The sequence below is a fragment of the Chlorocebus sabaeus genome, chromosome X (genome assembly GCF_047675955.1).
Source record: "Chlorocebus sabaeus isolate Y175 chromosome X, mChlSab1.0.hap1, whole genome shotgun sequence".
Classification (NCBI taxonomy): Eukaryota; Metazoa; Chordata; class Mammalia; order Primates; family Cercopithecidae; genus Chlorocebus; species Chlorocebus sabaeus.
In genome coordinates, this window is record NC_132933.1 from 51,504,698 (window position 1) to 51,566,236 (window position 61,539).

At 37.8% G+C, this 61,539-nt stretch overlaps 1 non-coding gene across 1 annotated transcript; it reads right to left on the reverse strand.

Annotated features, from left to right (window-relative positions):
- Positions 1 to 40,126: 40,126 nt before the first annotated feature.
- On the reverse strand, positions 40,127 to 40,233 carry LOC119621061 (U6 spliceosomal RNA). The gene has a single exon (XR_005237587.1). It is a non-coding gene; the product is annotated as a U6 spliceosomal RNA (small nuclear RNA).
- Positions 40,234 to 61,539: the final 21,306 nt, after the last annotated feature.

The following is a 61,539-nucleotide window of genomic DNA, read 5'->3' on the forward strand; positions in this document are numbered from 1 at the left end:
CCAACTTGGTTCCATTTTCCCCCTTACTTTCTGGCACCCCAATCAGACGTAGATTTGGTCTTTTTACATAATCCCATACTTCTTGCAGGCTTTGTTCATTTCTTTTTCTTCTTTTTTCTTTTGGTTTCTCTTCTCGCTTCATTTCATTCATGTGATCCTCAATCGCTGATACTCTTTCTTCCCGTCGATGGAGTCAGTTACTGAAACTTGTGCATTTGTCACGTATTTCTCGTGTCATGGTTTTCATCTCTTTCATTTCGTTTATGACCTTCTCTGCATTAATTACTCTAGCTATCAATTTTTCCACTCTTTTTTCAAGATTTTTAGTTTCTTTGCGCTGGGTACGTAATTCCTCCTTTAGCTCTGAGAAGTTTGATGGACTGAAGCCTTCTTCTCTCATCTCGTCAAAGTCATTCTCCGTCCAGCTTTGATCCGCTGCTGGCGATGAGCTGCGCTCCTTTGCAGGGGGCGATGTGCTCTTATTTTTTGAATTTCCAGCTTTTCTGCCCTGCTTTTTCCCCATCTTTGTGGTTTTATCTGCCTCTGGTCTTTGATGATGGTGACGTACTGATGGGGTTTTGGTGTAGGTGTCCTTCCTGTTTGGTAGTTTTCCTTCTAACAGTCAGGACCCTCAGCTGTAGGTCTGTTGGAGATTGCTTGAGGTCCACTCCAGACCCTGTTTGCCTGGGTGTCAGCAGCAGAGGTTGCAGAAGATAGAATATTGCTGAACAGCGAGTGTACCTGTCTGATTCTTGCTTTGGAAGCTTCCTCTCAGGGGTGTACTCCACCCTGTGAGGTGTGGGGTGTCAGACTGCCCCTAGTGGGGGATGTCTCCCAGTTAGGCTACTCAGGGGTCAGGGACCCACTTGAGCAGGCAGTCTGTCCCTTCTCAGATCTCAACCTCCATGTTGGGAGATCCACTGCTCTCTTCAAAGCTGTCAGAGTCCTTTGTGTCTGCAGAGGTTTCTGCTGCTTTTGTTGTTGTTTTTGTTGTTGTTGTTTAGCTGTGCCCTGTCCCCAGAGGTGGAGTCTACAGAGACAGGCAGGTTTCCTTGAGCTGCTGTGAGCTCCACCCAGTTCGAGCTTCCCAGCGGCTTTGTTTACCTACTTAAGCCTCAGCAATGGCGGGCGCCCCTCCCCCAGCCTCACTGCTGCCTTGCGGTTAGATCACAGACTGCTGTGCTAGCAGTGAGGGAGGCTCCATGGGCGTGGGACCCTCCTGGCCAGGTGTGGGATATAATTTCCTGGTGTGCCTGTTTGCTTAAAGCGCAGTATTGGGGTGGGAGTTACCCGATTTTCCAGGTGTTGTGTGTCTTAGTTCCCCTGGCTAGGAAGAGGGATTCCCTTCCCCCTTGCGCTTCCCAGGTGAGGCGATGCCTTGCCCTGCTTCGGCTCTCGCTGGTCGGGCTGCAGCAGCTGACCAGCACCGATTGTCCGGCACTCCCTAGTGAGATGAACCCAGTACCTCAGTTGAAAATGCAGAAATCACCGGTCTTCTGTGTTGCTTGCGCTGGGAGTTGGAGACTGGAGCTGTTCCTATTTGGCCATCTTGCTCCGCCCTCCCATGTGCCACATTTTCTTAATCCAGTCTGTCACTGATGGACAAAATCTCTTAAACTATTGTCCTTAAGAAAACTGTAACTCATTGAGAATGAAAAACCCCACCCAGTTCTCAGCTTTGTGTAAACAGTTTCGGAAAAATATAGAGTGGACAGAAAGAACAGAAAACCTAACAAAGAATTTAAGAATTTGGCAGGCTGACCAGGGAGTGGGCCTTCTGAAAGAATTATATTGGTTGTTCCATATCCGTTTTGACCATCTAGCCCAGGAGTTGTCAAACTTTTTTCAATCAAGAACCAGGCTGTAAATATTTTGGTCTTTTGGGGTCGTGCAGTCTTTGTCTAAACTATTCAACTCTGTTGTTATAGTTCAAAAACAGCCAGAGACTACATATAAATGAGTGGGTGTGGGTAAATTCCAATAAATCCTTATGTACAAAATCAGAGGATAGATTGGATTTGGCTCAGAGGCCATATTACAAATCCCTGATCTAGTAGATGGTATAGTCCGTACAAAAATTGAACCATGAGTAAGGGAAGGACTTGAAAGCACATGTACCTCTACATCAAAGCAATCAATATTCAAATCCTAAGTGTTGGTTGAACTATGAGATGTTATTCCTCAACTCAGCACCTCTCACTCATTGATTCATGTTATACATGGACCCTTACCATTGGTTAGTGCTCAGTATTTTTTATTGGATTTGATGCTGAGGTTTTATGGGCACCTCTAAATCACTAAAACATCTCTTGGAAGCTGGAATCATTATCTCTTCACAAGTGGAAAGGGCTCAGGACCCTAAAAGGTAACAGGGAAAAAAAGAGTTTTTATTTATTAACTCTTGGTACTACTATTGTAAATAACTAGCATGGTAAACAGCATTCAGAAGTAATATTCCAGACCAGCCACCTATTTCTACTGCTACTGCAAAATACAAACATAAATAACCCCAGGATTCATTTTCTAGTTGAGAGTATTCTTGACTTTTTAACCTATAAAGGTGGCTAATATTATGTTAGTGTTAGAATAAAACCTCAAATTTTGAATGTCATATAAAGAATGAAATAAGAGATAATAATGATAACATTTTATTTTGTTTCCTTCTTAAATTAATTCCAAGATTTACCTAATCATAATACTATAATTTTTACTCTTAAGCTATCCTACCTTCTATATTTAAACACACTGGCCACTATTTACATACATATTGTGTAGATTTTACTTGTTTGCCGTTTTACTTCAAAGTTAAGGGAAGAGGGTTTGCTTTAACAATCATGAGAGGAATGTTATCAGCTTACATTTTCTGCTTATGCAGATCTCATTTTGGTCTTGAGTATGCACTGATTAATTTTCAGCCTGATACATTGCCTATGATGGGACAGATGGATACACGGTTCTCTTAGATATTTTGCCCTCATTTTCTGGAGTTGGACCTAAGGTCTGGAGTGCAGTGTCTTATATAGTATGACAGTGTTGTTAGGGGGAGCATTCTGGTATCCAAATCTCTTGTCCAAGAAGGAATCTGCTGAGATATCCCATATGTTACTTGGTCATGTGTTTATACCAGTGCATGGCATTCCATGGGTATTGGAATTAATCATCAGTAATACACAGTCCTTTGCAACAAAGTTGGACCTACTGTCTCTGTACCAGGCTTTTTCTGATTACCTAGTCATCTTTCTCATTACCAGCCCTCACTTATCTATAAGAATGCTGTGCTTCACGATAGCCATCTTCCCTTGCAGATACCTTTTCCTTAGAGGCCAGAGATCCAGCTTATCTAGAAGCGTTTGGGTCATTTTACAACTCATTTCATTCTTCTTGTGTCTTTCCTAAGTTCTTCCACCTCATGAGTCATACTTATACCATCTATTCCTCAGTTTTCTTCCAAAAATATCTTTCCACATTTTCCCTAGGACTTCTAACATCTGCTTTTCTCCCAGCCCTCCTAATGTGTCTCCTGGACACAGCTTAGATTTTGCTCAATAAATGCAAGTGCCTTTCATCCCTGACACTATAGAATTGCCTTAGTTGGAGGAATGGTACAAATTCTTCAGTAATACATGTAACGATTATTTTTTATTATTATTATTATTATTATTATTATTATTTTAGACAGAGTCTCACTATGTCACCAGGCTGGAGTGCAGTGGCACAATCTCGGCTCACTGCAACCTTCGCCTCCTGGGTTAAAGCAATTCTCATACCTCAGCCTCCTGAGTAGCTGGGATTACAGGCATGTGCCACCACACCCAGCTAATTTTTCTATTTTTAGTAGAGACAGGGTTTCACCCTGTTGGCCAGGATGGTCTCGATCTCCTGACCTCGTGATCTGCCCACCCCAGCCTCCCAAAGTGCTAGGATTACAAGCGTGAGCCACTTCGCCCAGCCTGTTATCTTCATCTTTAGACCCAGAGTTGGATAACAATCAACATTACCAGTAGATTGTTATTCTTTGATTCTCAAGTTGTACACTTACTTCCAAATTATTTTAGGGGTTTGGGAAAGCACCTTGCTGTAGCTCCAAGGTATTTATATTATTCCCTTTATCGTTCTTCTTTAAAAAAAATTGATTACAATCTTATGGCCCATTATATCAAAGTGGTTTCGAAAACGGTTGTATTCTCCTAATCACTAGAAGAAGAAATTGGGAAAGTATTTATCTACTTACCTGGTAGGTTTTCTTATTGCAAGGCTGTTCAATCCCAAGTCCCTCATAGCATGCTTGTTGCCATCCTGCATGCTATTTTCTCTTGCAGAGGCCCTTTCTCTCAGAGAAAAGCAGGACATTTTGACCAGGCTGACTTAATGCAGCTGTTATGCAAAGGCTACTTCAGAATGTCAGTGTTGAATGTCAAAAGACTGGTTTTTATTACCAAGCTATGCATGCAACAGCCATCCCTGACCCTCACCCTATCCTTGACCCTTTTTTCCAGAGAACAGACTGGTTTTTCTCTTAACACTTTGCACTTTAGTGTCTGTGGTAAGTCTCTGTGGGAGCTGGGGCTATTTTTCAAGCACTCTATCCGGTCAGCTTCTCAGTGGAAAGTCTTACATGAGATTTTCCCCACTATTTGCATCTTGATAAGACCACTGGCATTGTTCCTGCATCTGATTTACATAGTCTGGGGATTTACACTTTCCCATTTTTTGTTTTCTTTTTGAAGTAATGCCAATTCTTGAAAATGGCTGTAGGTACACCTTTCATGTCATCAATGTGTGTCCTCACTCTTTTAACATTTTATGTATAATATCTCTGAAATTATATCTTCGTCTATATTGCGTGGGGCCAAAAAGGAATTTACAGCATGTTAAATTTATTGGATATTATATCATCTAGGCTTATATTAATATACCTTGGTAATTTCTGATGAAAATACATCCTTATTATTTAATTATTATTACACAAATAGTACATGTTCATTATGGAATGTTTAGAAAACATGAAAGCAAAAAGGAAAAAATCATTAATTTGCATTTCCCCTAATTGTTGGTCTTCTTTTTAAAGAACTGATATTAATATTTATTAATATTTTATGTATATATTTTACTAATCTGAAGGTGTATATATGGATTTGAAAATATATTTTTTACAAAACAATTATAACTTTGTTGCAAGATTTTCCCCATTTAATATATCTTGGACATATTACTGTCAATGCAACTTTCAAATGAAACTTTCCAATGAAGAATGCTTCTTCATTTCTCTTTAGATCTGTGGAGTATTTTATTGTTTGAAAGTACCATACTGAAATATACCTATCATTTCTCTCGTTCATAGAGATTTAGTCATTTTTGGTTTTTCACTATTTTTTCTGTTGATTCACTGTTATAATTTTCAATGTTAGAAATGCTACTGCAATTAATTTTTGTACATATATTTTTGTTTGTTTGTTTAGAGACAGGGTCTCACTCTGTCACCCAGGATGGAGGGCAGTGGTGTAATCATAGCTCATTGTAACCTTAAACTTCTGGGCTCAAGCAATCCTCTTGTCTCAACCTCCCAAGAAGCCAAGAATACAGGCACACACCACTAGCTGGGCTATTTTTTTTTTATTTTTTGTAAAGATAGGCCTTGCTATGGTGCCTGGGCTGGTCTCAAACTCCTAGCCTCAAGTGATCCTCCCACCCCAGCTCCACAGAGTGCTAGGATTACAGGAGTGAGCCACTGACCTGGCTGGCATCTTTGTATATTTAAAAGAGGAATTTTGTAGGAGTATATAAAAGTGGAATTTTTGAATCAAATGGTATGAATACATTTTATTGTAGTAGATAATTCCAAATTCTCTTCCAGAAAAATGTAGTGATTTACATGCCTTCCACACAGTATGAAAATACCTCTTCTGCCACATCTTGCATAGTGCTGACTCTCAATTACATTTTTCATCTTTGTCAGCCTGATAGGCATGAAAAGTAATTTTATTTCACTATAATTTTTGAATTATTAATGCTACTGAGCATCTCTTTATATTAGTTGCTTTTCTAAATCTCTTGTTCATATCCTCCGACCATCTCTCTGGTGAAAGATGTAAAAGATCTTTACATATCAAATATTTTAACCCTCTGTCTATAGCATGTGATGTAAATGTTTTATTATTGTTTTTCATATGTCTTTAAATGGTGGTTTAGGCAACACAGAAAGCATTTTTAATTTATTTTCTGGCTAAAAAATACATCTCATTGAAAAATATTAACCAATACACTGAGATGCATTAAAAAACAATGTTATCCAGCTAGAGACTTTGTAGTACCTTAACAATTCCTATATAAAAGTGCAACAGGATTCAAACCTAGTAGTGACCAGAATGAAGACTGTACTAACTTTCTGAGTCTGTGGGTGAATATCACCCATTGGACTTCAGAATACTATTTGATACTGATTTCTTGCTCAGTCACCTCCTAGCTGCATGACCTAGATCAAGTTACTCAACTTTTCTAAGCCCGAGTGTCCTCATCTACATAGTAGGAATAATATTTACCTCAAAAAGTTGTAAGTAGAAGAGATACAATTTAGGTGCCTCATACATGTGTGGAACTTGATAAATACTAACTTCTTTTCCTTCATGACATCTTCTCTCCTTCCTAAGGCAATTTACATATCTGAAGACTGACTTGGAAACCATATAATCCATGTGGCCCACAGATCCAGTTTTCTTAGCCCAGAGGGCAGAATTGCAAATCCACCAATGATATCAGGAGATATTTATTCATTTAACAGATACTTATGGAGCATCTTCTATGATCCAGACAGCATCCCGGGTGTTGGAGATACAGCACTGAAAAAAAAATGGAAGACTATCTGTTCTTTTAGAGCCTACATTCTAATCGGGTAAAACATACAATAAACAAGTAGCTATTTAATAATATGTTAGAGAGCAAGGCACATTAATATAGTAGTCAATAGAGTAAATTATGGTTTAGGCATTCGAACTTTTCAGAGGGATAAGCATTGCCCCCAAAAAAACATGATTCAATAAGCAAAAAGAATTGTGTGGTAACAGTGTCCAGACAACTAAACTTACTAAAGAATTATCTGTAAACTTCTCTTACTTCTAGCACCATTCTAGAAATATTCATCCATTGATGAGACTCAAAAACATTTACTGAGTGCCTACCATGTACCAAGTTTTAGACACAGAAGATATACAGAAGGGATCAAGTTATGTATAGTTCTTGCCTTGCTGTATGTCATTGTATAGCTTCTGGGGTAGGGACATAAAGTGAAACAAAAACTTCAAAATAAAAAACAAAAAGTACTATGCAGAATATGAAACAGAGTAAGAGCTAGAACTAACTTTGGGCTACTTTAGGTTAGATGGTCAGCAAAGCACTCTCTGAGAGGGTAATATTTAGACTAAGTCTTGAATGACAAGGAACCAGCCAAGTGAATATCTGGAAGAAGAGGGCAAACAGAAGGAGCAAGTATATGAAGTCCTTAAGGCGGGAAATGAAAGAAGGCCTGAAGTTCCATAGAAAATAATGGAAGGAAATACACCAAAAGAATAGTTATTAGTAGGGGACTGGAACTATTTGGTATGTACATTTTATTCTCTAAATTTGAACATGGTTTCTACAGTTTCACAGATATGCGTTACTTTCACAATTGTAAAATATCATTTAAAAAATTTACAGTAAGAAGAGGTAGAAAATGTGATTTAGAGGAAAAAGAAAAGGCTTTGAAGTCAGACCCAGTTTGGAAACTTAACATTGTCAATTACTCACTGTTGACCCAGAGCAAAACATCTAAACTCTCTCTTAGCCTCAGTTTTCTGATATAAAGAATAGAGATAATAGTTCCATGTTTTGCACATGTAGAGATGCTAGCACAGCACTTTGGCCAGAATGCTAACTCCATTACCTATTAGTTATGCAATCATTAACAAGTTTCTTCATTCCCTCCAAGACTTAGTTTCTTCACCTATAAAATTGGGTGTAATAATGTTGACCCTTCAGGACTGTCATAGGGGTTAAGTGAGTTAATGTATATAAAATGACAGCACAATACTACTGTAGACACACACTAAATGACAAATACAATTGGTTATCTATGAATGGGCAATTGGTGGTGACTTTTATTTTCTTTAAACCTGGATGTATTATCCAAACTTCTACATAACCTCATATTTGTACTAAAATAAAAAGTATCCTCTTACAGTATTAACATATCTTAATTCTAGTTCTACAAATTTGTCCCAAGGAAGCAGTTGCACAAGTTACAAGAATGTTTGCTGCAGCATTGTTTGTAATGGCAAACATTGGTAAACATCTATCAACACAGGAGAGTTCCACGCATTACAGTAAATCTTTGCCATGGAGGAAAGATGAAACACTTAAAAGAAATGAGGTAGAACTATATGGACTGCCATGGAAAACAGTCCAAGATATATTAAGTAAAAAGGAGGCTCTTGTTCGGCGCAGTGGCTTATGCCTCTAATTCTAGGACTTTAGGAGGACAAGGTAGGCGGATTACTTGAGTTCAGGAGTTGGAGACAACTTGGGCAACACGGCGAAACCCAGTCTGTAAAACAATACCAAAAAAATAAGCCAGGCATGGTGTTGCGCACCTGTAATACCAGCTATTAATACCCAGGAGGTCTAGGCTGCAGTGAGCTGAGGTTGGGCCAAGGGTTTTAGGAATTGTATACAAGGAAATGGAAATGAGGACCCAATATATATTTCACAATATTACATAGGAGTGGAGAAAAGTGAGCATTTGCTCTCTGCAATTTCTCAATTAAAAGAAAAATTTCATCTATGTACATTTTTCCATTCATCTTAGACATTTTAGAAAGATAATACTACCTGTATTATTAGGAACTAAAAGGAGGAAATTGGACTGATTCATTCATGGATAGTTTTCACATGTGATTTTGCATTAGAACAAAAGGGCAAAGGAGTTGAAGAAACTGGCTTGTCCAAGGAAAGGGATAGCATGATACAGAGCTTGTGGCAGGAGAGAGTATGGTCCATGTGGCTATCATGCAGAGTAAGAAAAGTAATATGAAGATAGGAGGAATAAGTTCAAGAGATCTACTGTGACTATAGTAAATAGCAACATACAGTCAGCCCTCCATATCCACGGGTTCTGCATCAGTGGATTCAACCAACTGCGGATTGAAAATATTCAGAAAAAAAAATTAAAAATGGCAATACAACAATAAAAATAATCTCTTTTCAAAAAAACTATACAGTGTAACAAATACTACATAGCATTTACATTGTATTGGGTATTATGAGTAATCTAGAGATAATTTAAAATATACAGGTGGATGTGCCTAGCCTAGGTTATATGTAAACACTATACCATTTTAGATCAGACACTTGGGCATCCAGATTTTGGTAGCCATGGGATCCTAGGACAAAGCCTACAATGATACCAAGGGACAACTATATTATACTCCTAAAAATTGCTAAGAGAGTAAATTTTAAGTGTTCTCACTACAAAAAAAATATGATAAGTATGTGAGGTAATACATATGTTAATTTAGCTCAATTTAGCCATTCCACAATGTATACATATTTCAAACATCAAGCCATATATAACAAATATGTAAACTTTTATTGTCAATTTAAAAATAAATTAACTTTTAAAAAAGAAAAGCAATATGAGATAAAGTTGGGGAAGAAGGGCATGGAGAGTCTTATAAGCAAAGAGGGGCAATTTGGATTTTAAATAGGATAGAAATTCACTGGTGTGTTTAGGATGGTTAGTGACTTGGTATAATTTAATGTTTTAAATCATCTCTCTAGATGGAGAATTAATCAAGAGCAATATTGATTAGATTAAGACATTAAGAGCAGGAACATGACAAGGATACTCACTTTCACCACTTCCATTCAATATTGTGTTGATATTCTAGCCAGGGAACTTAGGAAAGGAAAGGAAATAAAAGGCATCCAAATTGGAAAAGAAGTAAAACCCTCTATTTCAAAAATGACATGATCTCGTATATAGGAAATCCTAAGGAGTCCACAAATAAACTATTAGAGTTAAACTAGCTTAGCAAAGTTGCAGGCTAAAAGATCAATATGCAAAAATCATTTATATTTTAATACACAAGCAATAAGCAACTCAAAAGTAAAATTCAGAAAACAATTTTATTTACAATGGCATCAAAAAAAATACTTCAAGACAGGTGCAGTGGCTCATGCTTGAAATCCCAGCACCTTGGCAGGCAGAGGCGGGGGTATCGCTTGCACCTAGGAGTTTGAGACTAGCCTTGGCAACACACCAAGACCCTACCTCTATAAAAAAATTTTTTAAAAATATTATCCAGGCATGGTGGCGGCACCTGTAGTTCCAGGTACTTGGGCAGCTGAAGTTGGAGGATCACTTGAGCCTAGGAGGTTGAGACAACAGTGAGCTGTGTTCCAGCACTCCAGCCTGGGTGAAAGAATAAGACCCTGTCTCAAAATGAAACAAAACAAAAATACTTAGGAATGAATTTAACCAAGGAAGGCAAGAACTGCAAACTGAAAAACTACAAAACATTGTTGTAAAAAAATTTTTAAAGACAAATAGATGGAAAGGCATTGGCGTTCATGGATTGGAAAGCTTAATATTCTTAAGATAACAGTACTCCTCAAATTGATCAACACTTTCAATAAAATCCCTATCAAAATCTCAGCTGAGTTTTTACAGAAATACACGAGCTGATCCTAAAATTAATATGGAAATGCAGGGTACACAGAATAGCTAAAAATAATCCTAAAAAAGAAAAAAACAAAGTTAGAGGACTCACACACATTTCAATTTCAAACTTACTACAAAGCTACTATAATCAAGACTGTGTGTCAATGATATAAAAGGATAGACATGTAGATGAACAGATCAGAATTGAGAATCCAGAAATAAACCCTAACATTAACGGTCAGTTAACCTTTAACAAAAGTTTCAAGGCCATTCAATGGGGAAAGAATAGTCTTTGCAACAAATGGTACTGGGATAAATAGATATTCTCATGCAAAAGAATTAATTTGCACCCCTACTTCATATCATTTTCAAAAGTTAACCCAAAGTGTATTAAAGACTTATAAGAACTAAAACTGTAAAACTCTTAGAAGAAAACATAGAGAGAAATCTTTATGAACTTGATCTAGGCAATGATTTCTTAAATGTGACACCAAAAGCTCAAGCAATGAAAGAGAAAATAAATAAATTTTAATTCAGAAAACTTTAAATTTTTTGTGTTTCAAAACTTAGGAAAAAAGCTTTCATCAAGAAAAGACAACCCATAGGATGGGTTGAAAATATTTTCAAGTAATACCTGATAAGAGTTTAGTATCTAGGATATACAAAGAACTCTTACAACTCAACAATAATGAAAGACAACACAATCTAAAATAGGTAAATTGTTTGAATAGATATTTGTCCAAAGCTATGCAAATGGTCAATAAGTACATGAAAAGATGCTCAACATCATTAGTCATTAGGGAAATGCACATCAAAACCACAATGCAATACCACTCAACACCCAGTAGGATGGCTATAATAAAAAAAGATGAGCAATAACAAATATTAACAAAGATGTGGATAAATTGGAAGCCTCATATATTGCTGGTGGGAATATAAAACGCTGCAACCACTTTGGATAACAGTTTGGAAGTCCTTCAAAAAATTAAACAAAGAGTTAGCATGGGACTCATCAATTCTACTCCTAGGTATATATATACTAGAAAATTGAAAGCATATGTCCACCACTCAAAAATTTGCACATGAATGTTCATAACAACATTATTCGTAATAGCTCAAAAGTGGAAACAACACAAATGCTTATCAATTGACGTATGAGTAAACATAGTATCGTATATCCATACAATGAAACATCAGCCTTAAAAAGGAATGAAGTGCATGCTGATACATACAAGGAAGGAAAGGTGAGAGGGAGGGAGGACAGAAAGAAAAAGGGAGAAAGGATGGAAAGAAGGAAAGAAAAAAGAAAGCAAGATAAAGAATTTGATTAAAACTAAGGTAAACAGAAACTCAGTTTCTCCTATACTCTCACTGAACAATTAACACAGAAGACTTCAGTAACCAAACACGTAATCAAAGCAAGTAATCGATTTTGCAGGGGACACCAGCCACACATCCTCTAATTCAATTGTGACACTATCTACCTGGAGACAGGGTCAGATCCCACAGGTTGAAGGTTCAGTCCCCAAGACTGCCCCCCAACATCTGATGCCAATCACAAGCCCTAGGTTGTTTTTATTCTCCTGTTCTTCTGACCAACTGAATATAAATTGGAGTTCTAACAACCTGCTCCTTGGGTTCAACTAATTTTCTGGAGTGGCTCACAAAACTTAAGGAAACACTTACATTTACCAGCTTATTATTAAAGAATATTACAAAAGATACAGATGAAGAGATTCATAGGGTGAGGTATGAGAAGGAGTGTGGAGTTTCTGTGCTCTCCCTGGGCACACCATCCTTCAGGAACTTCCACGTGTTCAGTGACCTGAAAGCTCTTCAAACCCAGTTCTTTTTGGTTTTTATGGAGGCTTCATTAGATAGGCATAACTGTTGCATCACTGGCCGTTGGTGATCAACTTAACGTTCAGCCCCTCTGCTTTCCCTGGAGGTTGGGGGTCGGAGCTGGAAGTTCCAACCTTCTAATCCTGCCTTGATCTTTCCCATGACCAGCCCCCATCCTGAAATACCTAAGAGCCCCCAGCCTCCAGTCATCTCATTAGCATACAAAAAACCACCACTTTGGAGATTACAAGGGTTTTAGGAATTGTATACAAGGAAATGGAAATGAGGACCCAATATATATTTCACAATATTACATAGGAGTGGAGAAAAGTGAGCATTTGCTCTCTGCAATTTCTCAATTAAAAGAAAAATTTCATCTATGTACATTTTTCCATTCATCTTAGACATTTTAGAAAGATAATACTGCCTGTTTGTTTCCAAAACTGGAAAAAAAATTACATATGCATTCTGAATTCCAGACTTCCCTCCATGTCCATGGTATTATCAGAATAGTTAAGATTTGCACATGACCAAGTGTCTCCTAATGTTTCTAAAACTCAAAGGTAATTTCAAATTGTTTTATCAGTTATTTTGCAACCGCGAAATTTTTCTTTCAAAAATGTAGATGTTACAACTTTTGATGTCCTTCATTCACTCTAACACTTTGCTTATTAGTGGCATCTAGTTTTACAAAGTGAAAGTCAGTGTCTTAGCTCCAACTGCTATAACAAAATGCCATAGACTGGGTGGCTTAAACAACAGACATTCATTTCTCACAGTTCTGGGGGCTGAAAGTCTGAAGTTAGGATGCTAGCATGGTCAGGTTATGGTGAGGGTCCTCTTCTAGGTTGCAGACTTCTGACTTCTCATTGTATTCTCATGTGGTCGAGAGCAGAAAAGGGAAGCAATCTCTCTCATGACACTTTGAAGTGCGCTAATCTCATTCATGAGGGCTCCATTTTCATGACCTCATTTAATCCTAATAATCTCCCAAAGGCCCCACCTTCTAATAGTATCAAATGTAGGGGTAAACTTTCAACATATGACTTTAGGAGGTTCACAAACATTAGTCCATAGCAGTCAGTGTCTTTCACATTTTGATATGCAAAAAATTAAAACAAGGCTAAATGTTGCGAATAATGTGAAATGGAGAAATTCAGTGTTTCTTTGTGAAAATATGGATGGTGATATAACTTGCCTGGCTTTTCCTCTTCCTGTAAGTTCATGTAATACATGCAATTTACTCTAAAAAAAAAAAAAAAAATGTATAAGAAAGCCAGTTAGGAGATCTTGGTAGCAGCTTGGCTAGGAAAAGATGTTAACTTGCTCTAGTGTGGTAACAATGAAGTTGGAGAGAAGCAGACAGATTCAAGATACACCTGGGAGACATGATCCATAGAACTTGGGATAAACTGGATGAGAAGGTCACAGAGAGATAGGAGTCACACTTTCTAGCTAGTAAAAAATAGGTGACCCTGGTCTCTAATATTCCATTTCCCATTCTCCAGGAGGCTCCAGGTTTCCCTACCGCAGCCTTTGTCTCCCTGTGAACTGCAGGTACTGGAAGATTTGTAGAGGGGACTCTGGGACACTCTGGAAGCTGGAAAATGGTCTCACTGTCTATAAGCTGGACCAGGTCACCTATCTAGAGCAAAAGAAAGAGTGCTGGGATGTGAAGAGACATGAGACAGCCACACACTCAGATCTGTCATGTCATTACAACCAAGGCCTTTCACTAAAGCAGGGCATAGATGTCTCATTTCAAAAAGTAATATTGGGAAGATATGAATCCTGTGGCCTTGACAATTTACACTTCAGGAAAAACTGTGAAAGTGGGGTGGAGGTGAAGGTCAAAAAGAATGTTATAATGTGCATAACCAATGAGCAACAACTACTCATAACAGAAATGTAACTGCCACAGATCAAGAACATAGAACATCTCAGAAGAAACCTCAACTTACATCAGCTACTTCTATATAGAAACACATGTTTCTATAAGTAAATATCAACATCAATTTTTGAAATAAACCTTATGTAATGAAACTCAGAAAAACTTTAACCATCGCTCAAATTTCAGTAAACATCAGAGTAATTATTTTCCAGATAATCATTACAAATGTAACAAATACAGGAAAGTGTTTTAACAACCCTCAAAACTTACAATCCACGAGAGTATCCATATTCAAGAGAAGCCTTACAAATGTAAGAAATGTGGGAAAATTACTCAACATCAGAGAATTCTTACTGGAAAAAAATCACACAGATGTAATAAGGGTAGAAAAGTCTTTAGTCAATCATCACATCTAAATAGACATAAGAAGATTTATATTGGAGAGAAGTCATTAAAATGTAAAGAATGGCATACCCATTAACTGCTGCTACTCAATCCTCACACAACATCAGGGAATCCATACTGTAGAAAACCCTTTCAAATCGAAAGAATATGGCAAAGCCTTTCACAGGTGTTCACATCTTACTAAAAAATTAAAGAATTGGTACTGGATAGAAACCCTACGAATGTAATAATTTTGGAAAGACTTTTGTCCAAAATATACACCTCAGAAAACACCACAGTATTTATCCTGGAGGGAAATTTTACAAATGTAAATCAGGTAACAAAGCCTTTAACTGATGCTTAAATTTTGCTCAACAGAGAATTTCTATAGGAGAGAACATCTACAAATGTAATAAATGTGGAAGGACCTTTGTCCAAAATATACAACTTAGAAAGAAAAAAAGACGTGACACTGCCTGCCATTAACTGAGATAAGGAAGGTGGAGGAGGGTCATGTTGGAGGATGGGACAGAGCAGAGATGATGAATTTAGTTTTTGGTCTTCTTGAGTTTGAGATGTTAAAACAAAAGTAAGTTTGTCAAAATAAACCTACTACCTTTATTCGACAAAGACATCAGTGGGCAAAACAACTCTTAAGATACTGAAACCATGAAAGAAACTTCAGGAGCCTGTAAAGCCAAATGGATGGCATTCAAAATTTCTAGAAGATTCTAGAATTATAATTCTCACACTGTCAGCCGTGGTGATTCCTCAAGGTTAGGATTGATCTAGGGAACCTGTATTTGCCATGTTGCACATTCCTACACTGTCTGAAATTTTATGACATGTACGTTTTTGTAATAAGAAAATTTTAGTTATTTTAAAAAAGAAAACTGAAATGTTTTGCCATAACATAGATAGTTCACAAAATAAGAAACCCAAACAACCAATAAACAAACCGAAAGTACTCACCCTCCCTAGTAATTAGCCAAATGGAAATTTAAATAAGATAGTATGTTTACATTTCGAATTAGCAATTTCACTTTTTTCTTTTTATTTGTATAAAAATATTTTTTAATTTTTAATTTTTGTGGGCACATAGTAGGTATATATATTTATGGGTTACATAAGATATTTTGATACATACATATAATGTGAAATAAGCACATCATGGAGGATGGGGTACCCATCCCCTCAAGCATTTATCCTTTGAGTTGCAAACAACCCAATTATACTCTTTAAGCTTTGTTTTTGGTTTTGTTTTCTTTTTTTATTTTAATTGAGATAAGGTCTCATTCTGTCCTCCAGGCTGGGGTGTAGAAGCAGGATCACGGCTCACTACAGCCTTGACTTCACGAATTCAAGCGATCCTCCCACCTCAGCCTCCCTAGTAGTTGAGACTACAGGCATGCACCACTAAGCCCAGATAATTTTTCTATTTTCTGTAGAGACTGGATTTCGCCATGTTGCCCAGTCTGGTCTCGAACTCCTGGGCTCAAGCTCTCCTCCTGCCTTAGCCTCCCAAAGTGCTAGCATTACAGGTGTGAACCACTGCTTAAGTTATTTTAAAACAGATAATTCAGTTATTATTGACTATAGTCACCCTCTTGAGCTATCAAATACTAGGTCTTATTCATTCTAAGTAGTTTTGTACCAATTAAACATTCCCACCTCCCCCACTAAGCCCCTGCCACTATTCTTCCCACCCTCTGGTAACCATCCTTCTACTGTCTATGTCCATGAGTTCAATTCTTTCGATTTTTAGATCCCACAAATAATTGAGAACATTGTGATGTTTGTCTTTCTGTGCCTGGCTTATTTCACTTAACATAAAGAAAGTAAGTTGTTTAATATCAGGTCTGAAGCTAAGAAGAGAGTTAGACAGAAGATAAACTTGGGAGTTACAAGCATATATTACAAAGCATTTGGCTTTAAAATATATACGTCCTTTTATCCCAGCAGTCCCACTTCTAGGAATTTGTCCTAAGATACAGTTTCAGGATGTACATAAGTATAATGTTGCAAGAATGCTCTTCTCTGTAAATCCCCAATTTTGGCCTGGACCTGAAGTTAGAGAAGGAATAATTATCACATGTGAAAAGCAGCCAGGAAGGTGCAAAAGGCAAGAGGGAAGAGTTCTAGGCAGCTGCAAACATTAACAGAAACACAAACATACCACCACGCAACACCACAAATAATAATGGTCAAGTGTTATTTCTTGAAATCCTAGGATTTACTGGGGTAATTTTGATGAAGGGATCTGTGGTATAGAGGAGAAATCGAAGCGTGTTTATTCCTACTCTTAATCATTCAGTATAATATAACACGGAATACTACTGTGACTTCTGGTCCCCAAAATGTATGGGGATTTCTCCCCACCAGCAAGCAGTGCTGCAGAATCCTCTGCAGCCGACACCAGCTGGACGTCCTCTAAATTTAAAAATTCAATTCTGACACTATCTACCTAAAGAGAGGATCAGACCCCACAGGTTGAGGGTTCAGTCCCCAAGACTGCTCCTCACTTTAAATCCCAGTTACAAGCACAGATTGTGGTCTGAGCTTCTGGCTGATTGGCTACAAATTGGGGGTTCCCATGACCTCTTCCCCAGGTTCAATTAATTTGCTAGAGAAGCTCCCAGAACTCAGGGAAACACTTACTTACACTTACTGGTTTATAATAACAGATAGTACAAAGCATACAGATGAACAGCCAGAAGAAAGCAATGCATAGGGTGAGGTATGGGAGAAAGAACGCAGAACTTCCAGGCTATCTCTGGGAATGCAACCCTTGAAGAACTCCCACACATTCTGCTATTCAGAAACTCAACAAACCCTATACTTTTGGGTTTTTAGGAGGCTTTGTTAAGTATGCATGATTGATGACATAATTGGTCACTGGTGATCAATTCAACTTTCCGCCCCTTTCTACTCCCTAGAGGTTAAAGGGTGGGGCTGAAAGTCCCAACCTTTTAATCCTGCCTTGTCCTTCCCCTTTTTCAGTACCCCATTCTGAAGCTACCTAAGGGCCCCCAGCCACCAGTCATTTCATTAGCATACAAAAGACACTCATCGATGGGGAGAGCCCAAGGATTTTAGCTGTGTGTCAGGAAATGGAAATGAAGACTAAATATATATTTCATGATATAACAGGGAGCAAAATTTTTTTTGATGTGTTGAAGGTATATGGTGTTGCAGAAAGCTCGCGTTTTCTTACACTCTTGATTGGACCATAAATTGTCCCAATCTTTTGGAGGCAAATTTGGTGGTTCTTATGATGATACAAACTGTGCATGTTCTTTTAAGACAGCAATTTCACTTCTAAAAATGTATACAAAAATAATGGCACACATAAGTATATATGTATGTAAAAATGTTCATTTTAGCATGATTTGTAATAATGAACACTTTTTAAAGTCTAAAGGGCATTTAGAGCTCATTGGTTGCATTTCAAATTGTACATTTATGCAAAGGAGCCCTCTGAATGGTTTAAAGGAAATGAAGTGGATCTATATGTACTGTCATGAAGAGATATCTATGTTAAGTTTTTTAAAGCAAGTTGCTAAACAATATACCCCATATGATCCAATTTTTTTGCAAAATAAATGGGTGTGTGTGTGTGTGAGAGAGAGAGAGAGAGACAGAGACAGAGAAGGGGGTGGGGGGTATTTGCGAAGAAAATAATGGAAGAATAGACACCATCAACTACCTTCACAGGGGAATGGAGAGAAACAGGGAAATTTCACTTCCTAATTTATATCATTTTATACTATTTAAAATTTTGCAACAAGCATATATACTTTATAATCAGAAAAATAGCTTAGTTAAAATTTCAAAAATTGCAGGAAATCTTACTGAATAGTGAGTGATTCATAAAATTATATAGGAATATATTTATTGACCTATGTTCACGATTTATTGCTAGGTGAACAAAAGCAGCTTGCAAACATTGTAAACATAAAAATGAATTGGAAAGATATATGCAAAGTAATATGCTTTTAGTATGGCTCCACTTTTATGGAAGAATACATGTATATATCCCAAGAAAAACATTTCAAAAAGAATGCATTATTGTTACCAGAAAGGGGTTCCAATCCAGACCCCAAGAGAGGGTTCTTGGATCTAGCACAAGAAAGAATTCAAGGCAAATCCATACAGTAAAGTGAAAGCAAGTTTATTAGAAAAGTAAAGTAATAAAGAATGGCTACTCCATAGGCAGAACATGCTTGAAGGTTGCTGGCTGCCCAGTTTTATGGTTATTTATTGATTATGTGCTAAACAAGAGGTGGATTATTCATGTTTCTCCTTTTTAGATCATATAGGATAACTTCCTGATGTTGCCATGGCATTTATAAACTGTCATGGCCCTGGTGGGAGTGTAGCAGTAAGGACAACCAGAGGTCACTCATTGCCATCTTGGTTTTGGCAGGTCTTGTCTGGCTTTTTTACTGCAAGCTGTTTTATCAGCAAGGTCTTTATAACCTGTATCTTGTGCTGACCTCCTATCTCATCCTGCGACTTAGAATGCCTAATCTTCTGAGAATGCAGCCCAGTAGGTCTCAGCCTTATTTTACCCAGCCATATTTAAGATGGAGGTGCTCTGTTTCAAACGCATCTGACATTATTAACAGAGGATATTTCTACAGGTTTGGCAGGTGAAAGAAATACAGGAAAATTTCATTATCTATATTATATGTTTGCATATTATTTGATTTTTACAAGGATTTTATTAGCTTTAAAATCAGAAAAATAGAGATTAAAGTTTGAAATATAAAAAATGTTTTAAAGCAATTCAGAAAATAAGATACAAATTGTTATTGCCATTGAAAGATCCACAACACATGGCTAAATTTAAAATGGTGGCTACAAATTGTATGTACATATATGTTTGTGCAAAGAAAAATTCTAAGCTCTACAAACAAAAGTACAAAAACATAACTGAACATCTGAATTATAAGATTCTAGGTAATTTCTATTTTCTTTAAACTTTTCTGAATTTCACTGTTTTTTCTCAATAAACAAGCACAACTTTTATAATCAGAAAAAAATTGCAAACAACATAATCCTATCTTAATTTTACACCCATGCATATGTGTGCACACACACGTGCACATGCACACCCAGAGCTTCTCTTTATCTGAGGGTGGAAGATTCCCTAGGACTGAGATAGCTCCCTGCCTACTCTGGACAGACTTTGGTAGTTCCCAGCCTGATTTGTGCATATTGTAGGAGGAGTAGGCTGGAAGTAGTAGGAGGGAGCTAAGGGAGAGAGAGAGATATATTGGGAGAAAGGGGAAGAAGAGCGTAGACTAGAGGCCAGCTGACTTGTCTGGAGGAAATCTCAACAGATTGAAAAAAAAAAAAAGACTCTTAGCGAGACTGCCTGCAACTGATGTGCTTACTACGCCAGACAAACTCCTAGAAAGCTCAGTCTGGCGGTTACAGCAGCAACCCCTTCCCACTTAATTTATTCCCTCCTTCCTACCTTCCCTCCTAACATTCCTGCTCTGTGATGTTCAGGTTGCATTTCTGACTCTGGACTCCTAAGTGTCACTCATCTGTAATTTCTAATTGCTTCCCAGTGTATATGTGTCATTAGTACAAGAAAAAAAAAATGAAGCAATGAAAGTTATTTTCTAAGCAGGCAGTGAACCAATATGTTCAGAGATATTCAAATTTTCTTTAAACAGATATAGATAGAAGAGGATTAGAAAGATACACACTGCTCATTTAACTGGTAGGAGTTGAAAAGAAAACCAATGAAAAATACCCAATTCAGTGTCTGACACATCGTAGGCACTTTGCTAAAGTCAGTACCCTTCACTATTATCCTGAACACTTCCCATTTATAAACAGCCATTTTTTTCTGTCAAATAGCTAAACCATGGTATAAAGAGCATTCGAGGTAAAAAACAACCTTCCTCATCTATATTATGTACGATAGTCAGTGCCTTTTTTATAATTTACAGTGTGGTGTCTGATGAAGTTGTGTTGGGGCAAAATCTTCATCCCTCTCCTCTTGAATCAGGGTGACTTGCTGTGCTTTTTAGGAGATACACATTAACTAGGTGTCTGTGTTGTCTTTGGATTCCAGAATATTAAAAATACTACAGGGCCACAAAGCACAAAGGTTCTCTGAGGGACAAGATGTTGGAATGAAAGCCAGGTAATATTAGTAGGTCCTTGAGCCCTTGGGAATGTAACTACTACCTTCCTGTGAAAATTATCTCCTGTTGAAATTGTTTCCTATAATTCATTTTACTCTATGCTCTCTACGAGGCTTTTTCCTATTATTAAAAGACGTATTTCTGGTGCCTGAAAAAATAAAATAAGTTACAGAAAATCAATTGCATCTATAAAGCCATCCATGTGACAAGGATTCCCAAGACTTAGGCAATGGCCTGCTTCTCATGCATACTTAGCCATGTTAATGACTGGGTAACCATGACAACCATCAGGACTATGACGCCAAACCTACACTCTTCAGCAATGAATTAAGCTGCTTCATAATGTACATGTTTAAGAACTTCCCACTGGCAAGCTCTGGCAGACAGAACTACACGAACAGCCTGGAAGAGGGAGGAAGAGAAGGAAAAGGAAACTACCTTCCTCAAAAGCAGACAAACACCAAGAGCTCTCAAAGGCCTAAAAAATACAAAGGTAGTAAAAGAATGACAACCCCTAGCCTGCCCCACCTGCAGAAACACAAACACACAGTTAGCAAGAAACCACCATAGTGAGGAAAGAAATAAGATTGCCTCTGGGGGATTACAAAAGTCCTCCATCTTTTCCACACCATGTGAGAAACTTTAGGCATCAGCTGTCTGTGCCTTACAGTTTTCCCTGTTTCTCATTTCTCTTCTCCATTTTCATGGTTGGGTATCCTCTAGCCAGCTGATCCTCTCTCGGGGTTCTGAAAGCTGATGACACGCACAACTTAATCTCCCAGTGCAGGCCTCACACCTGAACTCCAGATCCATATGATCAACTGGTCACTGAAGAGCTCCCTTTGGGTAACTCACAACCTCCCACAACTCAACTTTTCTCAACCTGAACTCCTCCACTTTCTCCTCAAATACTTGTTTCTCCTTCCCTTCCTCCTCTTCTTCCTTCTTCTCCTCAAGGGATTCTCACTCTCCATGACGGACACCATTAATGCGCCTCACTTCCCAAGCCAGACTCTCTTCTCTGCCTCACCCCCACATCCCATCTGCTATTGTCTGAAGGTTGGTGCCTCCCCAAAATTCATATGTTGGAACCTAATAACCAGTGTGATAGTATTAAGAGATGAGGCCTTTGAGAAGTGGTTAAGTCAGATGAAGGCTCTACCCTCATGAATAGGATGAGTCCCGTTAGAAGAGAGGCTGGAGCAAGCTCCCTTAGCCCATTCTGTCATGTGAGGACACAGTAGCAAGGCACCATCTATGAAGCAGGGGAACCCTCACCAGATACCACATTTGCTGGCACCTTGGTCTTGGACTTCCCAGCCTCTAGAACTGTGAGCAATGTGTTTCTGTTGTTTATGAATTACCCAGTGTAAGGTATTTTGTTATAGCAATCCCAGCGGACTAAGACACCATCCATGTACCTTTGAGATGTGTCTCATCAGTCCACTCCTACCAGATGTCACTCCTGCCTACCTTGCCCAGGCCATCTTCCTTCTGGATATCTGCAGCAGCCTCCTCTGCTGTGGGGTAGGGGTGGGGACAACTCCAATACACTGCAGTCAAAGACACCTTCCTAAAATCTGAGTGCTTCCATGTCTGACTGAGAACATCTCAATGTCTGGCTTCCCAATGTATTGGGGACAAGGTCCAATCAACCTTAATGTGGTAGACAGGACCTTCCACTGCCCTGCCCCTGCCTATTACTCTATCTTCACTACCTTGGCCATACTGAACTTTTCTAAGATCTCTGAATGCATACTGCTCTCTCTCTCCTCCTAGCTTTTGCACATGTCATGCTTCTGCCTGGACATGACCTTTCTTCCCTTTCATTGGACTGGTCCCAATTCAACCTTGACTGGTGTGTTGAGTGTGTGTATATTTTGCTGTCATACCTGTACAGGCTGTCTTTTGATTGTGTCCTCCAATCCAATCATCATATCCATTGTGGCTGGCTTTCACTGGTTTAGCTTTTAGAGGAAAATCTTATTTCTAAATTCTTGGGGGTGTGTGTGTGTGTGTGTGTGTGTGTGTGTGTGTGTACCTCACTGAAACTCCTCTCTACCAAAGTTATACATCTACTTTCAGTTCTTAAAAAATGGACTACAGGTGCATGGTCTCTGTCCCATCAAACTTGGACATATGTATGAATACATGTGTATTTCCCTCTTTAAAAAAAAAAAAAAAAAAAAAAAAAACTTGGTGCTAGGTGCGGTGGCTCAGGCCTGTAATCCCAGCACTTTGAGAGGCTGAGGTGGGTGGATCATGAGGTCAGGAGTTCGAGACCAACCTGGCCAACATAGTGAAACCCTGTCTCTACGAAAAATACAAAAATTAGCCAGGTGTGGTGGCATGCGCCTGTAGTCCCAGCTAGGCGGGAAGTTGAGGCAGGAGAATCGCTTGAACCCAGGAGGCAGCGGTTGCAGTGAGCCGAGATCCTGCCATTGCACTCCAGTCTGGATGAGAGAGTGAGACCCTGTCTCAAGAAAAGGAAAAAAAAATAACTTGGTTAAAGGATAATTTAATAATTTTATGCCAGAGAATGGGTTAAGCACTTTATCTCTAGCTATGCATTCCTTTAATCATCTACTGTGCTTTTTCATTAATGGTCTTTTTTGATGCTTAAGAATATTTGTGATCTCATGTTTCTTCGAAGAACTGCATAATAATTATGAGTTTTGGTCTTTCTAGTCAGACCGTATAACTACAAATCCCGCTACTGTTGCCATTTGTATGACTTTGAGCAAGCTACTTAATCTCTTTATGTATGTTAGGATACATACCTTCCACTGCCCTGCCAAAAGGTTGTTTGTTCTCCTCTTTATGTATGTATCCTAACATACATAATGTTATATGTATGTATATGTACATACATAAAGAGGAGAACAAACAACCTTTCCCACAGGGCGGTTGTGAGGTATATATGATACGATGAGTGTAAAATGCTTAGAGCCAAACACATAATAAATGCTGGGTAAATTTTAACCAAAGTTCTCAACCTAGGTGTTGCTTTCCTTCGCTTATGCCTTTTCTTCCAGAGAATAGAACAGCTACTTTCTCTGCATTTTAGAATCTGTAGCCATTGGCTCTCTTCCAATGCTATTTTCTCAAATGTACCTTATTCTCTCAGCTTCGCATCTTTCTTAACTGAGAATTAAGTACATCCAAAGATTATTACAGGTTCAGAGTCCACAAAGTAATTAAAGAGAACTGGTCAGTGTTTAATTATAAAAATACTAATTTGGGAATTAATTATTTCTATGATTTTGGACATTATGAATCTAATGTCTGGCTAGGATGAGAGTGATAGAAATTTATTTTTCAAATAAAATTGGCTGTATCATATGCTTGGGTTTATTTGTTGAAATATAATATTAATAATTACAGAAAAATCTGATAATGTGTTCTAAGTACTCATTAAAATCTCTCTCTCCCGTCATCTGCTAATTAGCTGACATTTTAAGGTAGGATGGCTTTCAATGACCAGCCAACTACAAAATCAGTTTCCTTTGTGCCTTTCATTCTCTGCTAATTGAGTTAGAATAATCACATTATTAAGAAGTTTCTATGGGCAACCAGCCCTCAGAGAAGTTGAATGAAGGTGAGGCACAGAAGAGGCATTTGAAAGCATGGACATTTAAGCTACTCCCCTTATCCTGTGACTCAGTGCATCAAGGTATCAGGATTCTCTGGAAACCAGAAAGCCCTGGTTTCAGACTGCACCTTAATTAATCAATGACATTGCTGCTTTTAGGTTTAGGGATGGCTCAAGGCCATATTCATCAAGAAGAAACTCTTGAGATTAAGAGGAGGAAAGAAAAAGAGTGAGAAAAAGAGAAAGCATGACAGGGACAGACAGAAATTGAGAGGGAGGGAGAGAAAAACATAGTTTATAGTTAAGTTCATGCTGTATACTTGCTTTATCCTAAAATTTGGGTCTGTGCCTTCTTGATTCCTAGTAAAATACCCTGATTACCTTCCAAAAACTTTTAAATTGAAATATTTTAAAGAATTTCTAGAATTTAGTAGAATTTTTTAAAAAAAACGTTCTCTGGAAGTGGCTTGTAGCAGATGAGCCTGGATTGAGTGTCGGGGGTACATTGGGTAGATCCTAAAGTAGGAAATATTTGACAAGCATGGTCCTAAATCAGAAAATATTGATATTAAGACTTGTGTCCTGGGGCTGGTTGAATACTTGGATACTTATTTAGTACCCAGTGTGTATGTGGAATGGGGATGGCTGAAACGAGATGGGATACCGAAGCAACCTCTGCTTCTTCCATGTCACTAATCCCATCCTATGTCTTCTGAAGTACCTCTGCAATCCCTAATGCCTAATCTCTGTCTGTCTATCTGCCTAGGGAATGAATACAAGCTGAAAGCCTGGCCTCTCAGTTTTGTCTCCCATTCCTTGACTACTTTCCTATTCTCCACCCAGTCTACCTTCACATACCCCCAGTTGTGACTCGGTCAGGTGGATGTTTCTGGTCAATGAGATGTACGAAGGGGGACAGCGTTAGCGGAGCCATGAAAGAAATGGAATTTCAAGTGTGAAAAGTTTGACAAGCATAGCCATGAATAAAGAACGGCAAGTATTTGTCTGTTCCCCAAGCTGTTAATATTTGTCCAGTTATCTTTTCTAAAAAAAATTTTTTGCTTTATACATAATAGGTGTATGCATTTAAAGAGTACATTTTGATACAGGATATTTTGATACAGGCATACAATGAATAATAATCACATCAGGGTAAATGGAGATATGCATCACCTCAAGCATTTATTCTTTGTCTTACAAATCCAATTATATCCTTTTATTTAATTAAAAGTGTACAATTAAATTACTTTTGACTATAGTCACTCTATCGTGCTAGCAAATACTAGTTATTATTCATTCTTTCTAACTAGTTTTTGTACCCTTTAATGATCCCCACTCCCCTCTCCCCACCCTCTCACTTCTCTTCCCAGCCTCTGGTAACTATCCTTCTAAACTCTCTATCTCCATGAGTTCAATTATTTTAAGTTTTAGCTCCGACAAATAAGTGAGAACATGCAAAGTTTGCATTTCTGTGCCGGGCTTATTTCACTTAACATAATGATCTCCAGAATCATCCATGTTGTTGCAGATGACAGGATATCATTCTTTCTTATGGCTGAATAGTACTCCATTGTGCACGTACCACATTTTTTTTTATCCATTCTTCCATTGATGACACTTAGGTTGCATTCAAATCTTAGCTATTGTAAACAGTGCTGCAACAAACAAGAGTGCAGATATCTCTTTGATATACTGATTTCCTTTCTCTTGGGTATATACCTAGGAGTGCAATTGCTGCACCATATAATAGCTTTATTTTAATTTTTTGAGGAACCTTCAAACGGTTCTCCAGATTGGTTGTACTAATTTACATTCCCACCAACATAAAAGGTTCCCCTTTTTTCCACATTCTTGTCAGTATTCATTATTGCCTGACTTTTATTTTTATATAAGTTTTAGTTTTAATTTTTGTTGAGTTCATAGTAGGTGTTTATATTTACAGGGTACATGAGATGTTTTGATACAGGGATGCAATGTGAAATAAGCACATCACGGAGAATGGGGTATCCATGCCCTCATACATTTGAGTTACAAATCATCCTATTACACTCAGTTATTTTAAAATGTAATATTAAGTTATTATTTACTATAGTCACCCTGTCATGCTATCAAATAGTAGATCTTATTCATTTTTTCTAACTATGTTTTTGTACCCATTAAGCATCCCCACCTACCCCTCAGTTCCCAACTACCTTTCTCATCCTCTGGTAACCATCCTTCTACTCTTTATGTCCATGAGTTCAATTCTTTTGATTTTTAGATCCCACAAATAAATGAGAACAGAATGGGAGAAAGTGTGATTTTTATTTTTTATTTTATTGGAGATAAAGTCTTGCTTTGTTGCCCAGGCAGGAGCACAATAGTTTGCTGAGAATGATGGTTACCAGCTTCATCCATGTCCCTGCAAAGGACATGAATTCATCCTTTTTTATGGCTGTATAGTATTCCATGATGTCTACGTGCCACATTTTCTTAATCCAGTCTATCATTGATGGACATTTGGGTTGATTCCAAGTCTTTTCTATTGTGAACAGTGCCATAATAAACATACGTGTGCATGTATCTTTATAGCAGCATGATTTATAATCCTTTGGGTATATACCCAGTAATGGGATGGCTGGGTCAAATGGTATTTCTAGTTCTAGATCCTTGAGGAATCGCCATACTGTTTTCCACAATGGTTGAACCAGTTTACAATCCCACCAACAGTGTAAAAGTGTTCCTATTTCTCCACATCCTCTCCAGCACCTGTTGTTTCCTGACTCTTTGATGATCACCACTCTAACTGGTGTGAGATGGTATATCATTGTGCTTTTGATTTGCATTTCTCTGATGACCAGTAATTATGAGCATTTTTTTTCATGTGTCTGTTGGCCGCATAAATGTCTTCTTTTGAGAAGTGTCTGTTCATATCCTTTGCCCACTTTTTAATGGGATTGTTTTTTTCTTGTAAATTTGTTTGAGTTCTTTGTAGATTCTGGATATTAGCCTTTTGTCAGATGAGTAGATTGCAAAAATTTTCTTCCATTCTGTAGGTTGCCTGTTCACTCTGATAGTAGTTTCTTTTGCTGTGCAGAAGCTGTTTAGTTTAATTAGATCCCATTTGTCAATTTTGGCTTTTGTTGCCGTCGCTTTTGGTGTTTTAGACATGAAGTCCTTGTCCATGACTATGTCCTGAATGGTATTGTCTAGGTTTTCTTCCAGGATTTTTGTGGTTTTAGGTCTAACATTTAAGTCTTTAATCCATCTTGAATTAATTTTTGTATAAAGTGTAAGGAAGGGATCCAGTTTCAGCTTTCTACATATGGCTAGCTAGTTTTCCTAGCACCACTTATTAAATATGGAATCCTTTCCCCATTTCTTGTTTTTGTCAGGTTTGTCAAAGATCAGATGGTTGTAGATGTATGGTATTATTTCTGAGGGCTCTGTTCTGTTCCATTGGTCTATATCTCTGTTTTGGTACCAGTACCATGCTGTTTTGGTTACTGTAGCCTTGTAGTATAGTTTGAAGTCAGGTAGTGTGATGCCTCCAGCTTTGTTCTTTTGGCTTAGGATTGTCTTGGCAATGCAGGCTCTTTTTTGGTTCCATATGAACTTTAAAGTAGTTTTTTCCAGTTCTGTGAAGAAAGGCATTGGTAGCTTGATGGGGATGGCATTGAATCTATAAATTACCTTGGGCAGTATGACCATTTTCATGATATTGATTCTTCTTATCCATGAACATGGAATGTTCTTCCATTTGTTTGTCCCCTTTTATTTCGTTGAGCAGTGGTTTGTAGTTCTCCTTGAAGAGGTCCTTCACATCCCTTGTAAGTTGGATTTCTAGGTATTTTATTCTCCTTGAAGCAATCATGAATGGGATTTCACTCATGATTTGGCTCTCTGTCTGTTATTGGTGTATAGGAATGCTTGTAATTTTTGCACATTGATTTTGTGTCCTGAGACTTTGCTGAAGTTGCTTATCAGTTTAAGGAGATTTTGGGCTGAGACAATGGGGTTTTCTAAATATACAGTCATGTCATCTACAGACAGAGACAATTTGACTTCCTCTTTTCCTAATTGAATACCTTGTTTTTCTTTCTCCTGCCTGATTGCCCTGGCCAGAACTTCCAACACTATGTTGAATAGGAGTGGTGAGAGAGGGCATCCCTGTCTTGTGGCAGTTTTCAAAGGGAATGCTTCCAGTTTTTGCCCATTCAGTATGATATTGGCTGTGGGTTTATCATAAGTAGTTCTTATTATTTTGAGATACGTCCCATCAATACTTAATTTATTGAGTTTTTAGCATGAATTTTGTATTTTTTACTAGATACAAGGTTTCTCCATCTTGGCCAGGCCGGTCTCGAACTCCTGACCTCAAGCAATCTGCCTGCCTTGGCTTCCCAAAGTGTTGTGATTACAAGCACGAGCCACCATGTGCAGTGTCATTTAGATGGATTTAAAAAATAGTAATAAATGATTGGTTTAGCCACTGTGCCCGGCCATGATGGTTGTCTGTCTCTGCCTGGTTTATTTTGCTTAACATAATGATTTCTAGTTCCACTCATATTGTTGCAAACGACAGGATCTCATTAATTTTGATGGATAAAAGGTACTCCGTTGTGTATATGTACCACATTTTCTTTATCCATTCATTTGTTGGTGGATACTTAGGTTGGTTCCAAAATGTTAGCTGTTGTAAACAGTGCTGCAACAAACATAGGAGTGCAGATATCTCTTCAATATACTAATTTCCTTTCTTTTGGATATGTACCCAGCAATGGGATTACTGGATCATATGGGAGCTCTATTTTTAGATTTTTGAGGAACCTCCAAACTGTTCTTCCTATTGGTTATACTAATTTACATCCCCACCAACAGTGTATGAGGATTCCCTTTCCTCCACATCCTTGTCAGCATTTGTTATTATCTGTCTTTTGTATATAAGCCATTTAGCCATTTAACTGATGTGTGATGTTATCTCATTGTAGTTTTGATTTGCATTTCTCTGAGATCACTGATGTTGAGCACCTTTTCATATGCCTGTTTGCCATTCATATGTCTTCTTTTGAGAACTGTCTATTTAAGTCTTTTACCCATTTTTTGATCAGATTATTAGATTTTTCTCCTATATTTGAGCTCTTTATGTATTCTGGCTATTAATCCTTTGTCAGATGGGTAGTTTGCAAATATTTTATCTCATTCTGTGGGTTGTCTCATTACTTTGTTGATTGCTTCCCCTGGTGTATAGAAGCTTTCAAATTTGATATTATCCCATTTGTTGGTTTTTGCTTTGGTTGCCAGTGCTTGTGTGATATTACTCAAGACGTTTTTGCCCAGACTTATGTCCTGGAGCGTTTCCCTGTTTTCTTGTAGTAGTTTCATCTTTTGAGGTCTTAGATTTAAGTATTCAATCCATTTTGATTTGATTTTATATATAGCAAGAGACAGGGGTCTAGTTTCATTCTTCTGCATATGGACATCCAGTTTTCCCAGTGCTATTTATTGAAGAGACTGCCTTTTCCCCCAGTGTATGTTCTTGGCACTTTTTGTTAAAAATGAGTTCAATGTAGGTGTGTGGATTTGTTTCTGGGTTCTCTATTTTGTTCCATTGGTCTATATATATCTTTTAACACCAGTACTATGTTGCTTTGGTTACTGTAGCTCTACAGTATAGTTTGAAGGCAGGTAATGCGATTCCTCCAGTTTTCTTCTATTTGCTTAGGAAAGCTTTGGCTATTTGGGGCCTTTTGTGGCTCTATATAAATTTTAGGATGTTTTTTCTATTTTTGTGAAGACTACCATTGATATTTTGATACAAATTGCGTTGAATTTGGAGACTGCTTTGGGTAGTATGGATATTTTAACAATATTGATTCTTCCAATCCATGAACACATAATATCTTTCATTTTTTTGTGTGTTCTCTTCAATTTCTTTCATCAGTGTTTTATAGTTTTCATTGTAGAGATCTTTCACTTCTTTAATCATGTTAATTCCTAGGTATTTATTGGTATGTGGGGCCATTGTAAATGGAATTAACTTTATTTCTTTTGCAGATTATTTGCTATTGGCATATAGAAATACTACTGATTTTCATATGTTGACTTTGTATCCTGCAACTTCACTGAATTTATCAGTTCTAATAGTTTTTGGTGGCACCTTTAGGTTTTCCTAAATATAATATCATATCATCTGCAAACAAGGATAATTTCATTTTCTTTCCAATTTGGATGCCCTTTATTTCTTTCTCTTCTCTGATTGCTCTAGCAAGGACTTTCTGTACTATGTTAACAGTGGCGAAAGTGGGCATCCTTGCCTTGTTCCATATCTCAGAGAAAAGACTTTCAATTTTTTCCCATTCAATATGATACTAGCTATGTGTCTGTTATATATGGCTTTTATTATGTTTAGGTATGTTCCTTTCATCCCCAGTTTTGTTCTTTTTTTATTCAGGAAGGGATGTTGAAATTTATCAAATGCTTTTTCATCATCAATAGAAATGATCATATGGTTTTCACCCTTCATCCTGTGGATATGATGTATCACACTGATTGATTTGCATATGTTTAACCATCCTTGCATCTCTGGGATAAATCCCACTTGGTTATGATGAATGGTATTTCTAATGCATTGTTAAATTTGGTTTGCTAGTATTTTGTTGAGGGTTTTTTTTTTTTGCATCAATATTCATCAGACATATTGACCTGAAGTTTTCTTTTTCTTTCCTGTTTGTTGTTGTTGTTGTTGTTGTTGTTTTTGATGTGTCTTTTTCTGCTTTTGGTATCACCTTCCCTCCTTTTCTACTTTTTGGAACAGTTTGAATAGGATTGGTATTAGTTCTTCTTTAAATGTTTGGTAGAAATTCACTGTGAAGCCATTGGGTCCCAGGCTTTTCTTTACTACGAGACTTTTTATTGTGACTTCAATCCCATTACTTGTTAAAATTGGTCTGTTCTAGTTTTGAATTTTTTTCTCTTTCAATCTTGGTAGATTGCAAATGTCTAGGAATGTGTCCATTTCTTCTAGATTTTCCAATTTATTGGCATATTGTTGCTCACAGTAGCCACTACTGATCCTTTGACTTTCTGCAGTATCAGTTGTAATGTCTCCTTTTTCATCTCTGACTTTACTTATTTGGATTTTATCTATATTTTTCTTAGTTAATCTGGCTAAAGGTTGGTCAATTTTAACTTTTCAAAAAACCAACTTTTTGTTTGATTGATGTTTTGTGTTGTTTTCTTCATTTCTTTTTTGTTTGTTTGTTTTTGTTTTTATTTTATTTTATTTTATTTTATTTTTTTAATTTATTTATTATTATTATACTTTAAGTTGTAGGGTACATGTGCATAACGTGCAGGTTTGTTACATATGTATACTTGTGCCATGTTGGTGTGCTGCACCCCTCAACTCGTCACTTACATCAGGTATAACTCCCAATGCAATCCCTCCCCCCGCCCCCCTCCCCATGATAGGCCCCGGTGTGTGATGTTCCCCTTCCTGAGTCCAAGTGATCTCATTGTTCAGTTCCCACCTATGAGTGAGAACATGCGGTGTTTGGTTTTCTGTTCTTGTGATAGTTTGCTAAGAATGATGGTTTCCAGCTGCATCCATGTCCCTACAAAGGACACAAACTCATCCTTTTTTATGGCTGCATAGTTTTCTTCATTTCAAATTTATTTATTTTTGTTCTGATCTTATTTCTTTTTTTCTACTAATTTCGAGTTTCGTTTGCTCTTGTTTTTCTATTTCTTTAAGATGCATCTTTAGGTTGCTTATTGGAAGTGTTGCATCTTTTTTGATGTAGGTACTTACAGCTATAAACTTCCCTCTTGGTACTGCTTTTGCTCTATCCCAGAGGTTATGATATGTTGTGTTGCCATTATCATTTGTTTAAAAAAAAATGTTCAATTTCCTTCTTAGTTTCTCCATTGACCCACTGGTCATTCAGAAGCATATTGTTTAATTTTCATATGTTTGTATAGTTTCCAAAATTCTTCCTGTTATTAATTTCTAGTTTTACATCATTGTGGTCAGAGAATATGCTTCATTATTACAATATTCTGCGTTTTCCTATGTACTTACTGTCTCCAGTGAGTTTTGTACCTTCAGATGATTTCTTATTGCTCATTAACATCCTTTTCTTTCAGATTGAAGAACTCTCTTTAGTATTTCTTGTAAGACCGGTCTGGTATTGATTAAATCCTGCAGCTTTTGTTTGTCTGGGAAAGTCTTTATTTCTTCTTACGTTTGAAGGATATTTTCAGTGGATACACTATTCTACAGTAAACTTTTTTTTTTTACTTTAGCACTTTAAATATGTCACACCACTCTCTCCTAGCCTGTTAAGTTTCCACTAAAATGTCTGCTGCCAGACATGTTGGCGATCCATTGTATGTTTTTTGTTTTGTTTTGTTTTTTGTTTTTTGTTGTTTTTGTTTTGTTTTGTTTCTGAGATGGAGTCTTGCTCTTTTTGCCCAGGCTGGAGTGCAGTGGTGCAATCTCAGTTCACTGCAACCTCCGCCTCCCGGGCTCAAGCAATTCTCCTGCCTCAGCTTCCCTAGCTGGGATTACAGGCACCGGCCACCACGCCTGGCTAATTTTTGTATTTTTAGTAGAGACAGGGTTTCACCATGTTGGCCAGGCTGGTCTCAAACTCTTGACCTCAGGTGATCTGCCCACGTTGGCCTCTCAACGTGCTGGGATTACAGACGTGAGTCACCATGCCCAGCCTGTTGTTTCTCTTGCTGTTTTTAGGATATTTTCTTTATTCTTGACCTTTGGGAATTTGATTATTTAATGCCATGAGGTAGTCTTCTTTGAGCTAAATCTGCTTTGTGCTCTATAACCTAGTTATACTTGGATATTGATATCTTTCTCTAGGTTTGGGAAATTTTTTGTTATTAGCCTTTTGAATAAACTTTCTACTCCTCTTTCTCTACTTCCTCTTTAAGGCGACCAACTCTTACATTTGCCCTTTTGAGACTATTTTCCAGATCCTGTAGGCATGTTTCATTGTTTTTATTCTTTTTTCTTTCATCTCCTCCGTTTATTTTCAAATAGTTTATCTTCAAGCTCACTAATTCTTTCTTTTACTTGATCAATTCTGCTATTAAAAAGTCGGATGCATTCTTCAGGATGCATATTATGTTATTCTTGCATTGCTATAATGAAATACCTGAGTCTGGGGAATTTATAAAGAAAAGAAGTTTAATTGGTTCATGGTTCTCCAGGCTTTACAGGAAACATGGTACTGGCATATGCTTCTGCAGAGGCCTCAGGAAGCAAGCTTACAATCATGGCAGAAGGTAAAATGGGAGAAAGCACTTCACATGGTGAAAGCAGGGGCGAGAGAAAGAGAGAGAGCCTGGGCTAGGAGGTGCCACACAGTTTTAAACCAACAGACCTTGTGTGAACTCAGAAGAAGAGCTCACTTATCACCAAGGGGATGTCCCAAGACATTCATTAGGGATTCATCCCCATAATTTAAACACCTCCCACTAGATCCCACCTCCAATACAGGGGATTACAATTCAGCATGAGATTTGGGTAGTGACAAATATCCAACCTATATCAGTATGTCAGTTGCAGTTTTCAACCCTAGAATTCCTGCTTGATGCTTTTTAATGATTTCAATCTGTTTGTTAAGTTGATCTGATAGAATTCTGAATTCCTTCTGTGTTATCTTGAATTTTATTGAGTTTTCTCAAAACAGCTATTTTGAATTCGCTGTCTGAAAGGTCACATATCTCTGTTTCTCCAGGATTGGTCCCTGGTGCCTTATTTAGTTCATTTGGTACAGTCCTGTTTTCCTGTATGGCCTTGATGCTTGTAGATATTTATGTTTGAGCATTGAAGAGTTAGGTGTTTATCGTAGTCTTTGCAGTCTGGGCTTGTTTGTACCCATCCTTCTTGGTAAGGTTTTCTAGGAATATGAGATGACTTCAGTGTTGTGATCTAAGCCACATCTGCATTAAGAGGCACCCCAATCCTAGGAACACTGTGGTTCATGCAGAGTCATAGAGGTACCGCCTTGATGGTTTTGAATAAGATCCAGAAGAATTCTCCCAATGTCCAGGCAGAGACTCTTGTTCTCTTCCCTTACTTTCTCCCAAACAAATGGAGTCTCTCTTTCTCTCTATTCTGAGCTGCCTGGAGCTGGGGGTGAAGTGACATGAGCACCTTTGTGGCCACCATCACTGGGACTGTGCTGGGTAAGACCTAAATCCAGTACAGCACTGGGTCTTGCCCAAAGCCCACTGTAACCATTAACCATTACCTGGCTACTGCCTATGTTCACTCAAGGCCTTGAGGCTATATAATCAGCAGGTGGTGGAGCAGAATTGTGTCCCTCCATTCAGGGTGTCAATTTATCCCAGGTCCTGGGCAGATCCAGAGGTACCATCCAAGAATAGGAACTGAAATCAAAAACCTTAGAGATCTATCTGGTGTTCTACTGTACTGCAGCTGAGCTAGCACTCAAACCATGAGACACTGTTCTTCTCCCTCTTTCCTCCCCTTTCCACATGCAGAGGAGCATCACACCGTGGCCACCTCCACCATAGGCCCATGGTGGGTACTGCCAGGCTACTGTCAATGTTGCCTTAAGGCCCAAGGGCTCTTCACTCAGCTTGTGGTGAATGCTACCTGGTCTGGAGCTCACCCTTCAGGGAAGTGGGCTCCCCTTTGGCCCAGGGCAGGTCCAGAAATGGTGTCAAAGAGCCAAGGCCTGGAATTGGGGACCCCAAGCACATGCTTGGTGCTCCACCCCGCTGTGGCCAAGCGTGTACCTAAGGTGCAAGGTGAAGTCTCCTTTACTTTTTCCTCCACTTTTCTCAAGAAGAAAGTGTCTTTCTCCATAGCCAGCACAGCTGGTAATGTGCTGAGTCTCACTTGAAGTCAGGAAGTCTCAGAGGCTCACCCAAGGCCCATGGCGAACTACCAGGGTATTGCTGCTGGTTATTCAGAGCCCAATGGCTCTTCAAACAGCAAGTGATAGGTCTTGCCAGAACAGGGTCCTTCCCTTCAAGGAAGCAGGTTCCCTTCTGGCCCATGGTATGTCTAAAAATGTCATCTGGGAGCTAGGGCCTCAGGACTCTGCCTGGTACCCTGTCCTGCTGTGGCTGAGATGATATCCAAGATGCAGGACAAAGTCCTCTTTACTCTTTCCTCTCCTCTCCTAAAGTGAAATGAAGGGGTCTTTTTGGAGTCGTGAGCTGTGCATCCTGGGGTTGAGGGAGGTGTGGCACAAGCACTCCCTTAGCTGCCCAGGCTGATGTCTCAGTAGGTCACATGTCCCCCAAGTCTTCTGGCTCTGAGCCCTGTTCAGCACTATGACTTGGCTAGGAATAGCAGTACTTGTGGCATAGACTGCCTTTCAACTTCATTTAGGGCCCCAAAACACTTTAGCCTGCAGTGACAGGGCTTGCCAGAACTGGAGTTCCAACCACTGGGAAGGGCAATTCCCCTCTGGCTAGGGCTGGTTTAAATGCTCCCTCATAGGTGGGCATCAGCTGAGTTCAGCCTGGTTTTACTTTCTGCTGTGACAGTGTAGCACTGAGTTCAACACAATGTGTCACAATTCCTGTGCTCTCCCTCTCCCAAGTGCACAGATTCTCTCTCTGTGCCACACAGCTGCTGCCATAGGATGAGGGAAGTGTGGTGTCCATAATTCAAAACTATCTTTCTCACCCTTTTCTGTGCCCCTTTCAGCTATGTAAAGTAAAAACCAGGTGTTGTGAGTGCTCACATTATTTGGTTATTATGAAAGGGCTTTTTTTGTGTAGATAGTTTTAAAATTGGTATCCTTGTAGAAAGGATGATTGGTGGAGCCTTCTATTTGGCCATCTTGTTCCACCCTATCTGTCTAGTTATATCTTCAGGGATGAGCTGCCTCAGCCTCTCCCATTCTTTTTTCCCCATCCCTTCATACTGTTATAATTGCTGACTGTATGTTGATTTGTGACAGAAGAATAATGTAGATAGAAACAGGTGTTATGGAATCCCCTAAGAGCAAAATCATACAGTAATAAACTGGAAAACCAGGGTCCTGCGTCAGGAATGACATTGGAGCCAACAGCAATCTGCAGTGTCTTTTACTATCTGTGTGTCTGTAGATAAAGAACAATCTGGATATCTCTGCATAGTTCCAGCAAGTATTTGAAACACCGTCACCCTGTACATAAGAAAATAGGACCATGATCCCAGCTGGCAGCCAGTCCCACTAGGGCTCTAAATTAGGACTGAACCCAAGGTAGCGAACTGGGGTGGAAAGGGATAAGGACAGAGATTCAAGAAAAAGAGAACACAGTCAGCCCTCCATATCCACCAGTTCTGTGTCTATGGATTCAATCAACTGAAGATTGAAAATATTCAGGAAAAAAAACAATAAAAAATAACAATACAACAATAAAAATAACACAAATTAAAACCCAATACAATATAACAACTATTTACATAGCATTTGCATTGTATTAGGCATTGCAAAGAGTCTAAAGATAATTTAAACAATATCAGAGGATGTGCCTAGGTTATATGCAAATGCCACACCATTTTACTTTTTTACTAAATTTTTTTATTTGTATATATTTATGGAGTATGAATGTAGTTTTGTTACATAGCTATATTCCATAATAGTGAGGTCTTGGTTTTTAGTGTACCCATCAGCAGAATAACATACATTGTACCCATTAAGTAATTTCTTATCATCTACCTCCCTCAACTTCCCATCTTTCTGAGTTTCCATTGTCTATTATCACATTCTATGTCCGTGTGCACACATTATTTAGTTCCCACTTATAAGTGAGAACATTCGGTATTTGTCTTTTTGTACACCATTTTATATTGGAGACCTGAGCATCCATGGATTTTGGTATCCACAGGGGCAGGAATGGAAGAATAGGGTGAGGGTGCCCTGGAATTAATTCTCCACAGATACTGAGGGACAATTGTACAAATGCCTTGGGTTTTGTCTGGGTGCCATGTCCTCTGCTAGTCCTATCCCATGAGGACGCTGAAAATCTTCACAAACTTCATGAGGTTTCCTGGTTCTCAGTCCTGGATAGCAGAGTCCAGCCATGTCCTTAACAGCTTCCTCTCCATCCAGGAGCACTGGGTTTGGTTCTCCATCTTCAGCTTCCCTACCCTTCCCTCCTGCTTCAAAGAAAGCTCACTGATATGCTCCTGGACTTGCTTTTGCTTTTCTTTTTACCTGCAACTTTGAACTTGAGTATTTAGATCTATTCTGGTTCCCATTTTCTTAGAGAATAGCCTCAATTACTCAACCCAGTGACAAGGCAATAGGATACCAAGGCAGTTTAGTAGGTGCAACTAAGTATAAAGAAAAAGAAAAGAAATTAATTCCACATTAGTTAGTCATAATCTACGCACCTTTTTATATAGTAGAAAAAAACTGCATAAACAGTCTCGGTTTCTCTTTAACTGGAAACTTCCAGGACATATGGCTAAGAAGAGTGGAGACCAGCTGTTATGCCTTCAGCCATCTATAACTTGATCAGTGTGTATGTGTGTCGGGGGGTGGAGCAATATAAGAAGGGAAGTCACAAGAGGAGTAAGAGTTAAGATGATAACCATTTAAAGACCACTAACCAGAATCAGGAACTAGAGTATTGAGATCACTGTTCTGAGCTGATCCTTTCACTGTTTCTGGTCTGGGTTTGGAGACAGCCACTTCACTTTCAGGGATTGCTGTCAGTGAGTTGTTAAGGACATGCAGATCTGAGGAGTCCCAACACCAGCCATGTTCTTACTAGTTCATTCATCCACAGACACCAAGAAAGGCTTCTGTTCCATCAGAGACCTACTGCAGATCATACTGGGGCCTTAGCTGAGATTTGAACTCCAGTTTAGGAGAGTGGAAGGTGAAGTCAGAGCTTCCAAAAGGAAGGAAATAATTTTTATCAAGCTTCAGTTGGATGTCAGTTCATCACATCAGGATACATTATTGTTTCTTAATCCTCAAGAAAATGATTGCTTTTCACATATTTGGACAACAGAGACTTAGTGGTGAGCTCCTTAGGAAATGCGGTAATAAAGAAAAACCTCCTTGCTCTTTTAGCTGGTTTTTAGTCACAGGAAAGCTATTGATTTTTATATATTAATCCTATAGCTGGGCACTTACTGAACTCGTTTGCTGTGTCTAGTGCTTTCTTTCTCACATTTAATTGCATCTGACTAGCACTTCCAGAACTGCTTTAAAATATAGTGGCAATAGCATTATTACATTGTTCCTGATTTGCTGAAAATGCTTCTATAGTATGTCCCCATAAATGATTCTAGCTTTGGACTTGAGATATATTTATCAATTTTATAAAGGCTTTTAAAAAGCCAGATTCAGTGATAAACATTGACACATTCCTTTTCTGCATTTATAAAGATGATCACACCGTTTTCCTCCTTTAACTATTTTTTAATTAATTATAGCAATAGATTTCTTAATATCACCACATTTATATTACTGAAATAAACCAAACAAGAAGTATTATTTTTAATGTAAAGTTGGATACTATTTGCTAATATTTTTATTTGAGATGTTTGCATTGTTTTTTCTAAGGAGGCCAAGTGTCCAATTTTGGAAGATTTACTGGGAAACCATATTTATAACTTCTTCTTTAGTTATTGCTAGCTTTATAAAAAGGAATCTGGAAGCTTTATAAATTTGTGTTCTTGAATAGTTTAAATAACAGGAATTATCTGTTTCTTAAAGAACTGTTAGAGTTTTAATCTGTGAAGTGGCATGAGAAAAAACTATTCTAGCAGGGACATGCAGAGGAAAGAGACTGGAGACAGGAAAACAATCTGAAAGTTATTGTGGGACATGCATGAAATGAATAAGGCCTGATGTAAGGACGAAGCTGTGTGAATGCTGGGATTAGAGGAGTGGTTATGGAAGTGAAAGACACTTCAATAAAAGAAGGAAGAAAATCTGTTAGCTGATTGGATTGCCGGAGTTCCAAATATTTCATGAGACGTACACTAAAAAATTGTTTTTTACTTGAAATTCAAATTGAACTGGTGCTCTGTATCTTTATTTGCTAAATCTGGTACCATATATGAGTGACAGAGAGGGAAGATTGTATGATCCTATGCATATTTGGATAGGTAAATGCCCTTTTTCTTAGGCAATTCCAGTGATTGTGTAACTGAAAAAATTACCATTTTGAATAATGAGAAATAAGCAGTGATGGAAAGAATGACCTTTAGTGTTCATGCATGATTTGTTTTATGAGGTTAGAAGTTTATGCCTGTTTTCTTTTAGAACAGAAACAATGGTAAGGCCTTTTATGACATCATTGTGTTTATTTAAGAAAAAGTTCCTTCCTTTATTCCTGTCTTTATCTACTGAGGTAATGAAAGGATGGAAGTAAGTAAAACATACTAACATAATTTAAAGAAGTTGGGATAATTTTTTTGAGTGGTTTTGGTTACACAGAGGAAGGATTTCTTCATGGAAGGGATATTTAATACTAAAATGTTTAAGTCACTTGTCCTCCTAACTTTGTGGCTCTTTGAAGAATGATAGAAATGTGAATGAATGATACATTCTATACTCTTTTTTAAAAAATATAGTATGGAATGCTTCACAAATTTGCATGTCATTCCTGCACAGGAGTCATGCTAATATTTTCTGCATCATTCCAATTTTAGTATATGTGCTGCCAAAGTGAACACCACTCTATATTCTTGACCGGAGCCATAGCATATTTTTTCAAAGATTAAAGATATGTTTTGAGCCACAGCTTATTTTTATAATGCTGATTAACTTTTAAAATAATTTATTTTACATTAAAAGGGGAAAATTATGCAATATTCTGTATAGTACAACTGTAAATTTCTGAAATAAGGATGTGTCTGTAAAAGAAATATTTTATACTTATTAGTAGCAGCATTTCATTGGTGAGTTGAAACTATTTACTCACAACTTCTAATTGATCTTTTATTTACCTGTAACTTCTTTGTTACTCCTATCCAAGATAGAAATGTAAAGACTGAAATAGGTTTTTGATATTCAGCCTAAGTTTGTTAAATATTTAGTCCAGCTGGGCATGGGAGCTCATGCCTGTAATCCCAACACTTTGGGAGGCTAAGCGGGCAGATTGCCTGAACCCAAGAGTTCAAGACTAGCCTGGGCAACATGGCAAAACCCTGTCTCTACAAACAATAACAAAATTAGCCAAACATGGTGGTGTATTCCTGTAGGCCCAGCTCCCTGGGAGGCTGAGGTGGGAAGATGGTTTGAGCCCGGGAGGTTGAGGCTGCAGTGAGCCATGATGGCGCCACCACACTCCAGCCTGGGCAACAGAGTGAGACCTCTCTTGCTCTCTCTCCTCTCTCTTGCGCTCTCTCTCTCTCTCTCTCTATATATATATACACACACACACACACATATATACACACATAAATATTATATATATGTGTGTGTGTATATATATATAAAATATTTAGTCCTTTCAGAATTTCATACTTAACTGAGTCACTGAAATCACTGAGCTCAAACAATTTCCATGTACTTTTTATTAACCTTTCAAGTTTCACCCAGAGAAGACTAAAAGAAGTGCTATCCGTTTTATCTGGAAATCAATTAAATTTCCAGATCATTTAGAAAATAAAATCCTACACAACAAATAGATGTCTAGAGACCCTAACTTGTCAAGAAAAGAGAGACAGCAACAGAGACCAGAGATGACACTACTCTTCATTAAAACACACGAATTTTGCACTAAGGGACACAAACTGCCCTCCTAGATTACCTCTAGTGTCCTATGATCATTTTCAATTTGTTCTGCCCACTAATGGTCAGCAGAGCATTCTGAATGGAATCTCCTACCTCCTTCCTAGAAGCTTCCTGACTCTCCTCTTTACCATAAGAGTCAGTACCAAGGACCAAGGATTTCATAAAGTAAAGGAAGTCTTTGGAATCATCCAAGATGAAGCAGCTACCTGCTGTATGTGCTGAATCCACCCCTTAACAGCAAACCAAAACTGGATGCTCTCAGACTATTGGGTACATGAGAAGGAAGGGTACAGATCCACAGTCTGGGTAGAAACTGTTTCTTTTCCAGCAGTTATTCTTCTGTCTAGGGGCCTCCTTCAACAGCCCAGAGCCCAGAGAGTTCCCCTGGGTAAAGTTCTGAAAAGTCTCAGGAAGGAAGGAAGAAATACCCAGTATGCTAGCATTGTATTATGGAAGTGAAGGATGATGAAGAAAACTATTATTCATTCTCAAGCACTCTTCCTTGAACCCTGGAATGAGAAAGCCATTTCCTGTTCTGTTAGAGGTTGGAGTGTCATTTAATTGTGAAATGGAAATGATTATTGCAGTGGAAATAATAGACTCAACCAGCAAAGAATATTCTAGTTAGCCCAACGGAAATATTACTTATTCACAGTTCTGCCCTTGCATTTTAAGGAACAGATTTATTAATCCTGTTTTATCAGAACTGTATTGACAGTGAAAATGTAACATGTGACCCTGGAGCCAAGAGACTGATTTTCTTCTTTAGCAAACATGAGAACTTAAAATGCAACCAAGTGCTGACCTTCAAAATAATTCCCTCTGAAAGAAGCCATGCACTTTTGTTGTCATTGCTTTAAAAACATTGGGAATTGCTTTCAGAACCTGTTCCAAAGTTATACAAGCAAAACAAACAAAACAACAACCAAAACAAATTAGTATCCTGCCTATATAGATCTAGCTCACAGAACAACTATAAAAATTTTTAATCTGAATCTTCCATTTAAAGAGAATGTTACAATAAGATTCACATTAAACAGATAAAAGGGAAAGTACTTTGGAGAAAGCTGTGCTGGTTGATGTCCAGACTCCTATCAAAATACTTTCCCCTCAAGTTCTACCAAGGTCCATTAGAAATTGGCTTGGAAGCCAATCTGAAAGCCAGTGCTTTGTATGACTATTGCTGTTGATTTTAAAATGTTACTTAAGAGAGAGAAAGCTCTACCAAAATGCAATGTTCACAAACTTGTGCGTGCAAGCTTTTCACATACTCAAGTGTGCAAAAGCATCATTTCTTTCTTTTAAGAATCTACTTTAATGAGCAAGAAATGTAACTTTTGAAATAATTCAACCTAATTTCTATTTTGAGCCTATCACTCCCCCGGGGCAGCAAAAATCTAGTTCCCATAAAGTTTGGGTTCTTCCCTTTCAGCAGGTTTGTGTTTAAAGTCCAGTGCAAAAAGGGGAGGGAAGCAAAGACACTGGTTGGTGGTGGACATGTAGTCCTAGAGTAATAAGTCACACAGGTGTGGGTCATTGGCCCTTGGAGATGGCTGCTGAAAGTCCCTCATTCCTGTCTGGTGGCCCCTTCAACTCCAAAACCTCTCTCAACTATTTTCTCTGTAGGTTTAGGCACAGGACCTCTGTAAGGTTGTCCAGGCCCTAATCTACCTTGACACAATCTGCATTCACTTCCTCTCTGGACTCTTGGCTGTCATAATTTCCTCTCCTTCTCTCCTCTCACCACTGAGGTTGGGGAGAGTTTTTCTCTAATCTGGGGAAAATGCTTCTTTTTGTTATTCTTGTTTGCTTCAGACGCTTCTAGAATAATGGGCTCAGGTTTTTATAAAAACACAAAAACCGGGAAACCTTGCTACAAACCTTCACTGAAGCACAGATATCTGCTTGAATAACAGGAAGGCAGAGAGTGATATACCCAGAAAAGCAACAATAATATAAGTTAATAGCTCAAAAATACTATTTCACATACAGCTAAGGTAGAAGAAAGGGTGCAAAATTATGTATGTGTTGTTAACATCAGTGAGGGGACATCTAATTAAGTAGCACAGCCCTTGGATCAGGCCTGGCAAATTATCACTGTGCCATCATAAAAGGAAAGGGTTTTTCATTTGTGAAACCTCAAGTGCCCTGTTCTTCCATACACCACAGTGCAAGGAGATTACTAGGACAAGTAAAGAGGTTGCAGAGTAGGATGGAGAGCCTAGTTGAGCCTGAAGCTCATTAATGTGGAAATAAAGCCTCTGAGCACCCTGTCACCAGGATTTCTACAGTGGCTGCAATAGCAGGCACAGCAGCAGCAGGGGCTGGGAGCTCGTTGAAGCAGCGGAGAAAATTGATCCAGGGCTGAAGAGTGACAAATGGATGTGAATTAAAATGACAAGTCCAGGAAATTGAAGGGGCTATTGAGAGGGACATTATCCACAAGTCCAGACTGAGTCAAGATTAAAGAAAGATAGGAAGTATCTGATAGTCTGGGAGAGTAGGCCGGCTTGTTAGTTTAATGAGAGAATATATTGGGGAAAGGTGTTTAGACATAAAGAGATAAGTTGAAGTATTCTTCCTTATAGAGTAACTGTGGCATCTAAGGCCTTCAGGTAATATAAATTAAAAGAGAGACTATTGGCAAGTAAATTCTTTTTACTGTCAGCATAACATCCTTCCCTGCTACAGGAGTGAGGTCAACTCCCAATCCCAGCTGCCTCTGAAAGGGGTTATCATAAATACCCTATTAAACCTATCCTTGTCAGTTCCACTGCCAAGAATTCTGTCCCCACTATAGCCACACAAATGATCGAGTGAGGTGAGAATGGGAAGAGTGAACGGAATATTATCAGGAAACACTAAATAATTTAGTTATTGCTACAACCTTTATCCTTTATCCTTGGTGTATAGGAATTAGGGTCTCTGATCCTTTCTTTTTTAGGGAATAACTATCTTACATTTTTATCTTCTGTATAACCCATGACCATATAGAGACTCTGGTCGCTTGGCCATATGTAAGTTACTGGATATTTTCGATGTAGTTACTATAATAGCTAATATTTATTTTTGACTAACTGTATGGCAGAGTCTGTTCTAAGTGTTTTCCACACATTAACCTATGTAATCCTCACACCAACTCCCTGAGGTGCATTCTACCATAATCTCACCATCACTGATGAAAAAGCTGATGTACTTTAAGGTTAGCTAACTTATCTAACATTGCATAGGTAGTAAATGGTAGTTGTGGGATTTGAAAAATAAGGAGGCAGACAGACGGGCAGGCAAACAGACAGGCAGGCGAGAAGTATGACTCCAGAATCCACACACTGAACCACTTTATCCTTGTTACCTATGTACTTGACTATCAGAAGGGATATAACTAACTCCAAAGCCCGAGGTATGTTTATATAACAGAAATATCCAAGTCCTTTACCTGGGAAGTAAAGAAACAAAGGAATGCCTTAAGCAGATGATTGGCCAATCAAAACTATCCAGCTTTAAATGCCAGCCAATAGGAGAGGGAGCAAAGTTAGAAAGCCTTTTCCGCTCAGAGTTCACTGCCAAAACTATTTTAATAGCAGTCTCCCACACAAAAATATTCCACCTCAAATCATAACTCAAAAGTGCTAAAAACATATTCTTTAACCAAGATGTTAGAGATTTCTCCAGAAATAGTTTTATGTGGCTAGGTTAGTGTGAAATGGTTTGGCTAAGCCAGATGCTGTAAGTAGATATCTGTAGAGCTGGGCAGAGTCATTTGCATGGGAAGAGGGTAGGTGCTACAAGGCGGTGCATGTAGTAAGTGCCTAGTAGCCAGTGCTTTATGCAAACACAAGTAGCCTTGGTTTTTTAAAGGAAGCCTTGGCTTCCCTTAAAAATTGTTAGAACTCTTAGAGAAGGGGACGAGGAAGAAGAGTAAGAAGAAGAAAATGTGGGCAAGTTCAGTACCAAATTGGAACCTGAGAAGGATTTAAAAAAATAAGAGAGGCCGGGCGCAGTGACTCACGCCTGTAATCACAGCACTTTGGGAGGCGGAGGCGGGTGGATCACGGGGTCAGGAGATCGAGACCATCCTGGCCAACATAGTGAAACCCCGTCTCTACTACAAATACAAAAATTAGCCGGGCGTGGTGGTGGGCGCCTGTAGTCCCAGCTACTGGGGAGGCTGAGGCAGGAGAAGGGCGCTAACCCGGGAGGTGGAGTTTGCAGTGAGCTGAAATCGCGCCACTGCACTCCAGCCTGGGCGACAGAGCGAGACTCCGTCTAAATAAATAAATAAATAAATAAATAAATAAATAAATATAAAAAAATAAGAGAAAGGGCAGAAAAAGAGGAGAAAGTCACTTTTTGTATTATATACTTCTGCATTGTTGAATTTTTACCACACGGATTACTTTCGTAATCGGAAACAGTAACAGAGGAAAAAATGTTTTTTTAAAGGGAGACTTTTAAAAAAGCAGTAGAGAAAGATTGCCAGTATAAATTGAGTTTCTTTTGAAGTTTTTTCCAACTATAATACCAATGCCAAACCAAACACTATGTTTTACATTCTGAATACAGCTTGGTAAGGGCAGGAAGAAGATGTCCTGTGGCGATTTAACATTCCCAGTCTGGTTCCCTGCACCACTCCTTCTTTCCCGCCCCCTCTCTGCCTCCTATTTCCAAGTTTCAGATTGATTGCCTTTTCTGCAGTGCCTGTTTCTCAGTGTGAGCTAGCTTGGGAGAGGGAATTCAAAGCCCACTGCTCTCTAAGCAGCCACAGGAGACGGAGCTAAGTGAATACATGAGCTCCTACAACATTCCAGAGAGACTACCGGCTTTGTCTGTCCCTGTGGATCTCATCACAGGGCATGGGGTTGTGGATATAAGTTCCCCAAGAGTCGTAAAGAGGAAAGTGCTAGACTGACAGCCCCACTAACTAAAACACCTTAAGTTTTGGAGAGGATGTAAAACTTCAATGAAACACCCATTTTAAGGATAGGAAAAAATGGAAGAAGGGCTCTCAGTGACAGAAACTTAAGCAAAAATCATTAAAAATAAAACTGGGCTAAATCACACTAATTTGTCCAAATTAGTTTCATAAGTAAATTATGTTGAACAACCTTTAAAGAAGAATTAATACCAATTCTAGAAAATAGAAAAGGAGGGATCACTTTCATTTTATAAAGCTAGTAGTACCCTGATACCAAAGCCAGTACAAAGACAGTACCAAAAAAATAAAACCTACAGATCAACATCCCCCATAAATATAAGCATAAAAATACTTTAAAAATTGTTGCAAATAGAATTAAGCAATATATAAAAAGAATTATATACCATGATTAAGTGTGGTTATGTTCTATGAATGCAAGGCTGTTTCAACATTTAAAAACCAACCAATGTAATCCATCCGCCATATGAATACTCCAAAAAAAAAATTATATCAACCGACAAAGATAAAGAATTTTATAAAATCTAGCACCAATTCATGATAAAAACTCTCATCAAGCTAGGAATATAGATGGAATGTCCTCAACTTGATAAAAGAGCATCTACAAAAGATATACAACTAACACTGTACTCAAAGGCAAAAGACTAAATCTTCCCCCCCAACCCCCCCCAGGATCAGGAGCAAGGCAAGGATTTTTGCTCTCACCACTCATATTCAACATAGTGCTGGAACTTTTAGTCATTGCAATAAAGCAAAAAGAGGAAATAAAAGGTATTTAGATCAGAAAGGAAGAAATAAAATTGTCACTACTTACAGATGACATTATTGCCTACATAAAGAATTCCAAAGAAATTACATTGTGTTCTCTTTCACCCTCACACAAATGTTCTAAGTAGATTTCAAGGAATAATATGCGGAAAAAAATAAAATAAAAACATTGTTTGCTAACATGTAAAGAACTTATAAAAGTGTATCATTGTGCTACTTACAAAATGTTAAAAGCGTGGGTTCTCTTGACTCTGGCATCAGGTTACAGCCTCAAAGGAGTTCATGTTAGGATAAGAAGAAATTGAGATAATAAGAAGCCATCCTGTTGCACCAAATTGTACACTGAGAACTATAGAAGACTGTGACGCTCTCTGTTCATCAGGGAACATCCTAGGGATTGAGAGCATGTGTCTGGAGGGGACGTATATTCTGAGTTTCAGTTCTGGCCTTGCCACTTATAATAAGCTCATGCTGCAGACAAACCGCTTCAGCCTCCATTACCTCTTTGGTAAAATGAGCATAATAGTGGTACCTACCCCATAAGCTTGTGGTGATAATTAAATTACACATGTAACATACTTACAATTCCTGTCACATTATAAAGAGTATTTACAGTAAAGGTTATTTACCAAAACTATACAAAATGAGAAGTTTTAGGTAGACAATGACAAAAATATGCAGATGCAGAGGCAAGGAAATCTGCTGTATCTTTATATTGTCTGCTTTCATGCCTGATGGTGTGGAGCTGACTGGCTCTGTGAATGAAACCAGAGCCAGTTATTAAATGCCAAGAGGCAATAATGAAGTACATGTCCTTTTCCCTTTTGGTCCATTATTTGTTCTCTTCTTCTGAAAGTTGCAGATGTCCACTAAGTTTGAAAATCTTTCATCTCCTGAAGTTAAGTTGTCCAACGTTGCTTCCAAATTTGGAAGACCATGTGTGACACTAATGTGATGAGGAGCAGAAGAGAGAAGATTAGCTGCAACATGAAACAGTAATAGAGAATCATGTCTGACCAACCAATCATTGTGATGGATATATTTTTCACGCAAAGAAGGCCCTCTCTTCACTCTACGAACAGCAGGGGCTTCATCATTTTTAAGCGTTATAAGAGGAGGCTTCCCACAGCCACAAATTATTCAGGTTGTTGTCTCCTCTTTCACTCAGTCTAAGTTCACAGTGATGGGTGATTTGAGCCTGAGGTTGAAAGGGAATCTGAACAGAGAAGCTCAATGTCTGTTGACCTGGCAGCAGAGTGATTTCATTATTACCCACATCTCCGTGTTCTCTTTAAAGGCTGTATTATTACCCTAGCATTTGGAACTGTCTTTCAGACTCCTGGCTTACAGTTCAGCGTTTGGTGGAGGAGCTCCTGCTAGTTTTCCTAGGATCCTTATTCACTGGATGATTTATTTGGTATTTCCTATTCCATACTGAAAAATTACTCGTGATTAGTTTTTGCCAGCACATCAGGAGAGAAAGCAAATGCTGAAGCATTCATCCAAAGTGTCTAATCACTGCTTTGCTGCATGAAATTATTGCCCAGGCTCCACCACGACCACGAATCATTACTCTTGCTTTGGGCAGATTACGCTGGACCTGGGGTTCCACTTCCTTTACAGTTCTCAATAATAGGCCTCATCCAAGGGCTCTTCTTCTGTCCTCCTTTCTGAATCACTCCTGAGGAGCTGCAGTGACTTCTCAGAAGCCCTTTGCCTGGCCCTCAACAAATACAAAGCTTTTCTCACTTTGCCAAGGGGGTTTACATTAATTATTTTAAAAGAATCTACTCCACCAACCACATTACTCTACAACTAAATATCTCCCTGTCTATCACGGCTGGATCTGATCAGAACCTGTGAGTTCCACCTCCTGCCCAGACACAGCCCTCTCCCAAAGAGGATCCAGCTACCTTCCTGCTCCCTTGAACAAATCCACTGGACTCAGAAAGTTGGTCAGCAGGAGCCATACATTTCTCTGGGAAAGCAAGGACCATACAGTCACTGTCTCATGCAGGGTCTGGAGTCTCAATAGGCCTGAGAAGACATAGGCAGAGCAGTGTATTTGAAGGGGAAAAAAGGAAACTCACACTTTTTGAGGACAAACCTCCTGTGAGTCAGGAGTCTGCTGGAGCTTTACCTGGCTACTAGTGGAAGAGGCAGGAAAAGGTGAACTACAAGTGTGAATACATTTGAGGGGGCAGCATGATCTAGAGAGCATGTGGAGAGAAGGAAAAAAAAACACTCCCACGTTTCTAATTGCACCATGAGTCAGTCCCATTTCTGTGTGGTGGAATGAGCACCCTGATGGGGCTGGGGGAAGGGAAGAAGGCAGTTCTACCATCTCCATCCAACTGACTCATGGATCCCTGAGTTTGGGGTAAGGGAATGAAGTCATCATCTACCCCATTTCTCTCTGTTTCCTGGGTTTCCCTATCCCCTTATTTTACCCCCTGTTTGCATAAGGGAAGTGTGTTTCCTTTGCACTACTGAAGGGCAATATCAAATCCCACACAATGAAAAAGCCACTGCAAAAAATACAATCAATCCCAAACTTAGAAACATAAGACTGGGTAGAGGGGGTGGTGCATAGAACCAAATCCAGGAATGTAAAATTTCCACAAGGACAACTTCCTCCCGCCCTTACCAAGCTGCCCAGCATCTCCCAAATAGGACAAGCAGTATGCAAGGCACTTTTTGTGTGCTTGGTTTCAACAAAAATCCTCACTACATCCACCCTGTCACATTTTGAGGCTGAATGTGTATAACGTGGTCCATTTGAAATTCAAAGAACTCCATAAGAAATAGTATAAAGGATAAACAGCAATTTGTTAACTTTGGAGAATAACAACAGGGAGTTCAGAGAGAGATTTGATTTTGTTATAAAAATGTTCCCAAGTATTTGTTATAATAGCAGAAAATTTGCTGAATTTCTTTTATGCTGTTTCTGCATTGTATGACATATTAGAATCTGAGCTACAAAAAGGTTTTTCTCCCAGAAAGGGAATAAAAGGCCTAGAATTAGAAAATTCAAGACATGTATTATCAGTTAAATACATAACAAATTTCATGCTTTATACTTTTATCTTTTTTTTTTTTTTTTTTTTTTTTTTGACAGACTCTCACTCTGTTGCCCAGTCTGGAGTATAGCGGCTTAATCTTGGCTCACTGCCATCTCCACCTCCTGGGTTTAAGTGATTCTCATGCCTCAGCTTCCCGGGTAGGTGGAATTACAGGTATGTGCCACCATGCCCAGTTAATTTTTATATTTTTAGTGGAGACAGGATTTTGTTATATTGGCCATGCTGGTTTCAAACTCCTGGCCTCAAGTGATCCTCCTGCTTCGGCCTCATAAAGTGCTGGGATTACAGACGTGAACCACTACACTGGGCCTTATATTTTTATCTTCTATAATTTCATTCAATTTTAACAAGATTTCATTACTACCTGTTTAAAACCGTTTTATTTTATGCATTTTATTTAAATAAAAAATATATTGATGGCACACTTTATAAGACAAAGTCATTTGAATTTTTTTTTCTTATTTGCGACGGAATCTCAATCCGTTGCCCAGGCTGGAGTGCAGTGGCACGATCTTGGCTCACTGCAAGCGCCACCTCCCGGGTTCACGCCATTCTCCTACCTCGGCCTCCCAAGGAGCTGGGACTACAGGCGCCCACCACCATGCCCGGCTAATCTTTTGTATTTAGTAGAGACAGGGTTTCACCGTGTTAGCCAGGATGGTCTTGATCTCCTGGCCTCGTGATCCACCCACCTCAGCCTCCCAAAATGCTGAGATTACAGGCATGAGCCACCGTGCCTGACCCATTTGAAATATTTTTTAAAGGCATTATACTAAATATGTCAACAAAAATATGCTCAAATTTACCATTAATCAGAAATATAAATTAAAACAGTGGATGCTGGTTCTCTATCTGATAAGCAAAAAACAAACACAGAAAATACTTACAACAAATGCATCAGAGAAAGAGCTGACATCTTTAGTATAAAAAAGAAACCTTATAAGAAGAAAAGAAAAATAACACCCCACAGGCAATGGGAAAGCAATTCACAGAAGTAGAAATACAAATAACTAGTAAACATGGGAAAAGGCGTTCAGCTTCACTAATAATCAACAAATAAAATAATCTTTTTTGCCCATAGATTAGCTAAGATGAAAAAGAATAATATTCCATGTTAATAAGAGTATGAGAAACATTCTCTGTTTGATTCAAGTGTCAAAGTGCACACATTTTCTGGCAGTAACTTGGTATTATACATCAGAATCATAAATCTATTTACATTTTGACCCAGGGATTCCATTCCTAAGAAACAATCAAATTTGCACCCCAATGTATGTATAGCATGTTTATTGAAGAGTTGTTTGTAAGAGGGAAAAATGGGAAAAATCTAAGTTACGGTAAATGCTGGTTAGAAATATGCTATATTCATACAAGGGATACAATGAAGTCATGTAAAAGGATGATCTAGCCTACACTTAAACATATGCAAGTTGCCCACAATATTACATTATGTGAGAATAAGCAGATTACAAAACTAAGAATAATACATAGTAATTTTTTTCAATTAAAAATTCAAGTATTATTAGTATTGCTAAATATGCATAGGAAATAACTTAAAACTTATACACCAAACTGTTTATCTCTGGCTGTAGGGAATATGGGCCTCTTTCATTTGATAAGTTTGTATTTTAAAATTTTTATTAGTTTAAACCATTTCTAAACAAAAAAATCATAAATCTATTACCAATGTGGAAAACATAGATTAGGTAAATGTGAAATGATAAGTTACAAGGTTCTTTAATGCAGCAGAATTTACCTATTTATATAATTTCAACTTTTATTTTTAGATTCAGGGATGCATGTGGAGGTTTGTTACATGGGTATATTTCCTGATGCTGAGGTTTGGGGTATGATTGAACTCATCACTCCAGAAGTGAGTGTAATACCTAACAGCTAGTTTTTCGGCCCTTGCCCCTCTCTCTCCCTCACCCATTTGGTAGTCCCCAGTGTCTGTTGTCGCCATCTTTATGTCCCTGAATACCTAATGTTTAGCTCTCACTTATAATTGAGAACATGTGATATTTGCTTTCCTGTTCCTGCATTAATTTGTTTAGGATAATGGCCTTCAGTGCATCCACGTTGCTAAAAAATATATGATTTCATTCTTTTTCATGGTTACATATTATTCCATGGTGTATATGTATGACATTTTCTTTATCCAGTCAACTGTTAATGGACACTTAAGTTGGTTCCATGTCTTTACTACTGTGAATAGTGCAGTAGAATTTATAATGAAAATATGATTAAATACAACCTAGAAGACAAATAAGAATAGATTGGATTATTACAAATAGTGGGATACTGCTGACGGTATTTTTTATTTTTAATTTATTTTTAATTGACAATAATTGTGTATGTTTATAAGTACAATGTGATGTTTTGGTCATTCAATCAAGCTAATGAACACATGCATCACTTCACCAACTTATCATTTTTGTGTGGTGCAAACATTAAAAATCTATTCTTTTAGCAATTTTGAAATATACAATGCATTGTTATTAACTGTAGTCACCATGTAGTACAATAGACTATTAAAACTTTTATTCCCCCAGTCCAATCAAAACTTCACACCCTTTGATCAACATTTTCCCTTTCCTCATCTCTTCCCCTTCCCCAGGCCTATGGTAACTACTTTTCTACTTTCTGTTCCTGTGAGGTAGACTTTCTTAGATACCACATGTAAGTGAGATCATGTGGTATTTGTCTTTCTATGCCTGGCTTATTTCAGTTAACATAATGTCCTCCAGTTCCATCCATGTTGTCATGAATGATAGAATTTCCTTCTGTTTTAAGTCTGAATAGTATTCCATTGCATATAAATGCCACATTTTCTTTATTCATTCATCTGTTGATAGACACTTAGGTTGCTTCCGTAGTTTTACTATTGTGAATAATGCTGAAATGAACATGGGAGTGCAGATACCTCTTCGACATATTGATTTTAATTCCTTTGGATATACACTCAGCAGTGGGATTGCTGGATCATATGATAATTATATTTTTAGTTTTTTGAGGAACCTCCTTACTATTTTTCAAAATGTCTGTACTAGTTTACATTTCCACCAGCAGTGTACATGGGTGTCCTTTTTCCACATCCTCGCCAATAAAGGTTATCTTTCATCTTTTGGATAACAGCCAACCCTAACAGGTGGGAGGTGATATCTCATTTTGTGGTTTTAATTTGTGTTTCACTGGTAATTAGAGATGTTGAGCATTTTTTCACATATCTGTTGGCCATTTGTATGTCTTCTTTTGAGAAATGTCTTTTCAGATTCTTTGCCCATTTTTAATCAGGTTATTTGTTTTCTTGCTACGGGGTTGTTTGAGTTCCTTATATATTTTGTATATTAGCCTCTTATCAGATGCACGGTTTGATAATATTCTCTCCCATTTTGTGGATTGACTGTTCATTTTGTTAATTGTTTCCTTTGCTGTGCAGAAGTTGTTTTAGCAATCCCATTTGTCTAAAGAATAATTTTTCAAGTATATTATTGACACAGTATACTGTTTTAAAAAATCAAGCAAAAATACAGTATTTCAACATAATTTCAACATCATGAAAATATGTGTAGCAGGTAAATGTATTGAGGGATCAATTTATTATTTTGTGTTGTGTTCACTGTATTTTTCTTCTCTTTCTACTCACCACCCCCAATTTCAACAAAATAATCATGCCCATTGTACTCCTTTACCCCTGGGGAAGTTGATGCTATAGGGCTGAAAATAGATGTTGTCTGCCAACAACCTCCCTTCCTGGCTTTTGTTTTCTAAAAGCTTGAGTTCCTAGGGAGAATTGTGCTTCTGGGAAAGGGAGAGAGATGATGGAGAGAAAGAGGGAAAGCAGCCAGATGGGGAGGGTTTCCCAAGATTGGGGAAAACGATAGAATTCTGCAGATCCTTTGTTAAGTGAAAATTCTACTCCCAACTAGTGCCCAAGGGAGACAGCAGGAGCTCAGAAGAGAACAACTCTATGATACAGTTAAAAGGGTTGGACCCCAAACCTCAAAACTTCCAATCTCAGCAGAATCCTGGGACCAATCTTCACACAAAAGCAGTACAACTCCCTGCTTTCTAGACTTGGACAATGAACATAGCAACAGTGACCACAGGACCCCATGCTCTGGGCACTCTTCAAAACAGTGACACAAAATAACTAACTAAGACTGAATTTTCCACCAGTCAAGTGGGATGGAAGCTTGAAGTCAGATTTAATTTTGATATTTTAAAAATAATAATGTTACATTTCTTACACACCCAAGTTTGTGAAGTAGTATTCGTATCAGCTACAATGTGTATATAAACTGAAACGATTCTGAAAAGTTAACCACCAAAATAATAATAATGGCTGTCTCTGGGTAATGAGGTGTTTGCATTTTTTCCATTTTGCTTATTTTTATTTCCTAGCTTTTCTGTAATGAATAGATAATTAAGAACTTCTATAGTTTTTTATTCTAATTATACAGAAAATCATATTTACCAAAATCATGCTTATACTTTTCTTTACATTTTATATTTATATTTATCCTCTACATGTGTATTCATATGAGTCTTGTTTCCTAAATGGCTTAGAGCGGAAAACCAGACAAACTAGCTAAGATCATGTACCTAAAACTGATACAATGCCAAGTTTCACATACAACTCCACAACTTACTACCTGTCTCAGATCATGTTTCCTAGAAGAAAACCTGACATAAAAATTCATGTGCAAGTAATTTTTTAAGGAAGTGCTACCAAGGGAAATCAGAAAAAGGATGGGTAAAGCAGGACAGGGAAAAGTAAAAAGCCAAGCAAAGGTAAGATTACAGACAAAGTGGAAGCCTCAGCTTGATTTCAAAGGGCACTTTGAAGTGTAAATTGTGCCTCAGAGTTTTTGCCTACCTTGAAGCAAGGGAGCTAGGCTCTCTTAATATCGCAAGAACAGAAAACCAAACACCGTATGTTCTCACGCATAGGTGGGAATTGAACAATGAGAACGCTTGGACACAGGAAGGGGAACATCACACACCGGGGCCTGTTGTGGGGTGGGAGGAGGGGGGAGGGATAGTATTAGGAGACACACCTAATGTAAATGACGACTTAATGGGTGCAGCACACCAACATGGCACATGTATGCATATGTAATAAACCTTCACGTTGTGTACATGTACCCTAGAACTTAAAGTAAAATAAAAAATAAATAAATACATACATACATACATAAAAAATTTCCGAGTCAGTCACTCCCTATGGGGCCACCTTAGGGGACATAAACTCCCAGAATTTCTGGCTTTCTGCCCAGGCAAGTGAAACAGTTCCAGTAGCCAAAGGGTAGAAGAGTTATAGGCATCAGCCATTAGAAACAAAAATGCAAAGTCTGGGGACAGATGCACAGAGCCAGTAGGCATGAAAGGAGATCTGGGCATAGCGTAGCAATGACCACTTCCCCTCCACTACCTGAGGGCCTTTGCCCTGTCTGTTGCTTCTACCTGGAATCTTTCTTTACCCACATATCTACATAACTCAATCACTTTCCTTTTTCAAATCTTTGAGTAAATGTCTACTTCTCAATAAAGTCTATCTACTCTTTCCTTTTAAATTTGCAATCCCTTCCTAACCTTCCAATCCCTCTAAGATATCCCATTTTTATTTCAGAGTTCTTATCACCTTCTAATATATTCTATAATATTCTTATTCATTATATTTGCTATTTAATGTCTGTCTTGCTCCACTACAATGTAAAGCTCCATAAGAGCACAGATTTTTGTGCTTTGCTCCCTATGCATCTTCAGCACCTACAATGATGCCTAGGACATAGCAGGCCCTCAAAAAAATTTTTGTTTAATGAATTTGTGGATGAATCTAAGAATTTATCCTTAAAAATAATTAACAATTTAGTAAAACTAAAGTGCACAATGAATACCTGCAAGTGTGTCACTGGATGAATGTGGTTTGGTTGACATCTATCAATATTGATATACCTATCATTAACTTCCTATTCATGAAGAGTAGGCGGTGATTTAAAAAAAACAATAATCCCACAAAATAAAGTGGTGTTCAAGCTTTTATAGCCTTAATGATCTTTTTTTGTAAGCAGGGAGAAGGTCTGCCTGTACTATCAATTACTGAGAAGCATATTAAAATCTCTCACTGCTATTGTGGATTTGTGTATTTTTCGTTATGCATCTGTCAAGTTTTGTTTATACTTTTTGAGGTTATGTTATTAAGTGCAAAAAAAATTAAAATTATTATTCAAACCTGATGAGTTGAATCTGTTATTCTTGTGAATGTTCCCCTGTATCTCCAGTAATTTTTGTTTTAAAGTCTACTTTGCTCATAGTAATATGAAGTTTTTCAAGGACTGGTTGTTAGACCTTTGGGTTGCAAATTTCATGAAAGCAACATCCTAAAGTCTGCAACATCCTAAAAGCCTCCCATCTATTCAGTGCCAAGGCAACCAAGCTGGAATGGGGAAGATCACCCTAATACTTTTAGCATCACTGCTTTATTGGGATATGTCTCCTTTTAGACTATTAGACTGTTGATTGTAAGCAGATTCCGGTCTTTGTCTTCTCTCCCTCAACCTTCACTAGCCCATAAAAATTTGAGTTCAAGTTCACTAGTTTGGTAAATATCTTCACAGTAAAAAGAGTTTTTGCGCTTTCCTCACCTACTGGGTTTTTGCTTTCACTTAGATTTTGACCTGGCAATTTCTTAAAATCTTATCAACTCTTTAATACATTTTTAAATAGTTTAAAAATATTTTATCCAGCATTTTTCATTGTTTTTGGCCAAGAGTAGTCTGAATAATTAGAAACTAAACTCCACCATTTATCTTTCTTTGACATGAACTCGAATTTATAGACTAACAGAGAAACCCCAAGTGCAGCAATGAAATGACAGAAAAAAACAACAGGAACTTGTCTAAGCAGAAAGTTTTTTCTCGTCAGTTATATAGCACCTCCCCAGGAATTACAGTAAAATTCGATTTGGAAATATGTGCAGATGTATGTTAAGAACTTTGCACTTGGTGTTGGAGGCGTTGAAGAGCAAGAAGACAGTATATAGTGTCTTAGAGATTAGGAAAGTGAATTCACTAGGGAACTGCAGTAGGACGGCCACACAGGGTTCACTGACCACTTGCCAAAATTTAAAAGAGGGAACAGTTGGCAGAATTGTGTGATTTTAGCTGGTCAGAAACAGAAAAAGAGTAGAAAGAGAGTTAAGTTTAACTAAGGTCCAGATTTTCCCGGATATGTAAAGATGGAGGTAAAAGAGACAATGGAATATGCAATAGAGTGATTATGGAATCAGACCATAGATATAAACTGGCTATGGAGGGAAGTATGAGTAGGAGGAAGGTGATGAACAGTGAAACACAGTACTGGGGTCAATGGATTGAAGTTGGAGTAAGGATAGGAGAGCAAGTAACATGGAAAGAAAGAACTGATGATTGGAGAAGGGATTCTTGAAATCAGTATTTCAAAGACAGTCCCATTATTGGTTGTGATAAGGTCTACAGTATGACAAACGGGAGTAGTTAGGTAATGTGGAATCGAGGATAAGACCCACGGAGATGAGACATGTTTGATGGACTGTTTACAAGAAATTGAAGTCAGCAAGAATGAAAACAATGTTGTAGAGAAAAGCAGACAGTGAGCTAAAGTCATCAGTGAATGAGAAGTAACAACCAGGAGAATTATAGATGAGTACAATGAAAAGGGGTAGTGGGTGGTTTGGTCGAATGGCTTAGGATTCAAAGGAGCTAGGATGTGTAAAATATGAGAAGAGATATTGTCTGAAAATGTCAAGAAATAGCAAATAAAGAAAAATAGCTTGCCTCCAGCCCCAGTAGTACCATGGTGGTAGGAGGTAAAAAAAAACAGAGAAAAAATTGCTATAATTCTTTCATTGATTTATTTATTCATTTAGCAATGTACTTAATAGCTACTGTATGATAAGTGATTTGCCAGACCACAGGGGGTTAATGAGACTAAGACACAGTGAAAATTTGCCAATGACTATGTCTAATAGAAGCTAAAATTGATTCTCCTTTTGTGAACAAATAATTTGGCTTAGCCCACATGCTATCATGCCTGGTTGACTTGTCCCTGGATTTAAAATGTTGCTGCCTAAGGATAAAAATAAGAATGGATTTGACAACCATCTGGTAATAAAGGAAAGCAAGTAAGTTATCTTCATTAAGCAGAGCTGAACCTGATTTTAAAATTTAACTAACAAGATACAGTAATCAAAATAATATGGGATTGGTATAAGTATGGAATATATTAGAGAATCCAGAAACAGAAACAAATGTACATGGTCAACTGATTTTCTAAAAAAATATTAAAATAATTCCATGAGGGACAAGGTGTCCTTTCAAAAAACGATGCTAGAACAATTGAAAATTCATATGCAAAAAAGCAGCACCTTGACCTTCATTTTACACCATAATTAAAAAATCAACTCAAAATCGTCTAAATGTAAAATATAGATTCTAAAATTCATAGAAGAAAACACAGAAAAAAGTATTGACTTTGGGTTAGAGAAAACATTCTTAGACATGACAGCAAAATTATGCAATTCATTTAAAATTGATGAATTTTACTTTCTCCAAATTTAAAATTAAATGACTATAATTACAAGACTAACAATACTAAATGTTGGAAAGAAAAGGGAACAACTTGAACCCTTATATATTGCTGGTGGGAATACACAATGGTGCAACCACTGTGGAATACAATTTGGCAGTCCCTTAAAATGTTAAACATAGTTACTATATGACTTAGCAGTTCTACTCCTAAATATATGCCAAAGATAAATAAAAACATATGTCCACAACACAAAAACCTGTCCACAAGTATTTATACCAGCATTATTTACAATAGGGAAAAAGTAGAAACAACTCAAACGTTCATCAGTTGAATGGATAAATAAACATATGGCATATTCATACAACTGAATATTATTTGGCAATAAAAAGGAATAAAGTACTAGTTCAGGGTAAACACGGATGAACTTTGAAAACATTATGCTAAGTGAAAGAAGTCAGGCACAAAAGGCCTTTTATTGTATGATTCATTTATATTAAATATGCAGAATAAACCAACCAATACAGAAAGAAATTAGACTGGTGGTCATCTAGAGTTGGAGGGTGGAGGTGGGAGAGAAATGGGGAGTGACTGCTAATGAGTTCCTTTTGGGGTAATGGGAATATTTTATATCTTGATTGTGGTAGTTTTTACATTACTAGATACAATTTTCAAAGTTTATCAAATTGAACATTTAAAGATAGCTAATTTCATTGTAGGTAAATTATAACTTAATAAAACTGATTACTTTTTCAAATGATTCAAAAGTAACCCGTGTTGACTAACAAACAATGACCCATCATTTTGTATGACAGCTTTTGACTACACACATCACAAACCACCTTAGAGAATAAACTGAATAAGGCTATGACATTTTTTCACATCTACTGCAATATTCTCCAAAGGACTACCATCTTTTTCATCATTTGGCCCTCTTTCTAAGAAACAAAATATTTGTCACTCAAGAGGCAGTAATTGGAGAATTTGAACTATTTGTACTCTCCCAATGGGAAAAACTATGAATGCTGTTGAGGCATATTTTGAATGAATAAAGACATCTTTTCACAAGTGTGGTATTATCATTTCTACCTATATAAATAGTGGTTACATATATTTAAATCTAGTAGTTTTGAAATATCAGTGTAATTGGAAATAAACCATGCAAGTTAGAATTTAGAGAAATTAGAACTCAAATTTGGTAAAATGTGGCCTTGGAATTTTAATAACTACTGGTGGTACTACTACTTGCTAGATTTGTTTGGAGGGCAAATAACTGTAAACCCATCAACCTGAGAACAAACCTATCAGCTGGAAGCTGATAGGATAGATAAGGCCTTCTATGAGTAAGTCTAACAGTCATTAGCTTGAGTACATCTAGCCTCTGTTAGTTTTATTTTCAAAATTAACTCATTATTAAGAACTTTTCGATATGCTGAGGGTCTTATTATCTTGTAAATTGGAATAATTATTTGTCATAGGCAATGAAAATTTTTAATTGCAAGTTTTAGTATTAGGCCCAAAAGTCAATGTTAATGAAACAGTTTTACTATGAATTTAATTAATAATGTAGGGCTGTGATACTAATCATGTATTGCTGAATTAATTACATGTGCGGTTCATCGTGCAAGATTTGATATGGTGTGCTTTGGGCTATGAAAACTCCAGAATTTACAAAAGGTGGATGAGAACATTCAGTGAATACACTGCACACTTTACTCAGAGATCAATTCCTTCTAACCTGTAGCGTCTGACAATACTGCAAATTGCTGTGTCTTAGCATATGCAAGTCTGCTGGCTAATATTCTAAGCCAGTGGTCTCCAAAAGTTTTTTATTATAGGCCCCTATTGGAAAAAAAAGAAAATTAGCACTCACATCAATGTATGTATACAGTATTTATCTCTTCACAAATAATAAAAGTATAACATTGTACCAATATGTTATGTACATTATAAAATAGAAAACTTAAAAATCATCTGAAAGAGTGAGATAAAAAACAAAAACATACATCTATTAGGGACCATACACCTCACTTGGAAGACCACTGCTTCTAAATAAGTACATAGAGTTATCCTTGCTTGGGAGCAAGAGCAGGCATTAGTCTACGTGGAGAGACAACATAGAATTTAATATCAAATTTGGAAAATGGGGAAAACAAATATTTAGATTTGAATTAAGCAATCACTAAATAAATAACAGACTTTAATCAGAAATAGGAGAGCCAATATATTAATGAGAACATTGTTTTACTAGCTTATGAAACCAAAACATTCTGTTTAGCACCATCTAAAACAGATGAGGATATAATTGCAGAAAAAGAATGAATTAACTGGGACTTGACCTGAAAATAAATATTTAAGAGGTAGAATTTAACTGGTAGCCAGCCTAAGATGGCACCAAACTTCCTTTATGAACGTTAAAAACTAAAGAAACATAAAGATGAATTTGTGCCTAATAGCATTTCCAACACAAAGAAAATCAGATTCATAAACAATGCCATGTATTTAGCAAGGTATTTAAGACAGGAGACTCCTCTGCTTCAGTACCTATTGGAAAGCAAAAAAGAAGAGGGTTCAGACATAAAAACAAAAAGCTACTCAAAGATGCAATGGTCAAAGTTTCTAAAGGTAAATTTGCAGGAAAAAAAAAAAACATGAGTTTTTTAAAAGTCAACTCATAAATATGAGTTCTTTAAAAGTCATATCAGCTGGAGAAAGTGGCACCCAGGCTGACAATGTTGACACAATGCAGGTATGAGTTATTAGATCATAACATACCCTTGAGTATCAATAATGACCAGTAATGAGAAAGCATACTGGATAATTAAAGGAATGCTTGCATGATGACAAAAAACTAAAATCTACTTATGGTAATAAATTACAAAATCATTTTG